The 72,089-nt window shown below is 41.4% G+C and overlaps 2 protein-coding genes across 2 annotated transcripts; both read left to right on the top strand.

The window, feature by feature from the left end:
* Positions 1-24,809: 24,809 nt before the first annotated feature.
* On the top strand, positions 24,810-70,566 carry LOC134844979 (dehydrodolichyl diphosphate synthase complex subunit Dhdds-like). Its single transcript, XM_063861805.1, has 6 exons — positions 24,810-24,835; positions 51,329-51,535; positions 57,385-57,576; positions 68,242-68,386; positions 69,025-69,235; positions 70,175-70,566. The coding sequence occupies exons 2-6, from the start codon at positions 51,346-51,348 to the stop codon at positions 70,466-70,468; spliced, it is 1,032 nt and encodes a 343-aa protein (XP_063717875.1). The 5' UTR covers positions 24,810-24,835; positions 51,329-51,345; the 3' UTR covers positions 70,469-70,566.
* On the top strand, positions 54,761-55,802 carry LOC134845315 (large ribosomal subunit protein mL44-like). Its single transcript, XM_063862289.1, has one exon. The coding sequence runs from the start codon at positions 54,780-54,782 to the stop codon at positions 55,719-55,721; it is 942 nt and encodes a 313-aa protein (XP_063718359.1). The 5' UTR covers positions 54,761-54,779; the 3' UTR covers positions 55,722-55,802.
* Positions 70,567-72,089: the final 1,523 nt, after the last annotated feature.

Here is a 72,089-nt window from a genome sequence, read left to right as displayed (position 1 = left end):
GGAGAACCAGGTCTTAGAGGCCCGGTGAAACGAGACTGTTAGAGACATTAAATACACATTTTAGCTTGAGCAAGTAAGCCAAAATTAAATCTGTTAAGCCCTGAACAATTTAATCAACTCCAATATTGTTTGGTAATTCAGAGCACGAGTATTTAGAGTCGAGGAAAGAGTCAATCCTTCTCTAATGGGTTTAGTATTTAAATATCACTGGAAACATAATAAATTATGGTCCTCTAGTCGTCTTTTTAATCGTAATCATGTAGTCTGGGGATCCCAGACCCAGCTATGTGGTTGGTTTCACATGTAAAAGAAAGCTGATCAAAAGTCGTTTGCTGATTGGCTAAAATTAGTAGCTTTTTACTTAGCCCTTAACAGACCAGAAAAATTACTGGATAGGTCTAGACGGTTAAAAACGAGTAGAATTAAAGAAATTGACGTCAGCCAGTCGTCAATAGTTACTTTTTCTACGATCCTTCATTGTGCAAGGTCTGGGTGAATGTTACACGTACTGTAAGTTAAAATAAAGATAACAACCCTCAGAGGAAAAACAAACTTTTTCTGAGATGTGTAGATGATATCGTGAGAAATGTGAAAGGAGATTCAGAAGAAGTGTCAAGCGCTGCAAATCAATTAGATCCTAATATACAAATTACTTTAGAAAAGGCTAATGGGAAAGGCAACTTGGCCTTTCCTGACATCAACGTTAACGTGGACACACTTAAAAAGATAATCTGTGGCTGGTTTCGAAAATCAAATGATACAGGGACATTTTTTAATTTTAGGCGCTGCGCTTCTCTCCATTATCAGAAGAACATAATTGAAGGCGCTGTTTGTCGAATTTTTAGAAGCAATTCAACTTGGAATAGGTCCAATGAGGCCATGAAGGTGAATAGAGAACAATATGTGTACAACCAATTCCCAAAATGTTGCACTGAAAAGATTATTTCAAGGACCCTTGACAAATTCATCAAATGGAAAGTCAACCAGAGCCCTGGCAAACACCTACTTCAAGGGGGTATTGATAATATAGACCTACCAACCATGATGGTGATGCAGTATCGATGCAATGAAAGTCTGATATTTGCAAAAAGGTGCGAAACATAATCAAGGCACTCATTATTGCCAAAACCAGAAAGCTGAAAATCTGCCTACCATCCTTAAAGTCTTCTTTTTCATGCGAACTGATATCAAAAAGTTTACAAGATTTCTTGTTGTGGATGTTGACCAAACGGTTCTGCATCAAACGGTTCGTTGGTCTAGGTAGATAAAAATGTTCAACTTCTAACCACTAAAGCTTCCTCATGTCTTGAATGCTTGATATCTGCCACAGCATCCCAAAATTGTGGACAATCCGACTTAAAATGACCTTCCAAGTCACAAAAGAAACACGAATTTCGCAATTACTCCTCGCATGAAATCTTCATGATTGACCTCTGACGCTTCTTAATCCTCGAGGCTAAAGCCTATCGCTTTCATGCCCTGTTTGTAGGTTGGGCATGCTGACACATGATGGTCCGTCGAACTGCAATTTGCACAAGAGCGTCTCTTGTCCGTGTCGTCCCTTGACTTGTACCAATTGTTACCTTGGTTAGCTGGTCCATTGTTAAATTGCCATAATCGTTTTTCCAACCAGATCTCGATAGAGGCTTCAGTAAAAGATATTCCTTTGACTTGATTCTCAACTCTTCTGGTGTTGGCGCATTGGTTGAAAGTGGTGTGTAATGTGTCTCTAACATTTTTCGAAGCTCATCATTCTTCAAACCATCGATGAAGTTTTAGGCTACCGCCAGGTTCATCTTGTGCTGCTTGTTATGCTGCTTGAGTACTCATCTGGCCAGTTAAAAAATGACTCAACTACTCTCCCTATGTCCGGTTTCTCAGGGTCCTCACCTATTTCTGCTTCTAGATCACCTGTCTCTCTCGCTATTTTTTAGTAATAATTTTTTCAGTGTGGGTAAGTCCTACCCCACTCCCGGACAAAAATATCCATCGACGTCCCCGTTGATTGCATACCGGATAATAAATCGAGTTTGGATGCAGGAATGAGTAATTGACCTTCCTGGGCAGCCCAGGAAGGATCATCCCTTTCGGTTTTTATGTATTTCATGCCCTCACGGTCTACATCTTGAATCGTGACTCTGGTATCCTTTGGGTCCGAAGTCATTTCATTCAGCCATTCCAAGACACGCAGATTCGTCAAGTCTTGTTCGTACGGTTGCTGTTGCTCGTCGTCGAATTCTACCTCGGGTTTCGACCGGTCATCGATCCACTCCTCGTCGCGGTCGTCGACTATGTCTATGCCTTGTGACACGGTTATTTCTTCAGATCTACCCTACACTATCTTCTTCAGATCTATTCTGTCCACTACGAAGTCATCTCCGTAAAGATTGTATTTCGTCGTGAGTCTTGTCCTGTCACGCTGTTGATTCTGTATCGTAAACTGAAGATCTGGTTCCAAATTCTTGGGGACCTCCATCAGTTCGGGGTCTTGCCAGTCCTCCTCTGCGAGGTTACTTCATCTGCTTCAATCACCTCATTGCGATCCAGGTCCAGTGGTGGACTTGATCCTTCCTCTAAGACTTCATTCCCATGATTCTTTCACCTGGTGTCCTTCTCATTGACTTCGCAGGCAGGGTCCATCATCCGATAGTCCCCTTGTTCCATGTCTGCAGGTAAACACCAGTCTTCCCTAGATAGTTTGTGTGGCTTAATCTTTTTGTAGTGAGCGACTCTGTAAAAACCCCCCTCCTAGTGAACTTTCGTAATCATGAAGGGTCCCCTCCACTTCTTTAGGAGCTTTTTTGTTCCTTTTGGTGGTATAACGTTTTGAAATGCCCATACGTAGTCTCCTACCGAGTAAGCTTTTGCACCAGCTGCTTTTTTATCGAACCTTTTCTCTGCCTTGACTGTGCCTGCTGAGTGTTCCGTCTGCACAAGTCATTTAGTTCTTGTTGATGTCTAATCATATCCTTTATGTAGACCTGCGGTGATGTTTTCTTCCTTTCATACTCTGGGTAAAAGAAATTCAAGGGCAAAGATTTCTCGTGTCCGGTCAACATCATAAGTAGACTCAGGTGGTGGATTGTTGCGTGCTGTTGTAAGCGCCCATCACCTGTGGAAGGTATCTGTCCCAATCGGTCATGTACCTGGAACATTATACCTTTTCAGCATCGACACCAACGTCCGTTTTTGCCTCTCCGCTAAGCCATTCGTCTGGGGGTGGTATGTCGTGGAGTGAGCTTGGGCCACCTGTGAGCGTCTCATGAGCTCTTTCGTAAGCTCTCCCACGAAAGCTGCTCCGTTATCCGATAGAAACGTCATCGGACAACCATGTCTCGCTATCCACCTATTGATTAGATGATCGCATGTCTCTTTTGCTGAGGCAGTTATGCAGGGCACGGTCTCTGCATATTTCGCGAAGTGGTCTACAATGACCAAGACCTGATTATAGCCGCTGTCTGTCATACATATTTTCTGGTGTTCAATCTGCACCACCTCGTTGAATTCAGATGACTCGATCGACTGCAAAGGAAATCACATTTTCCTTGGATCCTTGACCTGTTGACATGACAGTCATGCTGTTGCCCACTTCTCGCATGCCTTCTTCAACCCAGGCCACTCAAAGCGCTTCAGAATCTTCTGGTATACGTTGTCAATTCCCTGATGGCCCATCTGATCATGTAGTCTGAATAAAAATTCTGTCTGATTGAATTGCGGCAACACTATCGCTTTATATTTGTACTGGACTTTGTCTTCCTCTCTTCTCTTACAAGCCACGATCTCGTCCTTATTCAGATATAACCGTCCCTCTTTTTGCATAAAGTACTGTCTCAGAATGCGGTAACTGTCCTCCTCTAGGTCACCTTTGTCTGGTGCTCCCTTTTCGATCCACCTTTTCAAAATACTCGTCATGCGGTCAATTCTTTGCGCTCCTAGTAGGCCTGTGAGTATGTATCTCACCTTCAAGTATGTCTTCATCACCCTCAATTGACTATTCATTTCATCAGGCTGATGCGTGTCATCTTCCATCTTCACGCACCAAAATTTCGCCATTGGCTCTGTATCTTGTCTGAACGGTTGAAGATCAGTCCTGACTACTTCTTTCTGCGACAACAAGCTCATCGATCGTTTCGATGCCACTATTATTTCTAGATCATCCGCTGCGATGTCAAAGACTGTTTCGCTAGGTAGCAGGTAGCAATCACTGTCAGGGTCTTGACATACCTCTCTGTCCAGGTCTCTTGCTCGAGTCTCCACTAAAAACGTGTGGATCGCTAGTTCCGACAATTTCAATCCTGTGCTCGAGTTCCTGTTTGACTAGATGTCATTTCTTGATTTCCTGGAGTTGTCATCAAGGAAAGAGTCTGCCACGGAGCACGTTTCTTCTTTGGGATCAGTTTTATGCGCTCTGCTCAACTCCCCGGACAAATTTTTTATCCTCCAGGTCTTGTTCCTCACCTTGAGCATTTACCTCTAAACCTGACTCCCCGGACAAACTTTCTTGTCCCGGGTCTTGTTGATCAACTCGCCTGTTCTCTTCAACGTCCTTCTCCCCGGACAAACTTTCTTGTCCCAGGTAATGATCAGAAATTCGCCTTTCAGATCCTGATCCTCCTTTTCCTTTGTGTCCCTTTCACCTGTTCTTTTCATTTGTATGATGTACTCGTCAAGACGTTGTGGGGTATCGGAGATACTAGTTGCTGAACTATTGTCCTACAATCCCTTTCATTTTCTTGTGTTGACGTCTTGATGGCTTAATCTTTACTTTCTTACTGACTGTTAGCAATGACATGGCTGCAGCCCACTCGGGGTCAAATCTAGTAGTTTCTCTCTCCAACAAATCAGCCAGCATCTGCATCACTTGCGGAGTGACCTGCACCGTTTTATCCAGTAATGAGAGGCTGTTTATGTTCATACAAGAGAGTTCCTGTTGGACCAGGTTCGAACGTAGCAATAAATCCAAAGGCACTGGGTCCTTCTTTGATAAGATCTTTATTTCTGCTGCCTTTTCCACCGGTAACTCGGGGTGTCCCGCAATTGGATGTCCAGATTTGTCCCATCATGTCGTCAAGGGAAGCGCCTCATAAGTTTCTTTGTTTAGAAACGAGAACCCTTCCTTGATTTCCGCCTGATTGGCTTGCTTCTGTTCTAGTCTTTCATAAAACTCAGTCTTCTTGCTGAGGCTGTCAGCATTTTGGTGTTTGTCGCGCATCCTGTCCTGGATTATCATGTAGTAGCCGTCTAACTTGACTATCCACCGACCAATAAAACTCTGGACAATCGAGTACGTCTTCAACCAGGATAACTCTCTATTGTCCACGCGTAGCTTAAAGGGAGGGCTCCCTTAGTCAGCGCGGTACTTCTCCACGAATGTGACCACTGCAAACAATTCTGCCTTTGGTGCACCACATTTCATTTCTCCCATTCCACTCCTGCTCCTGATGAAGTATTCCTGAGATGGCTACTACTGATGCATCTGTGTCAAGAACATACATGCCCTTCTCTGTAGGCATGCCTAGCACTGGCGCTTCGCACAGCTCCCGCTTTATATTCTCGAAGGCAGGTTCAGCTTCTTCGTTCCATTCGAATTACTTTCCTTTGTTGCGCATCAGTTTCTGTATGGGGTTCACCTTGTCCGCGTATCCTTTTTTGAACTCACGGTAATAACTGGCAAACCACAGGAAGCTCATGAGTTGTGTGTCCGATCTGGGGGCCTTCCACGTCAACACGGCTTCCACTGCTTCCGGGGCAGGCCTTACGCCATGCCTGTCCACGATTCTTCCCAGGTACTTTGTTGAATCTCTAAGGATTTCACATTTCGATGGTTTGCACTTTAAGCCTGCTCTTTTCATGCAACCAAGGACCTCATCGCATCGATCAATGTCGTCTGCCAAGGTGGGTGTTGCTATGACCACGTCATCCACGTAACACATCACAAAATTCCCGTACTTCTTCGTTACTCTGGTCAAAGCCTGAGCCATCAGTCTTTGAAAGGTCACCGTGGCGTTGCACAAGCCAACGGGCATCCTCTTCCACTGGTACAACCCCAATTCACATGTGAATCCAGTCTTTTCTTTGTCCTTCTTCCGCAGAGGTACCTGCTAAAAGGCAGAGCCCAAGTCCAGTGTGGTGAAGAATTTGGCGTCGACAGGTTTCGAGAGGTTCTCGTCTATTCGCGGTATCGGGTACGCATCTTTTATTGTCACTGCGTTCAGGTAACGAAAGTCGCAACAAAACCTAAGCTGCCCCTCTCTTTTTGGCCATAAAACCCCAGAAGCCCATGGCAATTTCGAGGGTTCTATCATGTCATATTCGAGTAACATTTCAATTTTCGCTCGGCACGCTTCCTATTTATGCGGCGTCATTCGTCGTGCGCCTTCCCTATGAGGAATGGCGCCTTCCTCTAATTTTATTTCGTGTTCCACGAAGTTCCAACAACCATTATCCGCCTATGTTTTGAAAATACGTCCGCGTTCCGATTAAAAACCGCCCTTAAGGCTTCAAAATCTCCCTCACCTACTTTCCCTCCAAGTGTTCTATCTTCGGCAAAACCGGTATGTCGAATTTTAAGTACAGTCTCTCACGTTATATCTCTTCAAGTTCTGCGTCTCCTCATAGTCGGTCTTCATCGACAAAGCTAACCAAGTTTCTTTCCTCACTGGATCGAAACCATGGTATCCAATGTGTTCAACAACACACTGGCACACCGCCAGTTTCGTGGTAGTGAAAAGCTCCGGCCTAAGATCACCGAGCTTTGACTGTTTGGGTTGGGTACCAGACAAGCCTGTTTACTATCACTGAACAAATTTAAATTTCTCATCCTGAAAATTGCTATTACAGATTGTTCCGGCTGTAGTTTTACTTTTTCTATCTAAAACAAATTGGCATCTGGTTTTCATCTGTTTTTAACCGGTCTCCTAACATACTTCCGGTCCGGGTTTGTAATCCTTATTAGGTCGTTGTTCAAGTCAATCATCACATCGAAATTCCTGACGAAATCACGGCCCAAGATGAATAGGTCTGAGTCGTCTAAGTTCTCAACCACCAGGAGGCTCATCCAAAGATCACGTCCTCCCATGTGAAGGACCATTATTGGTGTCCTTCCGGCCACGTAGATTACTCCGCGGTTGGCAGCCGCCAATCTGAGGTTTTTTGGAGTTAGATCTTCCTTGGTGAAGCCCATTCCTTCCCAATTCTTTTTTGGCATCACGCTTACCACTGCTCCTGTATCCAGTAGTCCTGTTACTCCAATTTTGTCCTCACTGGTGTCTAGCAGATGTGCAGTCACATCTGCCTCGTACACTATGTAAACTGTATCTTGCTCTATCATGGCATAATGGCCGATTCTATTAACCCTTAATTCTTCCTGACCCAAATAGATCTGCCCCATTTGGTCACTATCTGTCGTGACGTAGGTCCTAGTGTAGATACTGATCCCGTCAACGTTCAGCATCACCTGATACGGTGCATAGACTTCCACGTAGCGTCCGTGGAGTTTTTTTTTGTTCGAGGGCCACCAGTTGTCAACCATGCTCGCACAGCCTTTGACTCAGTGCGTGGCTCTACCTGTCTCAGATAATCTGCATATGTATCTTAATGCATCATAGTGAACTCTGAGGGCTCACTTAGATTCCTGATTACCTGATGACCCGCAACTGAAATTATTGACTGTATTCTGCTTCCTTGTTGCACCATGCTGAACTTCTGCCTGGAGATCACGTTTAGTTTCATCCTCATACTACTTGGCACTTTCGTTTCTTCAACCTCCGATGCCTCGAACGCGTTTAGCTTTTCCTGAGTTTTCTCATTCTCAAGTTCGAGCTTCACCTTTTGTTCGATCTCCTTCGTCACCAATTCCTGCTGGACTCTGTATAAAGCATCTCTTGCTGCTACTTTATAATAGTCGATTTTGAAATCGTCTGCCGCAGTCACCGGTTCCGGTTCACATATCTCTTCCGTTACTGCCTGCATCTTCTTTGTTGCCAGCTCTTGCGTTTTCTCCTTTATGCGTGCCTGCGCTTCACTCAGCAGGCGCTCCTTGCTGGCTTTTACACCCGATAAAGCTTCCTCATGTCTTGAATGCTTGATATCTGCCACAGCATCCCAAAATTGTGGACAATCCGACTTAAAATGACCTTCCAAGTCACAAAAGAAACACGAATTTTGCAATTACTCCTCGCATGAAATCTTCATGATTGACCTCTGACGCTTCTTAATCCTCGAGGCTAAAGCCTATCGCTTTCATGCCCTGTTTGTAGGTTGGGCATGCTGACACATGATGGTCCGTCGAACTGCAATTTGCACAAGAGCGTCTCTTGTCCGTGTCGTCCCTTGACTTGTACCAATTGTTACCTTGGTTAGCTGGTCCATTGTTAAATTGCCATAATCGTTTTTCCAACCAGATCTCGATAGAGGCTTCAGTAAAAGATATTCCTTTGACTTGATTCTCAACTCTTCTGGTGTTGGCGCATTGGTTGAAAGTGGTGTGTAATGTGTCTCTAACATTTTTCGAAGCTCATCATTCTTCAAACCATCGATGAAGTTTTAGGCTACCGCCAGGTTCATCTTTCTGTTTGACTCATCTGGTTGGCTACGCCTTCTAAGCATCTCCAAATCGTCTAGAAACTTGTCTATCGTCTCGTCACGTTGCCTCCGTTTCTCGAAGCGCATCATTGCTTGATGTCCTTGTACCCCTGAGCCAAAACGATTCAACAAGATTTCAAAGATTTTCTCAGCAGTGTCCCGCTGGTATTGCTTTTTGGCCATCACGCAGTTTAGGGCTGTCTCTTCCAGGTTACTGGTGAGCGCACTGCATTCTTGTCTTTCTGTCAAGTCCTCCTCTTTAAAATGCAGTTTCATTACCTCTATACAGGTATCAATACAACCAACAGATTCCTCTTTAAAGCACCTTGGTTTCTTAAAAACCCTTCTGGACATTTCACTGCGGTCACTGGTTCTAGATAACCTCGTAAGGAATGTTTCCAAGCACCTGTTCAGTGGTTCAAAGGCTGTGGCCATTGATGTTGCGTTCCTTGAATGCCCCGCTTGAGCATTATTGCACCCTGATAGAGGCTCTGGCTTTTCCCTCCTGTTCGTATCGCTGGGTTGACTTTTTCCTTGATTCGCTTGATTCCAGTTCATGAAATCACATCTCCCAGTCGCATGTGTGTCTTGCGTCGGTCGTTCGTTTGAGGTCGGTCTGTTGCCAGTTGAACTTCCTCTGATGTTTGCGCCCCGTGGCCTATTGTCTCCTGTGGCATAGCTGGATGAGCTGCCGCTTCCACTAGTCAATCCTTATGTCCTTCTTCTATTGGGTTGTTCATTGAAGTTCACTCTCGACTCCCTGCTAGGTTCTGCTGAGTTGTTTCCCCATTCTTCGATCCACTTGTACCCTCCGTTTCTCTGTTGGTTGTATTGATACCTGTATAGAGGTAATGAAACTGCATTTTAAAGAGGAGGACTTGACAGAAAGACAAGAATGCAGTGCGCTCACCAGTAACCTGGAAGAGACAGCCCTAAACTGCGTGATGGCCAAAAAGCAATACCAGCGGGACACTGCTGAGAAAATCTTTGAAATTAGTAGCCATCCAACCGATCCATGATAGCCTGAGTTCGCCTCTCCAACATAGCGTCTATCTTCGTGTCAAGAGTCCCATGAGTCTGCTCTTGCTGAATTCTCAACTTCTCCATGTCATCTCTCAATCGTAACTCTCTTTGCTCTGTTTCCCAAAGTGTTCTTCACTCTTTCTGAAATCGAGGAGGACGTTGCTGGTTTCTCCGTCGCAACGTGCGTCATCGTGTTGTCTTTGGGTGATCTTGTAGTCGCATGTTTTCAGTAGAGATGTCGGACAGTTCCGACATCTCTTCTCGGTCTAGAGTCCCGGTGGAAGTGACAAAGTCTTGGCCTTGTTCTACCGGAGTAGATTCACTCGCCAATCTTCTTTTTCCACTTCCTTCTGGTCCATGTCCCTCCCGATTCTCATCTATGGCAGGGTCCGGATGGATCTCTACTTCTAACATTGCCTTTTGTCCTTCTGAGGACTTTTGACTCCTGGTTTCAACCATTCTGCCTGAAACTTTCTTCCTTTTGTCGGTCCGGGTTCGTACGATCCTTTTCACAAAAGAATCGTTCATTGCCTTTCTTTGTTTCTCTGGTATGAATTTCTTAGAGCTATCAATTAGTTTAGATATCGTTGACTTGTCAAGACTCATTTCTGATTTATCACTTCTTACTGCCTTTACACTCCATTCGACTGCTAATGTTCTTGTTGTTTGGCTACTGATAATAATGACAACACACAATAAATTCCAAAGTTTCACCTAAATATTGACCACGAATCTTTGTACGTTATTACAGTACAGCGTGTATACAATTTATTCACAATGATAAAAATGATCGATTATTAGTTGTAAGATGTGAAGCTAGCACATTCTGATGATATCAATATATTTAAGTAATATTGTACTCACTACCCAATCATGAACAGAAATTATTGATTTAAAACCAAAAACGAAGGAAAATAAAATATTTCCAATAAAATCGTATGTGTTTTGTATTTTAGTTTGTCGCAAAACAATAGTCGAACATGTTTCTACAGAAAAAGCTTTCCCTGTTCGGTGCCGCACCAATCAGACAAAACTTGAAGGCAGTAATTTTCTCAAGTGGGCGTCTATTGCACCCACCGAGTCCTGTCTGCCTTCGGATTGCCCGAGCTAGACTTACTAAAGTCCTCAAGGCAATCGCTTTTCCAAAAAATTACCTGGATTTTAATCCACACAAGTTAGTGACAAACTCTTATTCAATTTAACTTAGTGTCGCGAATATCCGGGTTTAGACTTGTTTTTTTTACTCTGGTCTTTTTAAGAGGCAAGTTACCAGTGCAGTCACTTGTTTCTAGCCTGATTCCTAATAACTTAATATTCTTTTCTATTTGTTTTTCTTTTTCTTTTGACAAAAAAGGACCCTTCCGCATTGGCAAAATCAAGACACTTCCGGATTGGCAAAAAAAGAACCCTTCCGGATTGGCAAAATTGGGACTCTTCCGTATTGGCAAAAAAGGAACCTTCCGGATTGACAAAAATAGGACACTTTCGGATTGGCAAAAGTAGGACCCTTCCGGATTGGCAAAAATAGGACCCTTCCGTATTGGCAAAAATAGGACCCTTCCGAATTGGTGAAAATAGGACCCTTCCGGATTGGGACCCCTCCTCGTTTCTGAAATTAGCTTTTCGGGGACTTTTAAAAATTTCACCCGATACCCTTCCCGATACGGTTTCTGAGTCTATTATGCTATATGATTTAACTAGGAATGGTGTATTCCGGACTTAGACCCTTGCGGATTGAAGCTAAGCTGCATATTTGACAATTCTCCTTAACTGTGAACGGTCTTATAACTAGCTTAGTCTTGACTCGACTATCGTCTTATAGGTTCCCTAGCCCTCCATTTTTGTCTAAAACATCGTAAAATTGCCTTATTCAACCATTACTATACTGTGGTAGGGGTATAAGGGCTTTCCAAAAAAAAGGTTTACAAAATGTGAAGGGTCTACTTTCACAAATTGGTAATTTTGTCGATAACAATCTTCGAAATTTTCTATACTTACGGATAGTTGAAGGCTCTATGAGTAAGCTCACCTAATTTCCGATCTAATGGTAGCAAGAACAACTAGATCTGTCCAGTATTTCCAAAGTTATTAACCAAATTGTCTTTTTTCTAATGTTCAAAAATTTTCTCACTCATAGGTTCCGCCTAACTTTTTTTCGCAATTTTTATCTTTTCGACTTAAAAATTACTGATCTGAGCTCAGAAGTCCTATACTCTTCTAGTTAAATGCAAAAAAAAACAATCTAAAACGTTCCAGCTGAAAAAATGTGCCAAAAACAATGCTATTTGGACCATTCCGGGTTGATGAATCCGCTAAATCAACCACGTTAATTTTGATTTCACTGTAACCCGGAAGTTTATTGGCAAACGGGTTTTAAAACCTATCGATTCACTTGTGTTTCCGAACTAAAGTTAACGAGTTCCACTTATTATACTAGTACAATTACAATGTAACTCACTAATTTAGCGCTTTTTTCCGTTTCTTAACTCGGAAATTCGCAACTCGGCGGAGGGTCACTTCAATGGAGTCACTGTCGAGCCTCCCACAGATTTAAATCTTAATTTTTGAACCAAAAGGGTTACAAAACTTGTTAACGATACCCAACAGTCGACTGTTGTTGTCCTTGAGTCCCCTCTTTTTGCTTCTTGCACTGCTTGCTGGATTAGTCTTCTGCTCTAATCCCGAACCTATGATGATGCGCTTCAACGGTGGTTTGAACTTGGAAAAATTGAAATGGCTCCGGAAACTGAAATTCAAAAAACTGGACAGAGCCAATTTTCGACAGCGAAATTGCAGACTTGATTTCACGACTCGAACCAACAGATGTAAAAAGTTTCAACGCGTTCCAAGATAGATTTGGCTTCCAATGGTTGAACGTCATCCCGTACAAAAATTTAAGGTTAAAACTGTCAAACCAACAACTCAGAATTCCGATAGGACTTTGATTAGGCTCAAAAATGTGCAAACAGCATAAATGCATGCGCGGAAAAGACGTATCGAGGATGGTTGGCATGGTTTTTCTTGCCTCAAAAGTCTAGGGAGATTCTCTAGGCAATCAAACCTGAATGCCCTTATAAAGCAGAGTTTATCTTGTACTCACATTCCGTCTGTTTTGGAACCACGACACCTCTACAAGATTGATCAGAAGCGACCAGACGGTTTGACGCTCGTTCCATGGCTGTTGGTAAGCAGCTCCATTTGAATGTAACGGTAGTAGACTCCTTAGCTCCTTGTAGGGTTAATGCCGGGTCTGTTTGTAACCCTGGTATGACTGCCGCTGAAGCGTAAGAGCAAAAAAATGACAAGTTTAAAGATCTTGTAGATGATGGATATCTTTTTCAACCGCTAGCTTTTGAGATTCAGGGCGCGGCCGGCCCCAGCACAGAAATTTTTTTGAGCAAGTTTTGTATGAACATAAGCATATGCACTGAGGAACCCAGAACAGGCAGCTTTTTAAAACAGAGAATCTCCCTCGCAATACATGTTGCGAACGCCGCTTGCGTACTCGGAACAATAAATGATAAAAAAAACTTTCGACGAAATTTTTTATTTGTATTAGTTGTTTATTATCGTGTCGAGTTGCGTGTTTTTTTGATCAAACGTAACCTGTATCGATTTTAATTGAAAAGGACTTCAACACTTGTCATCTTCTTATATCATTATCAATTCCATATCTAGTAAACTCCAAAAATTTTGACTGGAATACGTGATGACGGGACTTCTGACTGTAACCTCGGTTATTATGATACTTTTGACCTTCCGATTATTTAAGAAAAAAAACGTTTATAAAGTTTTAATACTTTTAAACATGATAATGAACAAATGTGTGAAAAAGGTTCGTAAGTTACATTTTTTTAAAATTCCCTCTAGCCCGAAACAAGAGAATTTGCCTTAAAAAATTTTAAGTTCAATCATCAATCTCGAAACCATCCCTACAGTCAGCAAGGTAAAAAAATCATAATATTGGTTTCTCCAATAAATGGAAGTGCTTATAAGGCACTCGGAAGTTTTAGTTTTCTAGTGTGTTTCGTTATATATCCAATAAGGTCCAAGTTTGTATATGCAGTAGTCGTAACAAGGTATAAAGTAGTTCCAGTCAAGGTTTGATAATCTTTCTTGAAGCCATCTCAAAAAATGTTCACTCGACTGCCAATTCGTTTTTGTAGAAGAGTAACTTGGTGCCAAAAATTTTGTACGAACGATTCTTTTTGTTCAAATTTTGCTCTAGTTTTTTTGTGGTTTTCGTTGATTCCAACTTATTCTCTCCATGGAACGTTGTACTTTCCTTGAATGATTTTACTGAATAGAGAATATCATACGATTCTGTAGAGCGATAAAGGAAGTATTCTAAGGTGGATGACACGATCCTTGTATTCGGTTCTTGGGTGTATTCATGTTGTTATGCGCTTTTGAAATAGCTCAAAAGAACGAAGTTTACCTTTTTCGGATGCCACACCTGCATTCCATAAAGAAGATTGGTATCAAAAATCCTCGAAGTAAGTGTAGTTTGGTATCTTGGTTTGTAAGTAGAGACATGTTACGCCTCACCATGTGGAATGAGGCGTACGCCTGGTAACACATCAAGTGAATATGTACATCCCAATTCAGATTGTCTGAAAGTTCTATGGCTAGATATTTTGCAATGCTTTTCTGTTTAAACACGTGTGAGTCAAAGCAGAACTCTCTGTTGTCGTTACCTTAAAAGATTAAAAATCCGCATTTTTTTTCTAAATAATTACGCTCATTGAATTTGTTTGCTCCACTTTGATAGATTACCCAGAGCGCGCTGAATAGAGACTTTAGATCATCGGCAAATAGTTTTTAAGTAGCAACAGTACTTTCAATTATGGACCGTAGATCAGTTATGTAAATGACGAACAAAAGAGGTCCTAGTAAAGATCTCTAGTAAATAGCAGTAACAGTTTTAATGTTTTAGGGAGCTTTGACCAGAATGGTAAACAACAACGGATCAATCAATAATGTCCAATTTCATTATCGGTGAAAACAACTAGTTATTAAATTTTTGATGAAAAACAAGAGTTTAACTATTTTTACATTTAACATGTATCTTGGCTTTTCAAATAATACATGAATTGGAAGTTTTTTTGTTTGTAAGTTTTTAGTATTAAGGGCAGCAGCATAAAGGAACGATTATTCTTGTGAGAAACTTAATGTGAGTAAGTTGATATTAATGGGTGCGTGTCCGAGCCACGTCCCAAACCTTTTTAAATCAGCAAGAGCGAAAAGAAATTTTTCTGATGGAGTGACGTAAGTAGTCAGTAAAGAAATTTTTATCTAGGACACTCCTCGTAGTGCAAATTTTGTGAAAATGTTGGAAGGCAGTGAAATGTAGTACGATGTCATTTGTGGCACGCGGTGAGTTGATGTGAAGTGGATAAAATATAATTTCTGATGCGGTTTGTAGGTTGATTGTAGAACACTGGATCACCACTTGAAGATAAACCGGAGTTATGCGCCAAATGGGGACATAGAGAGGACTGCCCGGGGAGTATGTGCCCTAGAACATTTCTGAGAACTGCATGAAACGGCCATTTTTGACCGAAAAATAACAAACAGTACAACCAGACACACAACTTGATTTACAAGTAGTTGGAAGAAAATAAGAACAAACAGTACAACCAGACACACAACCTGATTTACAAGTAGTTGGAAGAAAATGGAAGAAAGTAGTTGGAAGAAAATATGAGAAAAACAAAGCCTCTCATCATCCTAGCAAGATACGATAAGACACTTATCACGAGAAGATCGAAAGGAAGGAAGGTCCAGTGGGACTTCCGGAACAGATCCGAACCCTCCCGTGCCACAAAATTGGAGAGACAACGACGTTATCTCCGGGAGAACCAGGTCTTAGAGGCCCGGTGAAACGAGACTGTTAGAGACATTAAATACACATTTTAGCTTGAGCAAGTAAGCCAAAATTAAATCTGTTAAGCCCTGAACAATTTAATCAACTCCAATATTGTTTGGTAATTCAGAGCACGAGTATTTAGAGTCGAGGAAAGAGTCAATCCTTCTCTAATGGGTTTAGTATTTAAATATCACTGGAAACATAATAAATTATGGTCCTCTAGTCGTCTTTTTAATCGTAATCATGTAGTCTGGGGATCCCAGACCCAGCTATGTGGTTGGTTTCACATGTAAAAGAAAGCTGATCAAAAGTCGTTTGCTGATTGGCTAAAATTAGTAGCTTTTTACTTAGCCCTTAACAGACCAGAAAAATTACTGGATAGGTCTAGACGGTTAAAAACGAGTAGAATTAAAGAAATTGACGTCAGCCAGTCGTCAATAGTTACTTTTTCTACGATCCTTCATTGTGCAAGGTCTGGGTGAATGTTACACGTACTGTAAGTTAAAATAAAGATAACAACCCTCAGAGGAAAAACAAACTTTTTCTGAGATGTGTAGATGATATCGTGAGAAATGTGAAAGGAGATTCAGAAGAAGTGTCAAGCGCTGCAAATCAATTAGATCCTAATATACAAATTACTTTAGAAAAGGCTAACGGGAAAGGCAACTTGGCCTTTCCTGACATCAACGTTAACGTGGACACACTTAAAAAGATAATCTGTGGCTGGTTTCGAAAATCAAATGATACAGGGACAATTTTTAATTTTAGGCGCTGCGCTTCTCTCCATTATCAGAAGAACATAATTGAAGGCGCTGTTTGTCGAATTTTTAGAAGCAATTCAACTTGGAATAGGTCCAATGAGGCCATGAAGGTGAATAGAGAACAATATGTGTACAACCAATTCCCAAAATGTTGCACTGAAAAGATTATTTCAAGGACCCTTGACAAATTCATCAAATGGAAAGTCAACCAGAGCCCTGGCAAACACCTACTTCAAGGGGGTATTGATAATATAGACCTACCAACCATGATGGTGATGCAGTATCGATGCAATGAAAGTCTGATATTTGCAAAAAGGTGCGAAACATAATCAAGGCACTCATTATTGCCAAAACCAGAAAGCTGAAAATCTGCCTACCATCCTTAAAGTCTTCTTTTTCATGCGAACTGATATCAAAAAGTTTACAAGATTTCTTGTTGTGGATGTTGACCAAACGGTTCTGCATCAAACGGTTCGTTGGTCTAGGTAGATAAAAATGTTCAACTTCTAACCACTAGAATTGACAAACACCGACAAGAGGAGTAAACCGTAGGACAACATCTAAGGCTGTGTGCAATTCCACCAGAATGCCGGCGAAACGAACTTTATCTTATTGGAAGTTGACAGTACGATAGGCCGATTTTGTTGATTAACGATCCTGGTTGTGTAACTCTTACAGTCGTCCGCTTACGTCACATATGAGGTTAAGAGAAATAGGCCTAATAGCTATTGCCTCAAGGGTCAGGGACACTACCTCTTGTGTTTTTGCACCTCATTAAGTCGGAGCCAATTCGGTTCGCCTTAGACATGGGACTAGAAAATCGTGTTACAGCTTAAAGGCCACTACCAAAACAGCCCCACTCTAGAAATAAGATGGTCCCCTTGGCTAGTTCTCTAAATACCTAAAACACGCGAACGCTGTTAAAAACATAGTGACGCGGCTCTAGAATTAATTAAATAATGTAATTAAAGCAACTCTATAAGTTTCAGTAAACAACTAGTTTTAATTCAAGTAGTTTTTTTTCTCTGGACCAATTGGTTGCTCTACTCGTCGACCTGGAAGATCCAGGTTCTCCATACTCACGTACTAACACTCTCTCAAAAACTCTTGGCATTCTCTTCAGGAACAAGACAGCTCTCTTCGAATTGGTTGTTGTAATTAGACAAATTGCGAATAGCAGTTTTGTCTCGTGACTGATTTTTTGTCCACTTTCACGCAATTATAATTCGAGTCTTCTGATTTTAATGACTTCTCACATCAGTTGCTGCGATAAACCTGAGCATGAGATGGCCAATTCGATTTCTTCAAAAATTACCGTTTCCCCAAAAATCATGACAATATTTCAGAGTATGACCGACTCGCACATATTCCCCGGACTCAAGATCGATGTCCTCATCGCACGTCGTCGTCATGTCAGTGAGCCTCCAGAATGTTGAGTGCGTCTCAAGATACAGTGCCAGTGGCCATATATAGAAGTTTGCAGCAGATTCAACCTTATCTACATCCGCAAAATTCACAGCCATGTAAATTTGTCACTGTATAGCTTAACAGTAACAAAATATTCTTCCAACAGAACTTTTGATCTTGGTTTTATCAGCCGTTTTTGAAATTTCTTTTGCTTAAATTACTCAGAATATTCTCATGCCAATTTTTGATATAAAAATAGATATAATATTTTAAATAACAAAAGTTTGTTAGTTAATATCTCGTTTTCTTTCCCACAGATTTCATCTGATTTCCCACTTGATCCCCAGTTCTTTCTCCCGCTCAAAGCTTAAGAATTCACCACGTGTATCTGGCCTTATCGGTCCCCTTTGCCTTCGAGGTACTGATCTGTCTTGTCATTTCTTCCTCATCCTCGGAACTAATAACTTTTTCGTCCCATGCCCTCAGTTGCTGGTAAGCCCGCTTCCAAATTAAAAGCACTTTGGGAACCTCTAGGTCGGAATCAAGAACTGTCTCGAGAGAGGAGCGATTGCCGGATTGGAGTTCCTTGATGATGTCAAGGCCTACACTTTCCTTTTGGCATGTTTAGAAGCCGGATTTAATTAAATTAATCTTCCAGGTGGTTAACTATGCATCGAATGCGATAAAAATGTTGAATGACGCTAAAATATCTGTGCGCGGAGTGTGTTCGATTGAGGGAGTGGATTGGTTCATTGCAGTGAAGATCAGCTTCAGCTCGACAACTGCATGAGGTTGACTGGTCTCGAGGGACTGATCTCGAATATCACCATGGATCCTGTTAACGCCATATCATTGCAAGACATGCAAAAGAACCACGATGAACAAACTAGAGAAGAGATGCCGGTTTTAGAGCACCCGTAGGACAGCATGACAAGATGTGCAAGTACAAGAACCTCCCTCCCACGTAAAAGAGAGAGCTTATCCAAAAGAAGCGGAACAAGAGGATGATGCGGAACGGTATGGCGTTCTGAAATTTAATATTGACGAGACGATCTTCGCCGCCTACGACAAAGAAGAAATGAGGAAAGCGAAAATATTGGTGATTGCAAGCTCGGACTACGTAAACCTAACCAAGTCCTTTTTCGGGCCGGATGTGATAAAATGGCAGGAATTGATCTCGATTGGATGCAATCAACGTCGATGGCGATCGGAGTTCAGCGACAGACTGAAATGAATCCCCGAACGATTGTTTTTGCCGGCATCAACGATCAGCTGCATAGCAGATGTCTCCTGAGCAGACACAGAGAGCCAATGACAGCATACGCTGCTGTATGGTCAGCTAGCGAAGGCGTCTTAGAATCCATGGGCGAAAAAATGGACGTGTTGAGAGAAAGTGCATTCAAGAAAATACCCCTAAGCCAGTGTTAATATGCGCAATTTTGTGTGCGCGATAACAACGCTTTTCTCCGAAGAAAGTTTTGATATAATCATACCCATCCCAAATAGCGAAGTGGAACAGAAAAATTTGAGATACTCCGAGCGGAATTGCCAGCAGCATGGTCAGATACCTCAAATGCCATGAGAGGTCTGAAAGAACATGGTAGAATTTGATGAAGTGTTGCGATTGGAGCAGGCAATAAAAATGAAGCCAGCAACTGAGGATGGTCATCGGAAAGTAGTGTATATATCAAATGATCTGCGGTTCCGAGGAATTGAAGTCCAGGAGGAAGAAACAAAAAGCAAAACCCCAAAGATACAAAAGCTAATCTGTACGCCATGGTTTTGAGAACAAGGCCTGTGGTGAACAACAGGCTGCTCTTGGCCACTCGAGCGGCAGCATTCGGCATGGACGCTTTCGAACGAGGTCCACCAATGATTGCGAAGATCCACGTGTACATTGTGAAGAAATTAAACGCGGCAGAGTCTGAAGAGCAAAATTCAACCGAATTCGTCGAAAATAAACCCTGAGTTTTCTCGCTATCTAATTGTGAATTTTTCAAGTTGTGGTCAATTTTGGTGACTTTGGTATTATTAGTAACGTTTGGAGCAGAAAATTTTGGAAAGGGACCTCCTGTGTTGCTAACGTAAGAAATAAGGAAATTCCGTCTAGATGGTCTGCTAACACTGATCACCATAGTTTTTGGAAGCTTAGGTGAGCTATTCACCCTAACACAATATCCGGAGCAGATGCCAGAGAACGTGAAAAAAAATTGATCTGGAGAAAGCCGCAGCTTCCTGGGCCAAAACGCGAGTCCTGAGGCATACACTGATAAAAAAAAAGCCCATGCAGCAGAACCGCTTGAAAACGGAAGAAAACAAGACAAAAGAGAGAGAGAGGAAGACTTGCGAAGCTAAGTGGGAGACATGTTCTTGCTCACCGATTTGTGCTCGATATTTTAGGGGATGGGGATCGATATTTTAGCTTTAATAAGGTGAGTAAGTGAGTTTGTAATAGTGATATACGGTCTCGTTTTGACGCTTGCATTCTCTGCCCCCAAGGTGGAGACGTACGGGCGATCGGTGATTAATCAGAACCTCATCTCAATGGTGGAAGGAAGTGCATTCAATTGGTGTGAGCAAAATGTGTAGCGCGAGGCTATGAAGGAAGATCTGTTGTTTGGAAAGATAGTCGAACACGATTTGACGACGGTCAACTTTAATATTCAAGGGCATGTCGAGTATTTCCGAAGCTTTCAATTCTCCGACCCTATGACAAGACAAACGCTGAAATAAAAAAGATACCTATATTAATGACCGTTTATCAGAAAGCGAGAAAAGAGACAGATGATTGGGGTGATTTCAAGAGGCTACCTGAACCCTATTTTAGTTTACGCAATCTGGCCGATAGCCCAAAAAAGTAATGACTTTGTCGACTCAATGTTGAGGTACCACATATAGAACTGGCTTTCGTAGAGAAGGTTAAAAGCATGTGAAGCTGTGTTAAGACGTCAACAGTCGTTTCAGAACCTAGCTTTAAATTCCTTCGCTATATTTCCGGTCGAATGTTACACTATCATGGTAATCAAATGTTGAAAATAGGTTTAAAAAAGCTAGAAAAAGCATTCTACTTCCTGATAAGAAACATCTCCTCTCTTGCTGCTAAAAACACTGAACTCAATGCGTAAAAAGGAAATTGTAACACCTGTAATAAGTTATGCATCACCAGCTTGGTTCGCGAACAGAACTGAAAATAAAGAAATAGAACTTGTCCAAAGGAAAGCAACTATCTGGATAATGGGCAATTGGGATACGAACTATGAACAAAGACTAACTGAAATGAGATTGCTTCAATTATCAATTTATTCTGAAATACATGATCTGCTAATGCTAGCATCAATGTTGAAAGGCAGCTACAACATCAAACTACCGATAAAGTCGAATACGAAACCCAATGACAATCTGTTATTAAAAAGACAAAAAGATCTAACATCGATAACAAAAACTTGAAAAAGAAAGGCTGACGAAAATTTTTGAAAAAGAACCAGTCAATTATTGTGTATAATACGAAAAAAAAAAGAGAAATATCGACATAACCATACCTAACAAAATTATATTAGAATCACTTCTACAAAGATAACTCTGAAGTCAACTTATGTACATGAAACAACGCATCTCCATTGCGATTCAGGTTGGAAACGCGGCGTCTGTCTTAGGGACATTGGGAGATAGCGACGCGCTCTCAGAAGTTTATTATCTACTCAAATAGGCCAGTTTACCTTTAAATATCTGTTTATATTTTGTACATAAACTCACATTTTGTACATACCTTGCTTTCTGTTCATTTCACTATCGTCTATGTTGTTCATATCCGGCCTTCTTACAGTGGTTCTTAAGGTGCGTGATACTACCATGATGATTTAATGTTTTTATGTTATTCCTGTAAATAATTATATATGCAATTTGTACATAGTTCCATTGGAATAATTTATTTTATAATTATGTTCCTGGGCTTTTATATGCAACTGTGGACATTGCAACCCGGTGCAGAAAGGCAGCTCAGCCGTCAAGTGATGGGTGCAAACCCTTGCGTAAAACACAGAAACCTAATTTCTCTCTCTCTCTCTCTCTCTTACGGACAATTTGCGAATAGCAATTTGACTCTGGTCTGATTTAATGATGTCTTTCCCGTTTTTGTTAATTTGGCTGTTCTGATTCTTGACTTCATATATGTAATGTAATGTTTTTGCGAATGATGAATCAATTAATTGACAATTAATGGCTAGTAGGTATAATAATAAGTGACATAAATTTGAAAAGAGAACGTATAGAACAGAAAAATATATATGCAAGTTTAGATTTTGTTATAAAAGACAGTTCTGAGTTTTTCTATGGGATTTACGTATTTCTCTAGTGCTGGACATAGCAGAATATGATTTTCTTCCAAGATACTTACCTGGTATAAGCGACATTTGCACGTTTCGTTGAGGGTGAAACCTGTGAAATTTCTTGAGTTACGTATTTTGCCTTATAGCAACTTGTGTCGCCATTACTGTACTACTACTACTACTACTACTACTACTAAAAAAATTTATTCCCTTTAAAATATAAAGGCATCAAAAAAAAGAAACGGTATGATTATGTACACAAGACATCACGAACGGCAATTTATACAATGGCAACAAAGTAGCATTGAACAAGAGTTGTTTAAGTTGAACATATCAATTCTATTTTTCAGATAGATTTTCAATTCTGCTTTGAAAGTTTCAGGCGATGAGAAAATGTAGGCTGTTGTTTGCTGAAATCATGTTGGCTTACCGGCAGACGCGATAGAAGAAAACTTGCTCTGTAAAGAAGAGTCGACAATTCTGGGTTGTTGAAAGCTTAGGGCGTGAGCTATTGCGAAGGTCCTTGGCTGCAAAGGTAAAATTTATGTATCTGTAAAGGTCGAATTCAAATTGATCAGTCAGGACTCGATTAAGAAAACACGTATCATGTAAAGCTATAGTGAAGGAAATTGGCAAGGAATTTGTTTTTCTAAGTTGTTCTGTATAGTCGTTCACTCCCGTTACCCATTTCAAACATTTTCTGTTAAATAATTCTAGTTTGCGGCGATATGTTAAAGATGGAAACCAGACCTGACTACCGTATAATAAAATACTCATAATACATAGCTGGTAATATTTGAATTTGGTTCTCATGGATACTCCATAAGGGATTGAACGTTTTAAGAAATGGAAAGCTTTGTTAACTGCGACCAGTTTGGTTTTAATGTGGATATCCCACTTTAAATCACTAGATGTCGTTACTCCGAGATTTTTGATAGATGAAACTGACGGAATTAGGTAATCTTTAAGGCAAAGAGTAGATTTGGGGGAAGTTGAGTTAAAACAAATAACTTTGCTTTTATCAGAATTAAATGTCATTTAGTTTTCAAGCGTCCAATTGATAAATAGATCAATGTCTATTTGAACTAAGGAAAAGTCATATTTTGAATAGAGTTTGCTGTCATCAGTAAACAGAAAGCAATTAGAGGTTTTCAAGACAGCTGGCATGTCATTAATGAAGAGTATAAATAGCAAAGGGCCGAGTACACTTCCTTGCGGAACACCACTTGTTACATGGCCTTTTGGAGATGCTTCGTTGTTAATTAAGACAATTTGCGTGCGGTTTGTGAGATAGGAAGCAAAATGTTCAAGAAAGCTAATGTCAAAGCCTAAATTACCAAGTTTCGAAATAAGTATATGATGAGGAACTTGATCAAAAGCCTTGCGAAAATCGAAGTACACAGAAAGACATTCGTTTTTTGCCTCGACGTCGTTATAAATCTGATCTAGGTATTCAAGAAGCTGAGTAACAGTCGATCGCTTGGTCATAAAACCATATTGAGCAAGTGTAACTTTAGCCCGAATTTTAGGATAAATGAAATCGAACCGAATTGCCTGTAGAAACCCGCAATCATCCTTCGGTTTGCACCATAAGCTGTTTTCAAATTCATTGAGTCGTTGCCAGATAGGTGGTCGAGTAGATGTATATGTGCTTGCAATTTTGGATATGTTAGACCATTTCTTCCAAAACAAGCAGTATAATCTTCTGATGTGATTTTGTATATCTGTTGACGAGATTGAATAAATTGATATGTCATAGGTTTCCGTGGGATATACAATGGCTTCCATGAGTCTGTGAGCGGAGTAGAAGCTGATTTTTCTCAGATCAATGTTTTGAGCAATGGAGATGCGAGACACCTGGGTGTTGTGATATAAATGGTCTAGGTGATGCTTGCTTGGTAGTTGAGAGGAGAATACTGTTCCTAGATAAAAGAAGTTATTGGTGAATTGGAGTTCGTTTCCGGCCAAAAGAAATTTGTCGCCAGCAGCCAGCCTGCCCCCTTTTCTGAACTTGATTTTTTGGTTTTTTGGTATTTACAACCAGATTAAAATGGGCCTTTCCGTCATGCGACGGTACGTGCACAAGTTGGATAGGGCCGTACCAACGCTATATAAATACATCGGCAAATTTTTATGAATAAATCAAGTCGATATTAGTGCATCAAGAGAATTGTCAACTAAAATCTACCCTCCTCGATTATAGCACAGATAGAATTGTCTATGTTGGATGTATTTTTTGAAGATTTTTGCACCCCCTAAGGCAGAGGATTGCACTCCTCAGAAGTGTAAAACTTATTATTGTTCTTATAAAATTTATTGTGTCCGAGTATGATTAGTTCCGTTTCTCGCTTAGTTTCTCTGCTAGTTTCTGGATGGTTTTTGTAGAGCCTGGTGCTGCTCCTCCGGTACACACAAAATTTAGTGGAACAAAGCTGCTGTGTTCCACATCCAGAATTCTTTGTTGGTAATTTAATGTTTTGACACTCATGATGTTTGTAGGCGTCAGATATAGTTTTGGGGCAGGATTTAGCATGGGGGTTGAAAATTTTTACATCGAAAAAGGTTCGGCTGAATCGGCCTCCCCAGAGTTCATTTGTCCTGATGTCAACTCGAGCGTCATCTTCAGTAGTGGTTGTTTTGTTGTGAAAGCTTTCGCCTTCCAACGATTGAAGTTTCGGCTCTATTTCAACATCATGGCATACTTCGTCCAGGAGTGTCGCAAAGGTATCGCGAATTTCATGCCTTAGGTGAGTGTATCCACCTTTGGGACAATGTAGAGAGTGGGTCAGTGTGAACGGTTGTTTTGAATGCAGTTTTGGTCCAGTTTATTGAGCTTTTAGCCTAATTGTTGTGATAAACTTATTAAAAAGGGATGAGCCCGCGAGGCATGGTTGGTGAAAACTAATCGACAACTCTACTGATTGATTCAGTTTCCACACTCCAAACATTGTAATAACCATTGGTCGACACTCCCATCCAACTCCACGGTATTTTGAGTCAGTTTTGGTGTCTCTAGATGTCTGGCACAAACGACCCGTGGAAGAAAATTCCACCTGATTTACGGGATCGAACAGCGACCCGGGTACTGGACGCAAACGACCCGCAGATCCTGGTGGAGTGGAAGCCTGGCAACCAACAATGGTCTTCTCGTCGCCACGTTTGCGTGCAACACGATGGGCGCGTGTTCTGGCGGAACAAATCAGCAACCAACGGGTTTGCTAGTGAAGCGAGCTCCAGTTCAGTCTCATAGCAGCTTTACCCAAGGCATGGAGGACCTCACAATAGACGTTCAAGCAGCCATCCCGCACACTAGCCTCACCCAGAACATGGGCGCTCTCAATATAGACTCACCGCCAAGCTACGGTTTGCTTTCAAACTCTATTTCTGTCAATGCTAATCTTTCTATTGTTGTTTCTAATGTTGTTCTCTTTCTGTTGATTTTAACGGTGCTTTTCCTTCTGCTATTGAACCCCGCATGGGGTGCCCCGTCTGTCTGTTGCAGGTAGGACTTTGTGCTTCGGGATTGGTCAAGTCCCACAAGCATCAGGGTTCGAAGTGCGATGGCTCGGGTCACAGACCACGGAATCTTGCCACCAAGCTGCCCCTTCCTTCCTTGGTAGACATAGAGAAGTTTTCGATATTAACTAGAAAGGACGTTCCTGTCAGCTGTCGCAACCTGTGGGCCAGAGTAGTCTCTTCGACTTACGCAAAAGTGAAGAACAATCCTTCGGTTACCGACAACTGGATTGAGTTGTTTATCCTCAGCCAGTGTGTTTTGCGTTCTCCTCCCCGCGGCGGGTTCAAGCATCTGCGATACGAAGAAAACAATGTTGAGTCCAAGTTGAACAGGTGGCTTAACGGCGAAGCTACCCAGTTATGGTTTGAAGCCACTTCTTCCGTCAAGCCTCTCGTCATTAAGCCCCTCCCATCCGGGGAATTCGATGTTAAACGCGCTAGGCAACTTGGCCATGAAGGAAGTTACCGTAAAGCAATTGCAGCGCACTGCCCAGAGCGTTTGTGCTTTGATGACGCGGCTTTATCGGTCCTGCAAGAAAAACATCCTCCTGCAGTCACTGCCGTGCTGTCTCCCGAGCCTCCTCCAGATCTTATCCCGTGCAGCATTTCCCGTGACATATTGATCAACTGTGTTAAGAGTTTTCCAAAAGACTCTGCTACAGGTGTCTCCAAATTTTATGCCACACACTTGTCTAATGCTTTTCTTTGCCTTTCACCCGCTTACGGCGATCAGGCCATCTCTGCCGTTCTCGACGTTGTCAATCTTCTTGCTCGTGGTGAGGCTCCTACCTCCATTGCTCCCTACTTATGCGGAGCCATTCTTCTTGCGCTGAAGAAAAAAGATGGTGGCATACGACCCATAGCAGTTGGTGAGATCTTGCGCAGACTTGTTGCCAAGTGCCTTTGTCGTCTTTCTAGCCAGAAAGCCGCCTCTTTGCTCGTTCCTCTTCAGGTCGGAGTGGGCGTTCCTGGTGGCTGTGAAGCCGTTTCCCACGCGCTCAACGGGCTCGTTGCTACCGTGAGTGACACTACTTCTTTGGCTATTCTCCAGGTCGATCTGAAAAACGCCTTTAACACCCTCGACCGGTCCTCTATTCTTTGGCAGGTTGCCGACCAGTTTCCAGAGCTTCTCCAGAGCTGCTACAGCCAACCATCCTGGCTGAAATTCGGTAATTTCATTGTGCTATCCGCGTGTGGCGTCCAGCAAGGTGACATACTGGCTCCTCTCTTGTTTGCCATTACTATTCATCCCATCATTGTAGCTCTTAAGAACCAATTTCCTGATCTCGCCTGTAACGTCTGGTACCTCGACGATGGTTCTTTTATCGGCGATGTTTATCTTCTTGCTCAGGTCTTTCCGCATTTGGTTTCGTCTATGGCTAAAGTCGGCTTGGAGGTCAGCGTTGAGAAGTGTGAAGCTTGGTATCCCATCCCCAACCTGGTTTTTAGTGCTCTTCCTAATGCCATTACCGTTCGGAGCAGTGGTTTGAAGAACCTGGGCGCTGCCATTTCAACTAACGACGACTTAATCCAAGCCCTGTTCCCGAAAACCTTATGGAATCCATCCGTCTCTTGGAAGATCCTCAGTTGGAATTACATCTTTTGAGAAGCTGCGCAGCTCTTCCCAAAATCACATTCAGCATGCGGACTTGCGATCCTTTCTCCATTAGCACCTGTCTAGATTAGTTTGACATGGCCGTTCACTTAATTCCCGAGTCCATTACTGGTTCAGCCCTGTGGCCGTCTCAACGCCTGCAGTGTTCTTTGCGTGTGGCTAAAGGTGACCTCGGGCTTCCAATTTCTTCGTCGATCGCCCCAGTGGCCTTCCTCGGGTGCTACATTGACACCAAATATCTCTGACCGGATTTTTCACAACACCACTGTGCCCTCCACCGTGTTGAATTGTTCGTCCTCCCTCGAGTTTCTCAGTGACAACGCTGACATTCTTTAAATGGCCCCCAAAGCACAAATGAAACTTTCAAGCCTACTTGATTCCAAGTCTTGGTCCGAGCTCACGTCATCCGCCTCTACGCCCGAGACACAGCCAGACTGCTCTCCTGTTCGCTCCCCAACTTTGGTGACTGGCTTTCGGATGTGCCTCTGAAGGCTGTGCCAGTCGGTCATATTTGGAAGTTTGACCTTGAGAGAAGCAAAAAACACTTAATTTTGGAGTGAAATGTAATTTTTCAAAATTTCGAATGGAACCTGTCATGCACGATTTTCTCGCGATAACTGAAAATCAGAAAAGAGAAGTCAGAACGATCGAGTGACAATCGCGGGAAAGTTGCTAAAAAATCAGTGGGAAATTGCTAATCGCAATTTCAGTAGCGATAATAATCCAGAGTAGAGCTGTCCCATCTAGAAGAGAGACGAGCGCATCCCCACGAACTGGATTGTTGTGATTGGAGTATTATTCTAAACTGGACTAGAGTGAACCTTCGGTGGAAAAGTGGACAGCTAGAGTGTCCCAATGGTTCACGAGAACTGACATTCTAGAGTACAAACTTGTTCTTGTCGTTAAAACTGACTAACATTAAACTCAATTTAGTTACTTTATTGATTCTTGAGTTGCACACCGACTTATTTACTTCCTGATTCTTGAGCGTGCTACAATGTGAGTACTAATTTAAATTTCTAGAGTGTGTCTTACAATTGTTATGTTGAGGTAAGGCGAGTTTTAGGTTGATCCATCTGAAATGGATCAAAGTTCCACTGTCTAATAAAAAGTAACTTAACGGATTGTTCCGACCCGGTTTTTAATGGCGTTCATGTATTTTGGGTATCTAGAGACCTAAGTATGGGGACGTTTCTAATTCTAGAGTGGGGGGATATTTTAGTAGTAGCCTTTAAGCTGTAACGAGTCGTAGTCTCATGTCACAAACGAACCGAATTGGCTCCGACTGATTTGAGGTAGAAAAACACAAGAGATAGTGTCCCTGACTCTTGAGCCAATAGTTATAGGGCCTATTTTTCTTAAGCCTCATGTGTGACTGCAGTAGACGAATGTTACATAGTGTTTTTATGGCGCTCCTGGGTGTTTACGACATCAAGACTACGGAGTCGAACCCACTTGAGACAGCTTCGGGCTGAATGCCCATTCTAGAGTACCGGCGGTGCGGTTCGACAGGAACGTGCAAACCTTCCGGTTGTACCGTGATAGCTTTTTAAGAAAACTCGAGAAAACTTCCTGGTACGCTCTCCGAACGAGGCTTAGCTAACCGAGTAAAGGGGGGCAACTAGGGGGACAAAAACACGAGCAAAAAGACAAAAAGCGAAACAAAAACCAAAAAAGAATAGAAAAAGGAACAAAAACCATAAAACGAAAAAAGACAGTGACTTTGACACCAGATTAGTTGGATCAAACCTTTATATCAATTAAATAGTATACCCATACTGTTTTACAAGTTCGATCGTTTCAATCAACCTAGCAATTTAACCCAGTAACCTCAATAAAGTGCCCGAGTGTGGGGCGTTGTCAAGGGTTTTTAGATAGCTTGGGACTTAGCTGGACAACTAGGAGACTTGACTGGAAGAGGTGACCAGCCGAGTGGGAAAGTGGTTCAGGAGCACTTGAGCTGAACCAATAGGAGACTGGACTGGAAGAGGTGACCAGTCGAGTGGGAAAGTACTCAAGAAGGAATTGGCAGTTCTCGAGTTCTCAAGTTGGGCAGAACGGGTATCGTTAAAATTCGTAATACATTATAGGAAATAAGTGTAAAATTGAATAAGCGATATCCCCCGGTTTTGAGGAATGTTTTTACTTGAGCAGGCCTGGAGACAGGTCTACGGTTTTCTCTTGAGAGGTTTAGCACCCGGCGCTTAAGGTAATTTTAGGCTTAAGAAGGGGGGCTAAAAAGGGGGATGGTTAGAATGGGGGCTGGTTAAGTTAGAGGTTGGCGGTCGTAAATTGTAAAAAGGGGAGAAATTAGAGTAACTAATTGGTCGACATCGTTGATTTAGTTACATTAGTCATTTACACGCGTTGGTCATAGGAAACGGATATCCAAAATTGGAATTAGGTTAAGGTAGGTACCCTGGTCGGATCGGTAGGGGGAAACGGACATAGACAGTTTTTGTGATACCCCATAAGATCGCTAGCAGGGGGGAAGGAAACGCGTGGCAATTAGGTACCAGACATTTTTTTCGATAGAAGGTAGACATTTGTCACCTTTGAATTTTAGGTGGGCTCATCTTTCCGTTTTTATTACTTTTTCTAACTTGGATTTTTGTTGCATTTTGGTGAGGATTTGTGTTTAGTTTTTATACGAACAGGTGATCACAAGATACCTGCGCACAGGTTTTGGTCTCAAGTTGCTTGGAACATTGAAAGAGAGGTAATTAAAAAGAAATAAGAAAAAGGGGGGTCAGCATTTGGCATTTAAGAGAGGGTTTTTGGGGAAATTTTACTAGAGCTTGAGTGGTGGTACAAGGTACAGTGAATCAAGAAGTCCCCATAACGAAGAAGAGAGAGGTCCCACCGCTCAGACACTTGTCAACAGTCTTGGGACAGTGCCAAAGAAGTCCTGGGACAGTGTTGGACCAGAACAGTCTTGATACAGTCTTGGGACAGTGGTCTTGGGACAGTGGTCTTGGGACAGGGTCTTGGGACAGTGGTCTTGGGACAGTGGTCTTGGGACAGGGTCTTGGGACAGTGGTCTTGGGACAGTGGTCTTGGGGCAAGGGTCTTGGGACAGCGTCTTGGGACAGTGGTCTTGGGACAAGGGTCTTGGGACAGGGTCTTGGGACAGTGGTCTTGGGACAGTGGTCTTGGGACAGTGGTCTTGGGACAAGGGTCTTGGGACAAGGGTCTTGGGACAAGGGTCTTGGGACAAGGGTCTTGGGACAAGGGTCTTGGGACAGTAGTCTTGGAACACTAGCCTTGGGATAGTAGTCTTGGGACAGTAGTCTTGGGACACTAGCCTTGGGACAGTAGTCTTGGGACACTAGTCTTGGGACACTAGCCTTGGGACAGTAGTCTTGGGACACTAGCCTTGGGACAGTAGTCTTGGGACACTAGCCTTGGGACAGTAGTCTTGGGACACTAGCCTTGGGTCACTAGCCTTGGGACAGTAGTCTTGGGACACTAGCCTTGGGACAGTAGTCTTGGGACACTAGTCTTGGGACACTAGCCTTGGGACAGTAGTCTTGGGACACTAGCCTTGGGACAGTAGTCTTGGGACACTAGCCTTGGGACAGTAGTCTTGGGACACTAGCCTTGGGTCACTAGCCTTGGGACAGTAGTCTTGGGACACTAGCCTTGGGACAGTAGTCTTGGAACACTAGCCTTGGGACACTAGCCTTGGGACAGTGGTCTTGGGACACTAGCCTTGGGACACTAGCCTTGGGACACTACTCTCAGGTCAGGGGTCTTGGGACACTGACGGAGTACTGGGACATTACCGAACAGTCTTGGGACAGTAAAAGGAAGCCTGGGACGGTGCGAAAAAGAGTAGGGACGGTAACTGGAAGTCTTAGGACAGTATAAAAATTGAAGTAAAATTACAACAAGCTGTTTTAAGACAGGATTAAGACAGAACAAGACTAATTGGAACCCGGCACAGTTGGGACCACGAATAAAGAAAATTACTCGATAATTTTAGAGAACTGGAACAAGGTTTTTATCACGTTGTATATTTTCTTATAAGATTTTGTTTCCACAAAATTTTTTATTCTTAGAATAGAATTGTGTATATAATAATATTGTAAATAAGGGAAATTGTAAATAGGAATAATGAAACGGAGTAGGGTACCGGTGCTTGAAAAAAGGTCAAGTGGATCAAACACGAAATATAACTCGTCGCTGCGTGGAACAACATCAAGGGGCCCAGGCAAAACAAGAAATAACTTTTCAGTTAGCATGGTCAGCACGAGGAGTGGCACCGAGAGCAAGACGCGAGAAGATGCGAGGGAAAAACAGGTGGAGCCTACAATCGAAATCGACCTAGAGACACCAGACCAGAGCGTAGATGAACTGGAGAAAAAGACGACGGAGTCAACTCCAATGCCCAATGCAGAAGAACCAAACCCGAAACCCATAGAGTTCTCACCAATAGACGATGTGGAAGATGCAATAGGCAACACCGAAGAAACGGTGAAAGAAGACTCTCAAGTAAAAAAGACATCTTTTACAGAAAGGTTGGCGATGATGGTCGGAATAAAAACGAAAGAGAACGTGACTGAAGAACCAAAAGCTGAAAGAGCACGAACATTTGGGACAGTGAGCACGAAGACGACAGAAGCCAATCCGAGAGAGGAACAAACTAAAGCAGAAGCAACGGCCGAAGAAAGACCAACGGCTGACCATGAAGAGGCTACTCTTGAGCTAGGTGACTTGATGGCAAAACTGAATCAGATCGACAAAAAGCTGAAGCACAGCGAAGAGGACAGAGAAGTGATAAGAAAAGAATTAAGATACAACAAACACGAGTATCTGGATAGTTATTTTAACCTGGCTAAGGCAACAGACGAGAGACTCAAGGAGATGACAGATAAGGTAGAAGCCACCAATAAAGAACGAGAAGGGAACATCAAAAAAGATTTGCAACAGTTGAAAAACCGATATGATGATGTCAACAGCCAAATAGGTAGCCTGGAAAAGAGGCTGGACACAATGAGCAAGAATCAGGCCGAAAGTTCATGTGCAATACAGACGAAATTGGATGCAATCTTGAGAAATTCTACCTCACAAGAAAGACCGGCAGCGGATCGCACGCAAGGCACCAGAGTTGACTTTGTGGAACCACAAAGGGGCAAACGGCAATCGACACCGTTGCCCTTAACCCGGGATACGGTGAGCATAGCACCAACGGCTGATAAAACAATCATGAGAAGTGGGAATTCAAACACAACGAGTGGTCCGGGGGACTCAACAGCTAGCAGCAACGCAGGTCCGGATGCCATGACGTGGGCAAGCACTTGGGAGATGATGAACAGGACTCTAGAGGCCTTCGCCACGAGGAACACTAACTCGAGCGATAGGAGAGACGGAAAATCAAGGAAAACTTTCAAGAAGCCAAAAGAATTCAAAGACGACTCAGATGGATGCATTGACACGTGGGTGGAAGTGATGAGATTACATCTAGAACAAGATAACTTAAATGATGAAAGGCAAGCATGCACAGCCATACTCAGTAACCTGGAAGGCACGGCATTGAAATGCGTGGTTGCAAAGAAAGAAGAAGAACGCGATACCGCGGACAAGATCTTCGAGATATTGCTGAATCGATTCGGGTCAAGCATGAAGGGTCACCAAGCGATGATGCGATTTGAAAAGAGAAGGCAGAGGGACGACGAGTCAATAGATCGGTTCCTAGATGATCTCGAGAGCTTGAGAAGAAGGAGTGACCCAGAGGAGTCGACAAACAGAAGAAACTTTAGCATTGCCTCGAAGTTCATTGATGGGGTAAAAAGTGACGACTTAAGGACAATGTTAGCAACATACTACACATTGTCGAAAGACAGCGCACCAACCCCAGAAGAAATGAGACAGAAATCAAGGGAATACATGCTGATGAAACCCAAGAAATACTCATATACAGAAAACAGTAACACGCAAGGGGGAAGTCAACCCCAGAGGTAGTCATGGTACAAGCCTAGAGATGACATGGACAAGCGCAGATCATGCGCGAACTGCGGGTCGTCGGATCACCACGTGGCTGACTGCACAACATACAAACAAGGCATGAAGAGTCTAGGATATGCACCAGATGAGGAGGACATGAGCCAGATGGAGGAACACGAGTACTATAGTGGCTTAATCATCAAGATAGGCCAAGATGCTTCTTCTGTAACCAGGAGGGGCACTTCAGAATGGATTGTCCCTTGTTCTGGGAAGCGGTCAAGGACCAGAGTCACCCCAAACATAAGTTGGCATTAGCGGCAGTGCAGAATCAGCGGAATAGACAAAACGAGTTTGAATCTAGGAACTTAGGAGCACCAAGCACGGAATTGCCGACGAAAACAGTGAAAGCTGTAACACATGTTAATGGTGCGATAGAGTCCGCGGCTGGGAACTCGCTAAAGATAAACTATGAGAAAGCGGCGATGGAAGCAATTGCCAAAGTAAAACAGGATCTGGCTGCGAAAGAAATAGAGCAACGACTAAAGCTGGAGATCGAAAGACAGAATTTCAACGAAGCATTAACCGGATCGAACCAAACACCAGAGGCTGTACCGGGCTCAACAAAGACGGGGAATTGTAACACTGTAAAAATGGTGACGGGAAAGCCATTCGGCATATCGAAAATTGGGGCTAGAATAAGGTCGATAATCACAGTGGGCGGCCACGAGGTAACCAGAAACTTGAGCGAACCGAGCGACCAGACGATAATGCACATTGACGTGTACGCAGATTACTTGAACTGTATAAGCCCACAAACGACTTCTAGAGCCTTGAGAGCACTACTCATGAGAGGGGGCAGCAAGTCGGTACGTGTTGATAGCAGATATACTGAAGCTTATGGTCCACACGAGGTGATGCTAAATATAGATGGGATTAACATCTATACCAAGACGATGATAACATGTGACGAAGACCTAATTGGACAAATCTACGTAGGGAAAGAAGAATTGAAAGTGAGATCGATTGGACACTGCGCCATGCTTGAAGAAGATGCAATGCACATCGGGACGGAGGCAGATGTGACAGGGCACGTGCTGGATATAAGTGGCAAAAAGACTCAGTTGCGTGGGTTGCTTGACACGGGAGCAGTCTTGAGCGTCATACCAATCGAAACTTGGGAGAGGATGGGCTTTGACAAAAGTGACTTGATAGACTCGAGAATACGGCTGTCGGCTGCAAACAAAGGGGCCCTTCGGGTGCTGGGCAGGACGCCGATAATAGCCCTCAATTTGGGGGAACGTAACCTGTGGATGAGCTTTATCGTGGTAGAAAACCTAGATGAATCTGACCAATTCATTTTGGGCAGAGACTTCATCAGGAATTTCGACGTAACGATTGATCTAAATAACGCAATGTTCAGGATACGGAACCCGGATAGGAGGTACGCAATCAAACCGGTAAATTTAATAATGGCAAATGAAAACAAAGCACCGGTATTCTTGAGTAGGAGGGTGAGGCTAAAAGCTAATGAAGCGGCAATCGTAAGTTTGAGGATGAAAAATTACACTGAACTAAGTGACAACAAGCAAGTGTGCATAGTTCCGAATCCTAATAGTCAAAGTGCTGCTGTTTTAGGAAGATCATTTTCGATAACGAAGAGCGGCCTCTGCGTCAGTGTCTTGTTGAATACCCTTGATATACCGATCACGATACAGAGAGGGAGGAAACTGGGATATGCTTTACCGGTTAAAACTCGATATGAAACAATTGAGAACTCAAAACAAAATGAAGTTGTTGATTGTTCCAATCACAGGGACAAAATTTGTATCTTGAGACGATTGCAGAAAATAAAAGATTCTTCAGGTCTTATTAAATCACTTAAGTCAGAAACGGATGATGGTCTTTCGAGCTGTTCGAACTTTCCAGAGCGACCCACACTAGATGAAATGCAAAATGAAAAACCGGTCCTGCCGGAGATTGAACATTTGAGGGGCAAACTGAAAGATGAACAGCTCGAAGCCATCAAGGACGTACTAGAGCGGAACGAGGAAGTTTTTTCGAGGCATAAGGCGGATATCGGGTGTTGTAATTTCGTTGAGCATGAAATAGAACTTGAGGAAAACGCGGTACCACACAGGGAGGGGGCGAGGCGCATGACCCCACACAAATCGGACGCGTGTAGAAAAGAGATCGAGACGTTACTAGAGTATGACATGATAGAACCATCCAAGTCACCGTGGGCGTGTGGAGTAGTGATGGCCAAAAAGAAAGGCGACCAGTTGAGGTTTTGTTGTGACTTTCGATACCTGAACTCCGTCACGGTGAAGGATGCCTATCCCATACCTAGGATTGATGAGAGCCTCTCAAAGTTAGGTGATGCAAAAATTTTTACGACTCTTGATTTAGGCTCGGCCTTTTGGCAAGTACCACTAAGGAAGCAGGACAGGGACAAGACAGGGTTTGCCTGCGAGTTGGGGAACTTGAGGAAGACAGCTACAAGATCTTGAGCCAGTTCTACAAAGAAAAGAAAGACTTACTTTATCACACAGCTGATGGAGTGGTAGCGTGCAAGAGGAGAGATGAGGAAAAGATATTACACAAACACAACCTCATCATACTACCACAATTGTACCAGACAGAGGTGCTTTTCAGATCACACGACCAGATGGGTCACCAGGGGATAGACAAAGTACAACAAAGGATACTTCACAGATTTGATTGGCCAGGAATGAGAAAAGCTTGCGAGAGATGGGTGAATGCCTGCCTGGCATGTCTCCAGGTAAAAGACCCAAGGAAGATGAAGTTTCCCCTCAAGTCCGTTGAGAGCTCGGAGTTCAATGAAGTGGTGCAGATAGACCATCAAAAAATCTGCATGACAGAGTCGGAATACAACCAGATACTGGTTATAATAGATCACTTCACAAAGTTGGCGGAAGCGGTTCCGTGCCAGACAGCCTCGGCCGAAGAGACATGTGATCATCTGATAACGCATTGAATATCGCGGTATGGTTGTCCAATGACTTTCCAGTCGGACAACGGCAAAGCTTTTGTGGGGGACTTGACAAAAGAATTGATGAAGAGATCGCACATTGCTCAAGCACACTCGACGACCTATCATCCGCAGACCAATGGGTTGGTAGAGAGACAAAACAGGACACTGGTCAACATGTTAAGGGTGTACTGCTCAAGATACATGACGGACTGGGACAAATACCTGCCACAGGTAGTAGGAGCCTACAACAGTACACAGCACTCAACTACGGGCATCAGTCCTTTCATGATGTTGACGGGCAGGGAGAGAGCAATGCCTCTGACATTCTGTTACCCGGAATACGAGGGGAAAAGGACGTCGCCTCAGGCATACGTGAAAGAAGCGATCAAAAGACAACACGAGTTGAACGAGCTATGCAGGAGGAACACGGCGCAAGCGCAAATGAGGCAACGCAGGAAATACGACGAAAAAATATTAAGAGCAAAGCCATATGAAGTGGGCCAATACGTGTGGGTCTTCCAAAATGTAATACCGCCCAAGGGAAGAAAGAAACTACTCAAGAAGTGGAGGGGACCATTCATGATAACGGAGGTTCATCAACAAGGACGGTTCTATCGCTTGAGTACTGGGCGAGCGGCACATTATGAAAATCTGAAGCCTCACGTCCCGTCCCCAGAGGATTGGTGCATACCGAAGGACATGGAGGGTCTTGAGTACCTGGTGGTAGAGCCAGCGTGTGAAGTGAATGAGAAAGGTACCCGAGAGAAAAATGATGGTAATGAGAACTTGAGTTTGGACGACAATGAAAAGATAGGAGTGGGGTCTGATGCAGGATCATTTGTAGAAGAAGACTGGAACGACCCGGAGCAAGACGAGGTGCCGAAATGGATGGAGCCGGATCGACCAACACCACCGGAAACCAGGACTGGCAATCGTAAACGCACCGGCATGAGGTACAACAGGTACGGGGATGACTTCTTGATCGATAAGATACAGCCAGACAATTTGGGCGAGGAATTACTGAAGGCAGGCGAACTGGAAGCCGGAGAGGAATGGCAGGTCATTGATGATGGTGGTCATTATCCGCAGGATGATTACTCGACGCCAGAAGTAGAAACGGATCTCGAACAGAGTGAGATAGAGAGGAGGGAGAACACGAACTTGAGGATTCTAGAGTGGATGCGTGATGTCAAAGACGAGAGCCGCGAAGGACAAAGCATTCAGCAAGTCGATGTATCAGCAGCAAATTACATGAAGACAGAGGACCCTCTTTTCGGATGGACGGCAACAGACAGGCCACTGGACATTCCTCAGGACAATTCAGACCCGACAACATCGACGGGGACGTCGATAAATATTTTTGTCCGGGGAGTGGGGGTAGGACTTACCCACACCGAAAATTTGATGATAAAGAAGCTCAAGGAATTGAGAGAAACGAGCGAATTGGAACTGGAGGAAGAAGAGCCAGAGCCTACTATAGGTCGGAATTTCAAAACGAAATTCGAAATACCCAATGAATACTCGGAGAACATCATGATAACGGATAGCGACTTCATCCTGTCAAACAGGACCAGCGCGATCTGCATCACGGCGGACATGAGTTTCAAATCAAGATTGGAAGCTGACTTCAAAAGAGAGTACCAGAATGTAGAGTTTCTGTTCAGACAGAGACCAGGACTGGGAGGGATGGCAGCGCTTCCACCGTCAGTGGCACAAGTCCCGGGCAAATATCTGTGCTTCCTAGTAACGAGGGTCAATGACAGGAACACAATTGATCCCGAACACGTGATATTGGCACTAACAAGATTACGAGACTTCATGATTGAAAGAGGGATAACAGAGGTCTCAATGCCGGTGTATGACCCAAACAGGGGCAAACTGAGCCCAAGGGAATTGTACGCTATCCTACATGTGGTCTTTGCAGAAACTGAGATAATGGTGTATCTTCATAAGAAGTACTACTTGAGCATCGCCTGAGTCGGGTACATGGGGGTATCGAGTCGGGTGTGAGGGAGGAGTCTTGAGTTAGGTACTGGGGTGCGGCGCAGGTAAAGGGATCTTAAGATATGATTGGCATGATAATTGAATTTTAAAAAAGAGTTAACGGTGCTAAAACATAAAATGAATCTGCATGCTTTTAAGGAAATTCCAATTGAATTGTTTTAAGTGATATGAGAATGATAAGATTTTAACCATACTGGTGAAAAGGGGGGCCTCTAGGTTAGGAATATGACATGTGAAGTTTTAATATGCTTTCTGTTTTCAGATCAAGTTTGAAAAACAAAGTTGAAAATCCAACTATACTCGAAGCGAGAAACAGAAAGGAAAATCTTGATTGAACTCGCGATAATCCGCACCTACAGCAAGTATTTGCAAGGGAACGTTTCTAGAGAATTCTTGAGTTGGGTAATACTTAAGTCGGTTGGGTAATTCTTGAGCTGGTTAACACATACCTATATACATCCCGAAGTCACGAAGAATGGCAGACCGATTCTGGAAATCCACGCCCGCGGCCCTGAAGAAGCCCACTCTTGATGAGCTGTACAGACGCCTGAGGGACTTGGACTACACCCAAATAGACGAGAGAATGGCGGTGATGCTGAATGCCATCCTCCAGTTGGAGGACCAGGGTGAGTGCAGGGAGTCTGAAACGGAGGCTGTCTTGATGATCGGGTACACCACCGAGGGTATATCAAACCAAGAACAGACCAGATGGTTGTCTTGGAACGTGGATGGAGGAGTAAGGGGCCTGAGTAACAACACTGAATATGGCGCAGGGGAGTTCCCACTACCGACTAGGCCAACAGCAAGATCTACAAGCCAGGGCTCGAGTAGGGTGCCGTCGATGACGCGAGCGCAACAGACGACCGAGGCATATCCGGATCTGGGTGTTCTAAAGAAAGAGCTCGAGAAGGCGCAGAAGGAAAGGAACAAGGCGAACCTCGATCGGGATCAGGCGAAGCTGGATCGGGAGAAGATTCAGCTGGAGAGAGACCAGGCAGTCAACGAGCGAGATCAGACTCTGAGGTTACTTGAGGTGCTAAAAGTTGAACATCAGCAGGAACTAAGGGTGCGTGAGAGCGCCGCGAATCGTGATCAACTGAAGTCGGAGTTGGAGAGAATAGAACAGCGACAACGTGAGCTTGACGCACAGAAGGGAGCCAGGCCGAAGGAGCGAGTGGTGACCAGCTCGAGGCCAGAGTCGCGCATGGAAGTGGATGAAGCTCCCAGGGCAAGAGGACGGTTCAACCTTGACCGTGAGGCCAGAGAACACATGAGTGAAGGGTTGGAAGTCTGGATACCGAATGACGCGAAGCCTTCCTTGCGTGGCCTAGAGACACAACCTGTACGTCCACTAATGGATGTGGTGCTGCCGGGATATACCCCAACCTCGACCTCGAGCGACAGTCAGGTGAGTGGCGGCTCATCACGCCTGAAAGAGCTAGGCGAGAAATTACAGCAGAAAAACCGGGAAAGATCGGCAAGACCGGAGCTTCCCCCAACTTGGAGGGAACAGCCGGTCAGGAGCGTCGTGATCTCGAGTTATAAGAAAAATACAGAGGGAAGGTACCACAGGCACAATCGACTGGATTGGAGTGCGGAACAGGGAGCCAGGAGGGACTGCTTCCATGATGCAGCCTGGGTGGAGTATCTCGCGCCACCTCGTGTGCCAGAGGGTGCAGTTCACCTAATCATAGGGGACAGCCTGGTGCGGGTGTTGACCCGGATCCAGTCGCATTGGCAGACAGGAATCTTGAGTTTCGCTGGAGCTGCCACGCCACACATGTTGGCAACCCTGGACATGCTAGGGATGACTAAAGTATACACGGTGACCCTGATGATCGGGACAAACGATGTGTCAAGGGGAGAAGCGAGGAAAATAACGAGGCTGTACGACAAGATGAGCTGCCTTCTTGAGGAGCTGAGGATCCAGATGGACCCCATCCTGCTGACAGTATGTACGGTCCCCTACAACATGATGTTTGATCAGCACGCCTTGGAGATGAACGAGAAGGTGCGGAACCTAAACAAGGTGATCCGAGACATACACCGGAAGAGTGTGCTTCCTGTCAGACTGTTGGACGTAGCAGAGCGCATGGAGAAAAAGGGATTCCCTGAAGACACCTCCAATGATGGAATCCATTTCGATAGGCCAAGGGGAGCGGAGTGGCTGAACGACGTCTTCCAGGAACACATAAACACGCTAGAGTCGGATCTGCTAGAGACAGCCCAATTTACCTTAGGACCACCTCCGAACCCACCATTCCTTGCCTCAAGGGCCTTGTCTGGTCGCTTGGGAACGAGAGTTGACGCTAGAGACAGTTCGAGGAGCATCCAGACCCGATTGCAGAGTGCCACGCCAATGGAGTCTGAGGAGTCTGAGACGGAAAAGCAATTAGAATCGATGAAATATCGTTTGACTCAAGAGAATGGCTGGTGGCCATTTTTGACACCAAGGCTGGAGAACGCCACGAACAAGACGAGGGAGGAAGCACCACCCCTCGTGAAACAAGTCTGGAGTTTTCTGGAGAAACAACTGGAGCTGGCCGAAACAAGAGACATGACGGTGGCTAGATTTGTCTCGGCCGCCAATGAAGTGACGATTGGAGGGTTCTGGAGAGAGCACGCCAAGGGTGAGTTGAGGACTAGGAGGGATTATGAGATTCTCAAGTTCTTGAGTCCTTGCTGGGAGAAGGAATTCATGGCAGGAATGTTCGGCACCACGGCGACTATCTTTGGAGCCTTCGTGCAGGAGATACTGGGCATGCCCATCAGCCTGCTCTTGGCTTTGTATTTGGTTTACCCCAGATACTTGTTCAACATGGGCCCAGCATACATGTTTAGTCGAGGAGTGGAGACACTTCGAGTTGATGGGTACCTGGCACTATTACTCTTGACCCATGGGGAATTGGTGTCGTTTCATCGATTAATGGAATATGGAGAGCCTCTGTCTATGGGGAGAGTCCACTCGAGCATTGAAACCAGCTCCTACAAGTGTGCCGCGGGGTTGAAGACGTTGTTGGTGCAATACCTCATGATGCAGAATCGGCACATGACGGGTGAAGATGAGAATCCAACCTCGAGAGAAGAATGGAAGAAGACGAATAGAGGGATGCCTCTGCTGACGGACCTATGCCTGAAAATGAGGTCGGACCCAATGGGGATAATCCGGAGCCTAGAGGAGGTGGTGACCTGCATTTATGGTCCAGCAGTGACGTACGCGTTCCCAGACCCCCTGGTGACAACGTATCGTCACTCTGTAACGCACTTGAGTCTTATCAGTATACTGGATGGGACGGCGTTAAATTGGTGTCAGCAGGAGGTGCTCAGAGGGCGAATGAGCAACACGGTACTCTTTGGAAAGGTGAAAGATGCCGAGCTAATAGTGTACAACTTCAGGGGGCAAATGCAATGTAGAATGGGAGGCAAGCGAGAGGGTCCCATCGAAATGTATCCCAAATTCTGGAACTTGAACCCATTGACAGCAGACAGACGAGAAATCTTGAGAATTCCTGCCTGGAAGGAGTGCTTCGCACTGGTGAAGAGGGAGCTGGAGACCATAATGGAGAAAGAAATCCTCCCAGCCACCATGCCTGAGTTCCCAATAGTCAGGAGGATGACCTTAGGAATGAACAGTCCCTTGGTAGTTCCCTCCATAATGGCGAGGATGACGACGGAGGAAATGCAGAAGGATTTCACTGATGGCTGGGACCCCCTGTTCATCGGCTACACGGCGGCGGTCTACTTCCATACTAGCGAGGCGAAGGTAAATTCGTGGACGACGCGAGCGAAAAAGATGAGAGGTTCGCAGCCCCCCGGATATGAGGTGCGAAAGGTCTTGAGAGCTCTTGAGCAGGAGGGACTTGAGAACATGCTACCCATATGGGATGATGGCAGGATGATCGTGATGGAGGGGCACGTCGCATTGGTGGACGACATGAAATTTGCAACGAGAAAATACAGGGCACCCTATGGCTTAGAACAGGTGGAAGTGAGACAGGAGGGAAAAGAACTAGATGCAGCAGGTCAACTGCACGTAGCCCTGACGGAGTACAAGAAATTGGACCCTACGACACTATCACCACTGTCAGTGGACACGCCTGGAGACAAGAGGAGTGGACCCGTCGAGGACCGATTTAAGAAAATTCTCGAGAGAAGGAGACATGAATCAGAAGAAGAGAGTATGGATGAAACTCTCAGTGAAGCCGGTGAAGACATGGAATTGGGGAATACGCCTGAACCAGGGCCATCAGGGGAGGAGCTCACCACTCAAGAGCTGTTGAAAGACTTGAGCGAGGAGAATTGGGCAGATACTGCCACCTAACCTCTGAATCCGTCCCCCCGGAAGAATCTGGAATTGCCATTGGCAAATGAGACCTTCAATATGGGGATGATACTCTTGAGCTCGGAGGAAAGGGAAAGGAACACTTTCGAAGGGAACAGGGACATATTCCTGGGGTCTCTGAAGAACGATGCTTGGCAGGAGTTCTTGGAAGAATTCAATCAAGAAGTGGGCAGCGAGACGACGCTGGACAAGTTCAAGGAGGAACTGTGGGACACAGTCGTAAGATTTGGAGAACCGCTTCTGATAGGAACGGGCCTGGATGAGAAGGCGAGAAAAGAGCTGCTGAGCAAGCTGGTAGAGCTGAGGAATTCACGATCGAAGACTAGAGAAGAAAAATGTGAGGACAGCTCTACTCTGAAACAAAAAACTGTAGATAAAATAGTTAATGATATAAAAAGGGATAAGATTGGGACTAGTAATATGATTAAAAGTACTAATATCCTTAAGGCTCGAGCAGGGGGGAGGCAAGAGTTGGAGGGATTGGAGGTAGACAGAGAGGTCGAATCAGTGATGATAGCCACAACACCCTCAAGCAGAGATGTGAAGACTCGCAAGAGGAAGAGAGAAGTGGAGGGATTGGGTAGTCCTTCAGTGGATGCTGTTTCGGAAGGAAACTTGAGAGAGACGGCGCCCATGGTTTTGGCTCGTTGCAAGACGGCGGCATACAAGAGCAGCTCGGAGCTCAGAAGACCACTTGAAGTAGAGAGGGAAATAGAGGTTTCCACCAGTTCGACATCGGAGGAAGACTTCAAGCCTCAGAAGATAAACGTGAAGAGAGGTTCAACGAACGGACAGACATGGGAAGTAGATGTCGGCAAAGAATGGATCTCGAAGGCACACCAGGCCACGGGCAAGCGAGTGACAAGTGATCCATTGGAGAGGAACAAGACGAGGAACACCTCCCGGACGTGGTGGGTGGCCCTCGAGACATTGAAGGAAATGGAGGACTGCTTGATGAAATTGGACAGTGGAGTAGCTCGCAAGCGACGCAATTGGGCCACCCAGCAAAAGGCCGAGGTTAATAAAATAGAAGTGGCGAATCAGCTGAAGAGGTCCTGGCAGAACTTGTTGAAGGATCATTTTGAAGAGGCAATGAGGACATCCTCATCAGCACCACCATTAATGGCGAATCCCTTCGTTAGAACTGCAGGACAATTAATGTTCACCTGGAGTCTGGTGGGAATAGAGTTGGAAACACTGACCTCGTATGACAGGCTGAAGTTGGGAAGCAAAAAGCTAGATGTGTATCAGGCATTGATGCAACACGTGGCTAGGGACAATTCAGGCTTGAGCCTGGCTAGGAGGAAGGATGCCACATGTTTCTTGAGATGGATAATGTCAATGATGTCTGATAGCACCATCTTGGCATGCCACCAGAGAGCAAACGGAAGTAAAACCGTGGAAAAAAGAGTCTCAACGATCATCTTAAACGTGTATCAGAGTACTGGTATAGAAAAAGAAGATGGTTCCAGACTGTCCCTAGAGAACCACAGAAAGCTGGACGAGGTACGGAGATTTTATAATAAGAAGTTCGAGGAAGAACATGATGTTCACCGTAACCTGGCCTCGTCAGAGCAGTACTCGAGACTCAGCGAGAAGGGGGAATACCAATATGTGTCGGGAGTAATGGGAATAGCCTACAACCCCTTCTTAGACTCGGAAACTGGAGGTGCCCACAGAAACCATGAGGTAGCGGAGCTACTGAAGTTTTGGACAGAAAGAATAATGGAAATAGACGCGGTGGAAAAAGAGGGGCCGAGCTTGGGCCTGAATCTTGATAAAACACCAGAGGTGGTAAGCATACCGCGCTCGAACAAGAGAGTTGAAGTGAACATGGGCGATGGAAATGGCTTGTTAACCACGAACTTGGGAGTGGTATGGAAGCTACTAAGACCCTCCTGGTGTCCACATCCCCACGCGAGTCTGATCGAGGAAACCACCGAGCGAGTGAGGTTAGCACCAACGGAAGATGAAGATCTGGCAAAGTTGAGTGTGCTGCATAAGCTAATCTCACCTCAGATGCAAGAGCCAAGCGAAAAGACGAACAATCCCGGGTCAGCGAAGAAATTGGAGCCGGGTAGCTGTCTGGATTCGACGTGTGGAAACGGAGAGCACACCTGCGATGGACGGTCATGCGTCAGAATACTGTCCTTTCAAAAAGAAGACCTGGTCACTTGGTTCGAAGACATCACGGAAGGGGAGAGAAGTGAAGTGCAAATAGTAGCGGAGTGTTACGCGAGAACCACGGTGAATATAGCGACAGCTCTCGGATTCTTCTCGAGAATGTGTAGTTTGCAGTCATTGGAAAGACTAGAATCTGAACATCATTTAGTGACGGCGTTGAGCGTAGAATCATGGCCTGGGGTGTTGCAGGTGACTCAAAAACACATCCGGAGCTGGAAAGTTGGTCTTGAGGCAGAAATGGGGTTTCCCATGAGCGAAGCTTATGGCCTGCCATTGAACGCAAAATCCCTGATAGGGTCAATGATGGCCAACTTGTGCGGAAGTCACTACCCACTGCACATGGCGATGGTGGAAGCATCCAGCCAGAGAGTACTGGTGGACAAGGCCTTCTCAGTGCCCAAGTGCGTGAGGTTGGCTAGGATATCGCATCACTCGCACAAGTTGTTGAGAAAAATCAGAGGGACAGTACCAAAAGAATTGAGAGATGACTTGAGTGAAATCTGGGGAGAAGAACTTTTGAAGTTGGAGAGAGAGAACACAAGCGATCACGAGAGACAAAACGTGATCGGAAAACCTGTGGGAAGTGCTCCAAACCTGGAAGATAACGACACGATGCATGAGAAAATGATGGAGCTTGAGCCTCTCTTGGAAGCCTCGGGGGAGCGTAACCTCAGGAGCATTGAGATCACCCATGGAGAATGCCCATGCCACTGTTTGGCGCAAACGGTGTGGTATCCAGATCACAAGAACCTTTGCCTGGAATGGGATATGGAAGAAATCCGGTCGATCGGACTACCGGATCACCGACAGAAGGTGACGATCTTGGTAGTGAGTACGATGTTGGCTCTGAGATAGATAGAAGAGAATATAACGAAGTATCGGGAAGCGGGGACGCCAACGGCTGAGTCAACATACGCGATAGACTACAGTAGGAGACTCGAGTTGTTTGAGACTGCGTGCAAGGTATTCGCCATACCAACGGAAGTCAGACATGTCTGGAGCCGTTTGAGGTACTTCCCAAGGTTTCGGGCGACGCTGACGTCCTGGTTGTACATGACAACGAAAGATCACATGAGAAAACATCAAAAGGAGTATCGACAGTTCCAGGCCGAGATTGGGCCGGAAGCTTTCAAGAGACCCCTGTTAACCCATCGTAATGCAATCACGACAGGATGGAAGAGAGTGGGTAAAATGTCTAGAGACAATACCAAGGCGAGGGAATCGATACTAGAGGAGGACCTGGCGAAGAACGTGAGCTTGAGCCTGCACAACTCCTTTTGTTTGAACCGGGAATCTAGGGTGAAGGCACTACCCAACCAAGCAAAGAGGTTGCAAGAGCAAAGAGAATGGATGCGATCCTACGAGCAGCTGAAGGCTTGGGAGGAGATTGTGATTAGCTCCGATGATGAAGAGGAACTGTTGAGACAGTTTGCCGTATCTAGTACTTCAGGGTGCAGTACCTCCAAGGCGAAGAGTGCGAGATGAGCAGGTGGCTCGAATGGATCTTGAGTCTTGAGAGGGAAAGGGGGCTTGAGCGTGGATCCGGGTGAAACCTGGGTTCACGAAAAAGAAATTTTAACAAAACAAGATATTGTTATTAATATGCTATATCTATTATATAAACGAAAATGCTGCATGACAATTTCCTAACTGAATGGGACAAAAGAAATTTTAAATTGGCTTGAAAAGCGAGAATTCAAGGGTGCAGGTGTGTGCAGATTTTGATTGCTGTTTAGCGATAGTGTGAAAATTTTACATGGCTGTGAATTTTGGGGTGTAGATAAGCTTAAGTCTGCTGCAAACTTCTGTAAATGACCACTGGCACTGTATCTTGAGTAACACTCGGTTTTCTAGGACTCACTGGCAGAAGACAGCACGCGATGAGGACATCGATCTCGAGTCCGGGGAGTATGTGCCAGTCGGTCATATTTGGAAGTTTGACCTTGAGAGAAGCAAAAAACACTTAATTTTGGAGTGAAATTTAATTTTTCAAAATTTCGAATGGAACCTGTCATGCACGATTTTCTCGCGATAACTGAAAATCAGAAAAGAGAAGTCAGAATGATCGAGTGACAATCGCGGAAAACTTGCTAGAAAAATCAGTGGGAAATTGCTAATCGCAATTTCAGTAGCGATAATAATCCAGAGTAGAGCTGTCCCATCTAGAAGAGAGACGAGCGCATCCCCACGAACTGGATTGTTGTGATTGGAGTTTTATTCTAAACTGGACTAGAGTGAACCTTCGGTGGAAAAGTGGACAGCTAGAGTGTCCCAATGGTTCACGAGAACTGACATTCTAGAGTACAAACTTGTTCTTGTCGTTAAAACTGACTAACATTAAACTCAATTTAGTTACTTTATTGATTCTTGAGTTGCACACCGACTTATTTACATCCTGATTCTTGAGCGTGCTACAATGTGAGTACTAATTTAAATTTCTAGAGTGTGTTTTACAATTGTTATGTTGAGGTAAGGCGAGTTTTAGGTTGATCCATCTGAAATGGATCAAAGTTCCACTGTCTAATAAAAAGTAACTTAACGGATTGTTCCGACCCGGTTTTTAATGGCGTTCATGTTCTTTGGGTATCTAGAGACCTAAGTATGGGGACGTTTCTAATTCTAGAGTGGGGGGATATTTTAGTAGTAGCCTTTAAGCTGTAACGAGTCGTAGTCTCATGTCACAAACGAACCGAATTGGCTCCGACTGATTTGAGGTAGAAAAACACAAGAGATAGTGTCCCTGACTCTTGAGCCAATAGTTATAGGGCCTATTTTTCTTAAGCCTCATGTGTGACTGCAGTAGACGAATGTTACAGGCGCTAGGGTTAACCCCTCTGGCAGCCGAGTTTCCGTTTGCTATCGTCTCGGAGTTCCGCTACTCAACAGCGATTCTACGTGCCTGAAATGTTCCAGGACTCTAGATACGTTTGGCGATCACGCCCTCGCTTGCGCAGCCGACGGAGATCGCATCACGCGTCATGACAGACTGCGCGATGTCGTTTTCAACAGCGCCGCTAAGGCAGCTCTCCCCCGTTTTAGAAAAAGCCAATCTCACTTCTCGCTCTCGCCCGGGAGACATTTATCTCCCCTGTTGGTACCGAGGTCGTTCAGCCGCTCTGGGCATGAGCGTCATTAGTTCTCTGCGGTCACCTACTTTGCAAAGTACTGGAACTAGTGCCGGTCACGCCCTCGAAGTATCCGACGAGCGAAAGTTTACTAAGCACCTTTCCGCGTGCGAAGAAGTTGGCATCTCGTTTGTGCCCCTCTCTGTCGAGGAGGCCCTTGGCGGGTGGTCGCCCATTGCCGCTAAAACCATTCGTCGCATTGCTTCGATGGCAGCAGCGAGCGCGCTCTGACTGTGCCGACCCCGGGCAAGCTGATTGCTATCTTATGCAACAGCTGTCAGTTGTCCTGCAAAAAGGGAACTCCACCCTCCTGTCCCGGTACTGCTCATGAGTGTTTTTTCTGTTCTATGTAAATCTGGTAACGTTTTCTGTGTATCTGGCGTCATTGTAAATTTGTTTCTGTTATTTTGTATGTATGGCATTTTATAAGCCCGCTGGTAAACGCCAAGCTCCTGAATTTAAAGTTTTTTGAGTGTTTCCTGAAGTTTTACTTGGTTGGAAGAGCCGATTACTAAGTCGTCCGCGAAAAGATAAAGTCTATGGCCGGGTCCTGTAAAAGGTGGGCTAGATCCGCTATAAAAAGGCTGAATAGTAAAGGAGACTTCTTACCCCCCTGTGCGTCTTATTTGATTGTCTGAAAAAATAGTTTTTGCTCGTAAAAAAAATTTATAGTAGGCTATTTGCTCTTTTTAATTATCTCTGTCTGTTCCAACTTTTTGCAGCTCTCTATAGTGAAGGTTACGTAATTTCCACTAGATCTTTATTTCAGATATCAGCTATGTTGAAAAGTCAAAATCACATCTGTAAGTTTTACGCTCGTTCGTGCTATAGCTATAAAAGCCCTTTTCCGACTCTTCATTATAATCGAAAACGCCTTCAAAGAATAAAGCAGGAGCAATTTGTAGAAGGGCCTCCCGCGTCATGGCCGCGATCGTTTTTCCCAAACTGGAATTCTGTTGCTGAGTTGAGAGCATTTGCATTCAGAATAGGAGAGCCAATGAATATTGGTTTTCTTCGAAATGCATTTGTAGATAGAAGTTTTAAACGCATTCCATCAGAGGAGTACAGAATAAGAAAACTGAAAGTGGCCCCAGAATCGGACAATTCAGATTTGTTCTGGAGAGGTCAGAATAGGTTAAGGGAAATTGTCTCCTCATTTTTAATGCATGAATACCCTTCTTTACCCAAGAATGCATTAGTAGCCGTTTCTAATTACCTCCTTTCAGAGAAGGTTCTGAGTAAAATTGGCCGAAAACTAGGTTTAGACGATTTAATTATTGCAGCAGATTATCCTTATAACGATTCAGTTGTTCATCGATCGTTTTGTGCCCTCGTCGAAACAATTGCTGTCAATCGAAGCTCTCATCATGCAGCTCAATTCGTTGATGATTTCGTGTGTAGCGAGTTGATCACGGAAGATATTTTTATGATCTGGAAGCCGCCAAATGCGGAGGAAGAGCTCAACAGTGTCTTACTTCATAAAAACATGGCAACTGCTGAGCCTCGTTATATGTATGGAGCATCTACTTGTAGCGTCTTGCCTGCAATCTCGATTTGTTTTTTCTCAGATAAAAATTTTCTGGGTTCTGGAACAGCAGAAAGTATTGAAGAAGCAAAAAATGAAGCGGCTATCAACTCAATGAAGTTTTTGTTGAATTCAAACTGGGAAAGTAAAAAACCTGTGTCTGCTAATTTTGATAGAGTAGAAATTAAAGACTGAACTTTCTCAATTTTGATTAAAATGATTGGAGTATAAATGCTTCTTAGTGTAACAGTGCTGATTTTAATTAACCCGATGAAACAAACGAAATTAGATTCTTCAAAATGGTTTTTGTTATCATTGCGATTAGCAAGGGTGTTGCAACCGAGTACTGGACTTTTTTTTTGCGTTAACACGTTTTTTCATAGAATTTACACGTGTTTTACTTGCTTCATTATGAATTCAATCAACCATCTTGCGGATCTATCCTAAATCTAACACATCTGCTTGAAACGGCAAAGGCTGGTTCGAATCTGACCAGTACCTGTGTTTTTTGCAAACTAGAATTATTGTGATTTTTTGGACGCTCGGACGTCTATTTATTATTGTCGGCTTGTTTCCGTAGACCGACTTTCTTTGAAGGTTTAACTGTCTTTCAAGTTGCTTTAACACCCGCGCTTGAGACGACAGAGTCAAGGAGTTTGGTTGTCCATGAAATTGAATAGTTTAACCTCTAAAAAGGTGTTTTTGCAAAAAGAAGTAGTTTTTTTTCTGTAGCATAGCCGGTTTCTCTGCAAGTAACAAGAAATTTTAATATTCCCCTTGCTACGCAATTTTTTAACGAAACCTAAAAATTAGAAAATGCTAATGGAATAAGATAGGAAATAAATGTGAAATTTGCAGTCTGAAAAACGATAAAACTTCTGATATGTGCCGAAATGGAGCACCGAGATTGAGAATCACATGTCCTAGCATCTTCGCCATGGGCTCTTGGTAAGCATCAATAACTAGCCGCCAGTTAATAAGATGCAAGTGCTGCAAAAATGCGCCCCCAATTTCATTTGTAACTTGGGCTAGAAAAAAAGTGGACTTCGTGATATGACAAGTAAGACAAATTTATAAAAATATCAAATAAGTTTACTGCTTAATTTTTTTTGCAAAGAACGGAAGAATTAGTTACAAAAAAGAAAAAAAAGAACTTATAATAGCAAAAATAAAGTTGAAAATGTATTCGAATTGAATTGGGAGACGAGTCTTTCATCAAATCTGGTGTAAAGAGTCGAAATTAATCTGAAATACCCAAAAATTTCAGAACTAGTTTTCCTCGATATTGAGAAAACTTTCTCAATTTTGTTTTTGGAGTTGGAATCCTGATTTATTGGAGTTTAACGTCATACCACTTTTGATTTTCTACGATCTTTCTTTGAGGTAAGCAAAATCGGGAAGAAAAAGACACTCCTCATGCCAAGGTTCCCTCCAACAGTCTTCTATGAGTTCTTGGAATCGAAAATGATATTTCTTGGGTATCAAACAAAAATATTTTTATACAATATTATATCTTTTTTTTGTAAGCTAAATTAGACAATATCTTGGTGTATTAGGGTCAACCTTAATTGAGCAAGAACTTACCCGCTGTTCGATTAAAATGTAGAATCCAAGTTTTGCTTAAGATGCTGCATCATTTTAATTCTGGCAAAATTCGAAGCAAAGTTTGTTCTCATCCCTCTTTGTATTATGTCAACCCAAAGAGAAATAAAATGCGTTTAAAGTTTTTAATTTTTTGTTTTATGCGGTTAATTTTTATCAGCAATGTAGGAACTCTAGCTAAATTAGACAATATCTTGGTGTATTAGGCTCAACCTTAATTGAGCAAGAACTTACCCGCTGTTCGATTAAAATGTAGAATCCAAGTTTTGCTTAAAATGCTGCATCATTTTAATTCTGGCAAAATTCGAAGCAAAGTTTGTTCTCATCCCTCTTTGTATTATGTCAACCCAAAGAGAAATAAAATGCGTTTAAAGTTTTTAATTTTTTGTTTTATGCGGTTAATTTTTATCAGCAATGTAGGAACTCTTGTTTCATACACTTAAGACAAATAAAATAACGCTCAAATCTGATTGGTTGAATTTTTGAAAAAATCGTACAATTTTTTGGCTTAGTTTCAGGAGATTTTATGGCTGCGATTGAGCGTGATGTGCAAACAACCGACGATACAACTAAGTATGACCTGGCTTGGTATCAGAGACTCCTCGTCAGCATGATCAAGTATGGCCCAATTCCTCAGCATATCGCTTTCATTATGGATGGAAACAGAAGATACGCCAGAGACCTCTCAGAGAGAGTAATCACAGGTCAGTTCAGGGGCTGATTTAAGGGGCAGATACATCCACCCTCTGGAATGCAGCTCTTGCCCACTCAAAATCTCGCTTTAAATATCCATTTTGGCTCGACCAATTCTAAATTTTTCAAAAGTGACCTCGAAATATATTCGAGAGAGCGGCGAATTTTTTGGCAAGAAAGAGTCTTTGAAAGTGCTTATCTTGAGCTCAGAAAATAAAATCCGATTTTTAAAAGAAAACCTATGCGGAAAAAGATATTTCGACAAAGTCTCAGGTTCAAAAATATGATGTATCGAGCTTCGATTTTTTTCGTTGATATTTTATCCGCATCAGGTTTTCGATTTTCTTATTTTGGATGTATTATTATTGATTATTTTCGTAAGTTGGAAATCAATAATCATAATTTGAAACATCTGTTTGTAATGTGAACCAGTTTTGTTCCGACCATTTGAAAAACCTGCAGGAACTTTGCATTTGCGCGTGTTTTAGTTTTTTCTTTTTGTTTTCCACGCAAAATCAGGGACCACAAAGAATCATCGAAATGAGTTGAGTGATATATTATATTACAAATTTTTAAGTCGTGATTCGAACTACATCAAAAATTTTGAAAACCTTTTCTCAGTGTCGAGAAACCCATTTTGAAATTTTTAATTTTTGGTCTAGTTTCAATATAATAAGTTGAGCCTGCAGGCTTACAGTAGCTTATTTATGCTTAATTTAAGCCGTGAAAGCTTAATGTTATTTGTGTAAAGTTAGTTTTTAGCGCCAAATTGTGAATCAAAAACATCAAATTTCAACGATTTTTTTTGGTTTTTCTAGTTATTTTGTGCATAAACTGTTTTACTATTACTGTATTTTACTATGACTGATAAAAATGCCTCGTCTTTTTTTTCATTCAGATCTTTTATCACACTACGCAGAAAAAACGACAAAAATTTGGAAAAAAAATTTCGAAGTGTATTTTCGGAACATTGTGTTACTTGCACAGTAACCGGCTATCCTTGTTCGATTTTCGTTGTTTTTGATTGCTCATGGCGAATGACGAACGCAGTGTCATATTAAGAACTCTAATTCGCAAATAAATATGCTCATTTAATTTCTGGTATTTTTTCAGAAATAACATTTCTACCCTTGCGATAAGCAATGGTATTGCAATCGGGTACTAGACTTTTTTCCCGTAAGTAACTTTGTTCATAGGACTCACCTCCTGGATCCTGGACTCACTCATATGCTTCCTTTTTTTTACTTGCGATGAGCAAGGGTATTGCAATGGGTTACTAGACTTTTTTCCCGTAACTAATTTGTTTACAGAACACATACTTCCTGTATTTTTGCTTTTGCGATAGCCAAGGGATTGTTATTGGCTATTAGACTTTTTTTCCCACAAACAACTTTGTTCACTTTTTCCCCATAAACAACTTTGTTCACAGGACTCGTCTGGGCTCATCTTTACCTTGTTTCATAATGTATTCAAATTTCTTAGCGTTCCCGGCCAACTTAGCCCGGAGTTAGCGAATTTGCCTGGGACGGCAAAGGTCCTGGGTTTGAATCATACCAGGACCTGTTTTTCAAATGGGAAGTATTCTATTTTAAATAAAGTTTTCGGCCAGTTATTTGTCGGCTTATCTGATGTCGGCTCAGTTGTCACATCTTGGTATCGTTTTTTTGTTCCGCGCATTTTTCTTAAATGTTGCTTTTAATGTTTGATTTACTCCTACAATTTGTAATTTTACCTACCTGGACTTCGTATTTCCTTTCTGTTTTTCGCTAAAAGAATTCCTCGGCCGAAATTATTTCGGCCTACTTTTCATCGGCTTAATGACCTAATATTGGTTCGTTTCAAGCGAAACACGATTTTAGGACTTTCCTCCGCTTTTTTCAATTTGGTTGTAAGTTTACCAATTGGTTTATTGAATTTTCCTTTTTGTTTGGGAAAATGTTTTCACATTTGCAAAAGTTTTTGTTTTTCTCATAAACTACTGATTTTTCAAAAAAAAAGGAATCAATTGAAAATTTATAGACCGCCCACACACTTGTGTGCCTGCATACTCCTCTAGAGTCTTTTAACTCGTCTACGGCCTTCGAAAAAATGTGGAAGATTATTTGACCCATATTTTGATTTTTTTTCGTTTGCTCGAAAACTACCGCTTTCAAATATGAGTTCGGCTCCATTGAAAAGAACTGTTTGAAAAGCTTCCCTGCATAAGTGACTAAGCCCAAATTTTTACACTTTATATTATGGTCCTCAGATTTGTCGAGTTTTTGGTTTTGGATCGTTTTTGTGAATCTTTTCGACTTTTCTCGAAAAAACCTCCCAAATCTGATATTGCGGGTTCAATGGAGATAATGGGCATCACCCTGGAGGAGCTATGATTCTCTGCAATGTCAAATTTATTGTTTGCGGACCGTTCCGAAGTTTTGCTGACCATCCTGAGATTTTGGGTTCAATCGAAAGTACAGGTTGAGTAAATCTTTTTAAGCGGCTACGCATTTTTTTTGCACTAAACGCTATAATTTTCGGAGTTGTCAAATTTTGTCTATGTGCTGACCGTTTTTGGACTTTTCTCGCTAATTATTATGCCAAACCTGATATCATGGGTGTAATCGAACGAACAGGTTGTTGAAAGCCTAATTTAATAATTGACTATGCCCAGTTTGTTTGAGAAAAAAGTTATGGCCTTCAAACAAGTCAAAGTTTTGAAACTTTGACAGTTTTTTGGAATTTTATTGACTTTACGCGAAAACTACTGGGCCAATTCTTGTGTTTTGTTCAATCGTGAAGGCGGCTTTGGGAAAGTTCTCTACTTAGCCTTCCATAACCTGCCTTTTTGATCCATGATTGACCTTTCAGAAACGACGGCTCCCTAATTTCTTATAAGATAAATGTTATCTCCTTGGGAAAATGATTATCTTAATTTTTTTTTACTCTTTTCACTTATTTCAGTTGAGAAACAATTAAGGTTTTAGGCAGAGTCCAATTGTTGAATTAAAGAGCCGATTACTAAGTCGTCCGCGAAAAGATAAAGTCTATGGCCGGGTCCAGTAAAAGGTGGGCTAGATCCGCTATAAAAAGGCTGAATAGTAAAGGAGACTTCTTACCCCCCTGTGCGTCTTATTTGATTGTCTGAAAAAATAGTTTTTGCTCGTAAAAAAGATTTATAGTAGGCTATTTGCTCTTTTTAATTATCTCTGTCTGTTCCAACTTTTTGCAGCTCTCTATAGTGAAGGTTACGTAATTTCCACTAGATCTTTATTTCAGATATCAGCTATGTTGAAAAGTCAAAATCACATCTGTAAGTTTTACGCTCGTTCGTGCTATAGCTATAAAAGCCCTTTTCCGACTCTTCATTATAATCGAAAACGCCTTCAAAGAATAAAGCAGGAGCAATTTGTAGAAGGGCCTCCCGCGTCATGGCCGCGATCGTTTTTCCCAAACTGGAATTCTGTTGCTGAGTTGAGAGCATTTGCATTCAGAATAGGAGAGCCAATGAATATTGGTTTTCTTCGAAATGCATTTGTAGATAGAAGTTTTAAACGCATTCCATCAGAGGAGTACAGAATAAGAAAACTGAAAGTGGCCCCAGAATCGGACAATTCAGATTTGTTCTGGAGAGGTCAGAATAGGTTAAGGGAAATTGTCTCCTCATTTTTAATGCATGAATACCCTTCTTTACCCAAGAATGCATTAGTAGCCGTTTCTAATTACCTCCTTTCAGAGAAGGTTCTGAGTAAAATTGGCCGAAAACTAGGTTTAGACGATTTAATTATTGCAGCAGATTATCCTTATAACGATTCAGTTGTTCATCGATCGTTTTGTGCTCTCGTCGAAACAATTGCTGTCAATCGAAGCTCTCATCATGCAGCTCAATTCGTTGATGATTTCGTGTGTAGCGAGTTGATCACGGAAGATATTTTTATGATCTGGAAGCCGCCAAATGCGGAGGAAGAGCTCAACAGTGTCTTACTTCATAAAAACATGGCAACTGCTGAGCCTCGTAATATGTATGGAGCATCTACTTGTAGCGTCTTGCCTGCAATCTCGATTTGTTTTTTCTCAGACAAAAATTTTCTGGGTTCTGGAACAGCAGAAAGTATTGAAGAAGCAAAAAATGAAGCGGCTATCAACTCAATGAAGTTTTTGTTGAATTCAAACTGGGAAAGTAAAAAACCTGTGTCTGCCAATTTTGATAGAGTAGAAATTAAAGACTGAAGTTTCTCAATTTTGATTAAAATGATTGGAGTATAAATGCTTCTTAGTGTAACAGTGCTGATTTTAATTAACCCGATGAAACAAACGAAATTAGATTCTTCAAAATGGTTTTTGTTATCATTGCGATTAGCAAGGGTGTTGCAACCGAGTACTGGACTTTTTTTTGCGTTAACACGTTTTTTCATAGAATTTACACGTGTTTTACTTGCTTCATTATGAATTCAATCAACCATCTTGCGGATCTATCCTAAATCTAACACATCTGCTTGAAACGGCAAAGGCTGGTTCGAATCTGACCAGTACCTGTGTTTTTTGCAAACTAGAATTATTGTGATTTTTTGGACGCTCGGACGTCTATTTATTATTGTCGGCTTGTTTCCGTAGACCGACTTTCTTTGAAGGTTTAACTGTCTTTCAAGTTGCTTTAACACCCGCGCTTGAGACGACAGAGTCAAGGAGTTTGGTTGTCCATGAAATTGAATAGTTTAACCTCTAAAAAGGTGTTTTTGCAAAAAGAAGTAGTTTTTTTCTTTAGCATAGCCGGTTTCTCTGCAAGTAACAAGAAATTTTAATATTCCCCTTGCTACGCAATTTTTTAACGAAACCTAAAAATTAGAAAATGCTAATGGAATTAGATAGGAAATAAATGTGAAATTTGCAGTCTGAAAAACGATAAAACTTCTGATATGTGCCGAAATGGAGCACCGAGATTGAGAATCACATGTCCTAGCATCTGCGCCATGGGCTCTTGGTAAGCATCAATAACTAGCCGCCAGTTAATAAGATGCAAGTGCTGCAAAAATGCGCCCCCAATTTCATTTGTAACTTGGGCTAGAAAAAAAATGGACTTCGTGATATGACAAGTTAGACAAATTTATAAAAATATCAAATAAGTTTACTGCTTAATTTTTTTTGCAAAGAACGGAAGAATTAGTTACAAAAAAGAAAAAAAAGAACTTATAATAGCAAAAATAAAGTTGAAAATGTATTCGAATTGAATTGGGAGACGAGTCTTTCATCAAATCTGGTGTAAAGAGTCGAAATTAATCTGAAATACCCAAAAATTTCAGAACTAGTTTTCCTCGATATTGAGAAAACTTTCTCAATTTTGTTTTTGGAGTTGGAATCCTGACTTATTGGAGTTTAACGTCATACCACTTTTGATTCTCTACGATCTTTCTTTGAGGTAAGCAAAATCGGGAAAAAGACACTCCTCATGCCAAGGTTCCCTCCAACAGTCTTCTATGAGTTCTTGGAATCGAAAATGATATTTCTTGGGTATCAAACAAAAATATTTTTATACAATATTATATCTTTTTTTTGTAAGCTAAATTAGACAATATCTTGGTGTATTAGGCTCAAACTTAATTGAGCAAGAACTTACCCGCTGTTCGATTGAAATGTAGAATCCAAGTTTTGCTTAAAATGCTCATCATTTTAATTCTGGCAAAATTCGAAGCAAAGTTTGTTCTCATCCCTCTTTGTATTATGTCAACCCAAAGAGAAATAAAATGCGTTTAAAGTTTTTAATTTTTTGTTTTATGCGGTTAATTTTTATCAGCAATGTAGGAACTCTTGTTTCATGCACTTCAGACAAATAAAATAACGCTCAAATCTGATTGGTTGAATTTTTTTGAAAAAATCGTACAATTTTTTGGCTTAGTTTCAGGAGATTTTATGGCTGCGATTGAGCGTGATGTGCAAACAACCGACGATACAACTAAGTATGACCTGGCTTGGTATCAGAGACTCCTCGTCAGCATGATCAAGTATGGCCCAATTCCTCAGCATATCGCTTTCATTATGGATGGAAACAGAAGATACGCCAGAGACCTCTCAGAGAGAGTAATCACAGGTCAGTTCAGGGGCTGATTTAAGGGGCAGATACATCCACCCTCTGGAATGCAGCTCTTGCCCACTCAAAATCTCGCTTTAAATATCCATTTTGGCTCGACCAATTCTAAATTTTTCAAAAGCGACCTCGAAATATATTCGAGAGAGCGGCGAATTTTTTGGCAAGAAAGAGTCTTTGAAAGTGCTTATCTTGAGCTCAGAAAATAAAATCCGATTTTTAAAAGAAAACCTATGCGGAAAAAGATATTTCGACAAAGTCTCAGGTTCAAAAATATGATGTATCGAGCTTCGATTTTTTTCGTTGATATTTTATCCGCATCAGGTTTTCGATTTTCTTATTTTGGATGTATTATTATTGATTATTTTCGTAAGTTGGAAATCAATAATCATAATTTGAAACATCTGTTTGTAATGTGAACCAGTTTTGTTCCGACCATTTGAAAAACCTGCAGGAACTTTGCATTTGCGCGTGTTTTAGTTTTTTCTTTTTGTTTTCCACGCAAAATCAGGGACCACAAAGAATCATCGAAATGAGTTGAGTGATATATTATATTACAAATTTTTAAGTCGCGATTCGAACTACATCAAAAATTTTGAAAACCTTTTCTCAGTGTCGAGAAACCCATTTTGAAATTTTCAATTTTTGGTCTAGTTTCAATATAATAAGTTGAGCCTGCAGGCTTACAGTAGCTTGTTTATGCTTAATTTAAGCCGTGAAAGCTTAATGTTATTTGTGTAAAGTTAGTTTTTAGCGCCAAATTGTGAATCAAAAACATCAAATTTCAACGATTTTTTTTGGTTTTTCTAGTTATTTTGTGCATAAACTGTTTTACTATTACTGTATTTTACTATGACTGATAAAAATGCCTCGTCTTTTTTTTCATTCAGATCTTTTATCACACTACGCAGAAAAAACGACAAAAATTTGGAAAAAAAATTTCGAAGTGTATTTTGGGAACATTGTGTTACTTGCACAATAACCGGCTATCCTTGTTCGATTTTCGTTGTTTTTGATTGCTCATGGCGAATGACGAACGCAGTGTCATATTAAGAACTCTAATTCGCAAATAAATATGCTTATTTAATTTCTGGTATTTTTTCAGAAATAACATTTCTACCCTTGCGATAAGCAATGGTATTGCAATCGGGTACTAGACTTTTTTCCCGTAAGTAACTTTGTTCATAGGACTCACCTCCTGGATCCTGGACTCACTCATATGCTTCCTTTTTTTTTACTTGCGATGAGCAAGGGTATTGCAATGGGTTACTAGACTTTTTTCCCGTAACTAATTTGTTTACACATACTTCCTGTATTTTTGCTTTTGCGATAACCAAGGGATTGTTATTGGCTATTAGACTTTTTTCCCGCAAACAACTTTGTTCACTTTTTCCCCATAAACAACTTTGTTCACAGGACTCGTCTGGGCTCATCTTTACCTTGTTTCATAATGTATTCAAATTTCTTAGCGTTCCCGGCCAACTTAGCCCGGAGTTAGCGAATTTGCCTGGGACGGCAAAGGTCCTGGGTTTGAATCATACCAGGACCTGTTTTTCAAATGGGAAGTATTCTATTTTAAATAAAGTTTTCGGCCAGTTATTTGTCGGCTTATCTGATGTCGGCTCAGTTGTCACATCTTGGTATCGTTTTTTTGTTCCGCGCATTTTTCTTAAATGTTGCTTTTAATGTTTGAGTTACTCCTACAATTTGTAATTTTACCTACCTGGACTTCGTATTTCCTTTCTGTTTTTCGCTAAAAGAATTCCTCGGCCGAAATTATTTCGGCCTACTTTTCATCGGCTTAATGACCTAATATTGGTTCGTTTCAAGCGAAACATGATTTTAGGACTTTCCTCCGCTTTTTTCAATTTGGTTTTAAGTTTACCAATTGGTTTATTGAATTTTCCTTTTTGTTTGGGAAAATGTTTTCACATTTGCAAAAGTTTTTGTTTTTCTCATAAACTACTGATTTTTCAAAAAAAAAGAAATCAATTGAAAATTTATAGACCGCCCACACACTTGTGTGCCTGCATACTCCTCTAGAGTCTTTTTAACTCGTCTACGGCCTTCGAAAAAATGTGGAAGATTATTTGACCCATATTTTGATTTTTTTTCGTTTTCTCGAAAACTACCGCTTTCAAATATGAGTTCGGTTCCAATGAAAAGAACTGTTTGAAAAGCTTCCCTGCATAAGTGACTACGCCCAAATTTTTACACTTTATATTATGGTCCTCAGATTTGTCGAGTTTTTGGTTTTGGATCGTTTTTGTGAATCTTTTCGACTTTTCTCGAAAAAACCTCCCAAATCTGATATTGCGGGCTCAATGGAGATAATGGGCATCACCCTGGAGGAGCTATGATTCTCTGCAATGTCAAATTTATTGTTTGCGGACCGTTCCGAAGTTTTGCTGACCATCCTGAGATTTTGGGTTCAATCGAAAGTACAGGTTGAGTAAATCTTTTTAAGCGGCTACGCATTTTTTTTTGCACTAAACGCTATAATTTTCGGAGTTGTCAAATTTTGTCTATGTGCTGACCGTTTTTGGACTTTTCTCGCTAATTATTATGCCAAACCTGATATCATGGGTGTAATCGAACGAACAGGTTGTTGAAAGCCTAATTTAATAATTGACTATGCCCAGTTTGTTTGAGAAAAAAGTTATGGCCTTCAAACAAGTCAAAGTTTTGAAACTTTGACAGTTTTTTGGAATTTTATTGACTTTACGCGAAAACTACTGGGCCAATTCTTGTGTTTTGTTCAATCGTGAAGGCGGCTTTGGGAAAGTTCTCTACTTAGCCTTCCATAACCTGCCTTTTTGATCCATGATTGACCTTTCAGAAACGACGGCTCCCTAATTTCTTTTAAGATAAATGTTATCTCCTTGGGAAAATGATTATCTTAATTTTTTTTTACTCTTTTCACTTATTTCAGTTGAGAAACAATTAAGGTTTTAGGCAGAGTCCAATTTTTGAATTAAAACTGCCGCATCAGTATAGCAATTTTATTCAATATGAAATACGTACCTCCAGCTGTAGCTGGGCCCCTAGATGTTTTTATCGAGACATACGAAAATTTTTCTGTGCTTGCTGGTTTTATATTTGTGTTTTATGGCAAGTGGTCAAGTCTCCGCTTTGCCTCTGTGTTATTTATAAGTTCAATCATCCATCTGGGGCAAAGATACTACACCTGCTTGAGACGACAAAGGCTTGTGGCTGCAATCCGGCCGTGACCTGTTTTTTTTTTTTAGCAAACTTAGTTTTTTTCGGACTACTGTTCGTCTGCTTATTTTGTCGGCCCACCTCCCGTGCTCCGATTTTTTTCGAAGGTTCAGATTTCTTTTTAGTTGCTTTAACACCCTTGTTGACTACGAAGCCCGGGACTTTGATTTCAGTCGGAATCTGGTTTTTTTTGCGAATTGAAATTTTTCGGCTATTTTATTTTTTGTCTGTCTGCTTATTTGTACCGGCTCACTTCCTGCTGAATAGCTTTGTACAGAAGCAGAGCTTGTAAGATAGTTTGAACCTTCTTTTTTGTAACCTAAGTCGCAAATTTTGTTGCGACTCAATTATTGTTGAGACAAAATGTGTTTATTTTGAAAGTGTTCATGTTGATCAATAACCAGCTTTTAAGTACAGCCAATGCAAAGGATTTTAACACAGATTATTATATTACAAATAGCACTTTAGCTTCAAATTATTATGGATCTGTAGCGTAGACGTAGGGAAGGAGACGCGCAACAAAATAAGAGGGTTCGAACCTGGGCAGGGTCGGATGTTTTTAATGAATTTTTTTGTATACTGGTTCAAATGCGTCCGCTCTATTAATTGAGGTATGCTAGTTGGCAATTTTTTTTTCAAATTGACTACTAATGCGTCATAATTGGCTTGCGTCACTCAGCATTTATGTAGACTCATAATTAGCATGCGTCACTGAAGAATTTTTTTAAACTCAAAGTTTTGATCTTTCAGTTTTTTCCAGCAGCGTTATCGGCCATTTTTTTTGCTTGTGTGTGCAATGTTGCCTGTGTTTGAGATTCGACTTCTTTGTAGCTTCCGAAAGCTCATGTAAAGTTTCTAATGGTGCAGATTTTTTTGCTCGGGATCTTTTTTAGCCATTCAAGTAACTTTGTATGTCAAAACTATTTTTGAAGGTTTTATTTAGTTTTTTTTTTCGTTAAATTTGATTTTATTCACAGTCTTTCATTTTGTATCGCAAGTGGTGCGAGGCTCAGCTTGGGCTCTGTTTCTGGTTTACTTTTACTGCAAAGCCTAATATTTTTATATCTAATTTAGTGGTGGCTAGTGTTTAAAGAATTACCAGAGCACCTGGTTTTGATTTTAGAACGCGTGGTTCTCAATCTCCCGATATTTTTGTTCGATTCCGGTACAGCCTATTTTTATGCTTGCGAAAGTAAATATAAACTTTTTTTCAGGTCAACGTTTTGTTTAAGAGAATCTTTTGTATCTTGGTTTATAACGAATTCAATGTGTTTCGGGCCAACTTAGCTTGGAGGTAACGAATATGTTTGGGACGGCCAGGGTCCTTAATTTAAATCTGTTTAGGACCTGTTTTTTTCAAACGGGAATATTTTGTTCCAAATAAAATCGCCAGCCAATTATTTGTCTGCTTATGTTGTCAGCTTAGTTGTCACATCTTGGAATCGTTTTTTGCTGCGCGCTTTTTTCTTTACTTTTTTAGTGTTTGGTGTTGATTTTCGTATTTGATTAAGTTCTACAATTTAAAATTTTACTTTCCTGGACTTCGTATTTCCTTTGTTGTGTTTTGTTTCGCTATAAAAATTTTCGGCCTACTTTTTATCGTTTTAATCACCTAATTTTGGGTCGTTTCAAGGGATACTCAATGTTGACACTCCACTCTGAGCTTTTTGAAGTTAGTTGTTTGTTTACCAATCATTTTGTTTGAATTTCTTTATGAAAAACAGGTATTATGAAAATGCATGGGATCCTTTTTTTTATTTTTTTTTGAAACGCTTTGGAAAATTTTCGTTTTAAAAAAATTTAATTGTTCTCAAAAACTACTCCACAGGTTACGCCTAATTTTTTTGTACACCAGAGGTTTTGACCCTCGGAAAAGTCAAATTTTCGATTTTTGACCGTTTTTTGAAACGTATACTTTTCTCGAAAACTACCCACCCAAATCTGAGATTCTGCGTTCAATGGAAAAAACGGGTGAAAAAAATATCTCGGTTTTAGTGGCTAACGCAAAAAAGTTAGGTCTTTGGAAAAAACAAATTATATTTTTTAATGTTTTCCATTTTTTTAGATTGTCTCCGAAAACTTTGAAAAAACCTTTTGCATCAATACAAAAAATTCAAAGTTATTACACCGAAGACTTTAGTCAAGGTGTTATGGTATCGTGTAACGGGTTTTTTTTTTAATGTTGTCTGTTGTCAAGTGTCGACAAATAACGTCCACAGTTATCAATTATCATGTGGGCTGGACTATATCGCGCTATGTCACGTGATTGCGTATGTTTGTTTCTTTATTTGTTCATCTTTATTTATTTAATTATCTGTTCTTCTATTTATTTAATTATGTTTAGTTTGCTTATATTTATTTATAATTTATGTATGTACATATTTATTTTTGTTTATTTTTATCACGTGTTTTGTTTATTTATTTAATTATTCTTTCTTTCATTTAGTTTTGCTTTTATTATTTCTGCGTGTGTATAGCCACAGTTATTCTATTTCAACTTTTGTGTATACTTGTATTAGGTACACTGTAGTTTCAATCAACTGGTCTGTGTATACTTGTATTAGGTACAGTTTTTTTTCAACTGCTGTGTATACTTGTATTAGGTACACTGTAGTTTCAATCAACTGATCTGTGTATACTTGTATTAGGTACACAGTTATTCTATTTCAACTTTTGTGTATACTTGTATTAGGTACACTGTAGTTTCAATCAACTGGTCTGTGTATATTTGTATTAGGTACACAGTTTTTTTTCAACTGCTGTGTATACTTGTATTAGGTACACTGTAGTTTCAATCAACTGATCTGTGTATACTTGTATTAGGTACACAGTTTTTCTATTTCAACTGCTGTGTATACTTGTATTAGGTACACTGTAGTTTCAATCAACTGGTCTGTGTATACTTGTATTAGGTACAGTTTTTTTTCAACTGCTGTGTATACTTGTATTAGGTACACTGTAGTTTCAATCAACTGGTCTGTGTATACTTGTATTAGGTACACAGTTTTTCTATTTCAACAGCTGTGTATACTTGTATTAGGTACACTGTAGTTTCAATCAACTGATCGTGTATACTTGTATGAGGTACACAGTTTCTTTAGTTTAACTGATCTGTGTATACTTGTAATAGGTACACTGTAGTTTCAATTAACTGGTCTGTGTATACTTGTATTAGGTGTAAAACAGGAGGCGTTTTGCTACACATACAAACACAATCTTTTGTATTTTATTATAGCTATAGAAATTGATCTACAATGCGTAAGTACGACATTTAGTTCTACGATTGTTATTTCAGGTCTTTTGTCAATATTTCAGGCTCTTTGTCAATATAGCAAAATTTTGGTGTATATATGTGTTTGTAAGATTTTTAGCTCTAGAACTGTTATTCCATGATCTTTGTCAATATAGCAAAAATTTGACGTATACATGTGTTAGTACGATTTTAGCTCTAGAATTGTTATTTCAGGCTCTTCGTCAATATAGCAATATTTTAGCGTATACATGTGTTAGTACCATTTTTAGTTCTCGAACTGTTATTTTATGATCTATGTCAATATATCAAAATTTTAGTGTATACATGTGTTATTACGATTTTTAGTTCTCGAATTGTTATTTCATGATCTTTGTCAATATATCAAAATTTTATTGTATACATGTGTTAGTACCATTTTTAGTTCTCGAACTGTTATTCCATGATCTTTGTCAATATAGCAAAATTTTGGTGTATACATGTGTTAGTACGATTTTTAGCTCTAGAACTGTTATTCCATGATCTTTGTCAATATAGCAAAAATTTGACGTATACATGTGTTAGTACGATTTTTAGCTCTCGAACTGTTATTTCATGATCTTTGCCAATATAGCAAAATTTTGGTGTATACATGTGTTCGTACGATTTTTAGCTCACGAACTGTTATTTCAGGCTCTTTGTCAATATAGTAAAATTTTGGTGTATACATGTGTTAGTACGATTTTTAGTTCTAGAAGTGTTATTTTATGATCTTCGTTGATATATCAAAAATTTAACCTATACATGTGTTAGTACGATTTTTAGTTCTAGAACTGTTATTTCAGGCTCTTTCTCGATATAGCAAAATTTTGGTGTATACATGTATTAGTACGATTTTTTGTTCTAGAACTGTTATTCTTCAATAATTAGTTGTTCAAGTTGTTTGGTTTTTGCTTCAGTTTCTATGCCTTCGGTGTATTGCGCGTAGCGCCTATGTTCAAACAAGTATTTCCAGCTTCAGCTGGCCTCTAATTTTGTAATAGAAAAGTTTTCAAATTTATGGGAAAGTTGAAAGTTTTTCTCAGAATTTTCTACTGATTTTCAAAAAAGGGGTATCAATTGAAAGATCGCCTGCTCTCGTGTGTGCCCGCATACTCCACTAGGGCCTCTTTTACTTGACCCCTCTGTCTACAGCCTTCGAAAAAGTCTGTGGTGGAGTATTTGACCCCTATTTTTTTTTCGTTTTCTGGAAATCGACCCCTCTCACATCTGAGTTTTTGGTTTCAATGAATAGAACGGTTTTGAAAACTGACCGGCAATGTCCAAATTTGTTTTACACACGAAAGTTAAGCCTTCTGAATATTCAATTGTTTGATTTTCGACCGTTTTTTAGTGAATCCTTTTGACTTTTTTCGAACTCTCTCAAATCTAGTATTGGGGTTTAGTGGAGATAACTGGTAGTGGGAAGCTCCCATGCATTAGCGGCCACTCTAAAGTTTTTTACACAAAAAATTATTGCCACCGGAAAAGTCTTTTTCTTTTTGTTTTTTGACCGTTTTGAATTTTCTCGAGAAGTACCCTCACAAACCTGAGATCTTGGGTTTAATCTAAAATACAGGTTGCGTGAATCAGGTCGCCTTCTGGATTAGCGGCTACGCCTTATTTTTTCACACAAATGATTCTCGGAAATGTCAAATTTTTGATTCGTTGACTGTTTTTTGGGTTTTCTCGCTAACTATCCTGCAAATCTGATATCATCAATTCAATCAAAACAACAGGTTGTCGAAAGCCTGCTTTTATTATTGGCTATGGTGATTTTGTTAAAGAAAAAGTTATGGCCGTCAAACAAGTCAAGGTTTTGAATTTTTGATAGTTTTTTGGAAACTTGATTTTACGCGAAAACTACCGTGCCAACTCTCAAGTTGTCTTCAATCAAGAAACCCGGTTTTGGGATGTTTCTCCGCTTGAGTGGCCACAACCTGCTCTTTGCTGGAAAAAGTCTTGGATTTGGAGATCTTTTTTACCTTTTTAGAACTTTTGACCGTTTGAGTAATTTTTTGAATTTTCCTAAAATTTACACGATCTGAGAAGAAGAGTTTGATTGAAAGAACCGGTTGCGATAACAGTACCAGCAAAAGCGGTTTTTTTACCCTTGCTCTACGTAAATGTATTGCAGTTGGGTACTATGCTTAGTTTCCCCGTAAACAACTTTGTTCACGGGATCTGAAATTCTAAGATCTCGCCTAGTTGCAGATCTCGCCCTCCTTTCTAGCCTGTTTAAATGGTAAGTAGCTGTATACTTAAGCCTAGAGCTTCCAAGATACTGGGTCTAAAGCCAATTTCTTAAAGATATAAACAGATTTTTTGTTGATTTTAATGAATTCGTCCAAATTTTGTCGGTTTACTTCCCGGCTTCTGTATTTCAGTCCTCAGTATTCTCATAGTCATAAATGACCATCACTGAGAGTTAAGTTTCACCAAGATGCACTATTCTTAGAGGGTAACAAGTTGCCTAGCTACCCACCTTACGAATCCGAGCTTTTTAAAATCACCGGGTATGAACCCTTCCTAAGATTACATCATAGGATCCACAGTGCTAAAAGCATTGTGGCGGTTACCATTCATGGCAACTTCGGGAAAGCCCATTTTCCACAAATAGCTTTCTCAACATCAGGGGATCTGTAGAACACAGTCCCCCATTTCTGGTCTCCACTAACACAGAAAGTTGTACCAAAAGTCGACTCTATCCGAGGACATGCGAGACAACAAATGGTACTTGGTCTGGTGGCTTTCAAGGCCGGATCCAGCCAGGGGCAAGCGCAATACAAAAATGTCGAGTGACCCCCAAGGCTTGCGTTTGCCGAAGCAAGGCTCCCCAAGGTTCGCACTTACGTCTTTGAGCACTGGGCAATGCGGCGTGTGACGTTTGCAGAAATGGCCTCGTTTGATGAACTGTCGGTGATATATTGGAAGCACGTGATCCAATACATCGCGCAGGCAATAGGAAGTACAAATATCTGCCCGACAGCCCAAAAGCTCAGACCAAATCCCCAGGATACACCGGGGTAGATCCGATTACTGCGGACCCCACCGCAAAGGACTACACCACTCGAGGAGGTGTCACACTAACGTATCCCATGTATTTCAGTAACATTTTCAACACTTTTTAATACTTTTTATAAGTGTTCAAGAGGGTTATTTTAGTTCATGATTTTCCGGTTTGTGCAGACGCTTAATTTTTCTGCTGAAATAGTAAATATCAAAGAATTTTTTTGTAAGAAGTAGAGGTAGGAATTTTTAAATCTTGGTTTTTTTACCAGGATTTTTTCTCATCTGTTGCATATAAGAAGAAATCAATAAATTTTTCATAGCTCGTGTCCTTTTTTCGGGAAATGTATTTTCTTTCTTTACTTTCAGAGCTACTTTTTGCCATTTTTTCCTGGTGTTTACCTTTGCGATATGCAAAGGTATTGCAATCGGGTACTAGACTTCTGTTTTACGCTATTAACTTAGTTTACAGGTCTCTTTTCATCTGGACTCATTTCCTTGAAGCCTCTTAGCAACCAATTTACCGCTACAGATATGTTTTGTGCTTATTGGGTTTTGAAATATCTGTTCTGTTCGAAGTTTTTTTCATGTCGTTTGTAATTTTACCTCCTCGATTAGGTAAAGTTTCCTGTTTTCTGTTTTTCAATTTTTTTTGCTTTGATAGGTTTCAGCCGCTATTATATCGGCTTATACGCCGCATATTGCATTGTTCAAGGAGCTAAAAAATTTTTTGTGTGCATGTGTGTGTTTGTAGGGCGAAGGAGACCTAATAAGTTATTATTAGTCTTAAACTTTTTTGATTTTTTTTCGGCGCTTTTTTTTGTTTTCCTTTTTTCGGCTTAGCAGGTTTTTATATCGAAGTAGTGGACTCATTTTATTTCATTTTACATTCGAAAAAAGTTTTTGTGCGTGTTGAGGGTGAGGGGACTTAAGAATTTTTCACAAGTCTTGTTGAGTTTTTTTTTCTACTTAAAAGGTTTTGTTTGAGGTGTTTTGGCTTTGTTACCGCTTGGTAAATTTTCTTTCGATCCGAATTTCATATTCTTTTCTCCGATTCATATCGTAGATCTAGTTTTTTTGATGAATTTTTTTAGACTTAGCGGCTATCCTTTTTCTATCGCAAGTGGCGCGAAGCTCAGCTTCTCCTCTGTGAATAATTTGCTTTGTATTAGGTCACATGGAGGGCTTCGAGACACTCATCAGCGTATTGAGTTGGGCTAAAGAACTGGGCATCAAGGAGATCACTGTGTATGCCTTCAGCATCGAGAACTTCAGCAGACCCAGGGAGGAAGTGGAAGGTCTTCTAGATCTCGCCAGGTGGGAAAATGTATGTTGGCAAGCTTAAGGGAGTTTATTTAATAACTGTTTGGTTTTTTTCTTCTTTTCAAACATTTTATTTCGTATTCTTCTCAACAGCCTGTTTTGGCCTGTATTTTATCGGCTTAGTGGCATCATATTGCGTTGTTAAAGCGAAAAAGATTTTTTTTTTTACCTGAAACGATCTAGAGAAATATTAAATAGGTCACGTTTCAACAAATGTTTGAAAGGTCATTTTAAAAAGATTTATTGGGTTTTATTGAGTACATAAAGAACATTATTAAAGGTTTTGTAAAATATAAGAGATGTTTTCAGTATATTAGGTTGATCAGGTGCGGCGCAGTCATTTAATAATGAACCAAGAGCAAATAAGATTTGTTTTTATTTAGACGGACTCGATTTTGTATAAAACCTTGTTTACAGGATTGAGAGAAGGTTAATCGTTCTGCTGGCAACTTGCTGCATAACTGAATTCAAATTCTAGTATTTTACCGGGAGCATTTGGCGTATAGTTTAAGTATCGGGCTTGTATTTTCTATGATACGTTCCATCAAAGACAAAGTTTTCAAATTAAGCGAAGTTCTTGTGGTCGTAAAGCTGTGCACTGATTGCGCAGCAACTGAGTTCACTTGTTTTAGATGTAAAATACCGTTGGTGCTTCGCGAATCTCATCATCTTCAGCGATTGGGAGTTAGGATCAGATTGCTCGGAAAGAAGGAGTTGATAGCAGAGGATCTCAGGACTCAGTTCGAACTACTGGAGAAATCTACAGAAGCAAACAGAGGCTCAGTTCTAAACATCTGCTTTGCATATACTTCAACACAGGAGATATGCGACGCGGTCAATAAGGTTAAATATATAAAAAGATGAAGATGAAACTGTTCTTGATTAACAAGCGGTTTAAACCTGAACATATATTTTTTCGGTAAACAACTTGTCTGACAAAATCAACATTTAATTGATTCAATTCATGTTCAGCTTATGCTTTGCATTTGCCGCATACGTAGCGTCCATGCTTTGGACAATAAAGATCGATGTTTTGAGTCCGTTAAAAAAATTGATAGTTTTTTTGCTTTAAAAATAATTGTTAGGAAAGCTGACTTTTTGTCGACTTAGTTTCGTCAGCACTGACTTTTCTATAATTCAGCATTTTATTATTGTATTTCAAGCGTTTTTACTACTGTTTCGGTTGAGGTCATCTTCCTGTGATAGTGCAGGTAGTATGGTAAGTTGACATATTCGTATTTTTTGACCTTTATGGTCTACGATGTGAGAACGATTTTTTTTTGAATTGAGAACAATTTCTGTCAATTGAGATTTTATGAGTTAGACACAGGATTGAATTTGCGTATTTTTAAAAAAACTTGTTTTTGAAATGTGTCGCACTTTTTTGCATGGTCAATTTTTGATTAAGCCTGAACACTAGCAAATATTTTTGTATTGCAAGTGGAGCGTTGTTTCCTTTTGTCTCTCTGATTAAGAATGAGAATATAAAGGCATAGTCTTTGAGATTTTTGATTTCAAGCACCTGAGCAGAAGTTCATATTCAATTTTGAATGTTGTCATGAATTTAGACAGCATCAATTATGAATTTTGATGCACAAACTAGTTTCGGTATGTAAAGTAAATGGAATTGTTATACGTGTGAATTGTACCACTCGGAAAATGAGATTAATAATATTGTGGAGACTCTTCTGCGGCTCTGCAAAAAAACTTGGAACCATTTTATTATTATCCGGATCTGTTGAAAATTTTAAAGTATTAACGGGCTAACAAAAGACAGTTTAGGTTGACAAGAATGAAGCGCTAACAAGAGATAATATAGAGCGAGAACTGTACACGAAGAATTGTCTGCCTTTGGACCTGTTGATCCGCACTAGTGGTGAAGTAAGACTATCCGACTTTCTTCTCTGGCAAGCCCAGTTCACATGTCTCTGTTTTTCAACACCTTATTGGCCAAAGTTTTCTTTGTGGGATTTTTGTGGGGCCATTAGATACTACCAGACTTATTATCCGCAAATACAAAAGACTCAACAACTAGTCCAGCAGTCTAACCATGCTGTCAATGAAATGCAAAGGTGACTGCAAAAGTGCGGCTGTCGAGCAAATTTTTTGGTGCTATTTATTGATTTCAGGAGCGAAAACCCTTTTAATGTAGTTGGAATTAACCTTTTCTTGAACTTTCTTGAACTCAGCGAGGTATCATAGTTCAGCCGTTTCAGCTGTGATTTGGATTCCAAGAAAAATTTGGATTCCAAAATTATGCTTTCTCTCAGGAGAGCTTGCGAGTCGAGAGAGCTTGAGAGCTTTTCCTAGTTATAAGATCATTTCAGTTTTTTTTCCAACCGAAGTCTAACATTTTAGTACATCTATGCTTTAATTAATTAGTGTGATATAGTTATATCCGTTTTGTTGATGAACTAATTAAGGACTGACGTTCATTGCTAAGAGCGGGTTTAAGCTGAGTGAAATTCAGCTTATCCGCAGCACTCCTCTTTACAGCTGAACTACATATGCAGAAGAAAAATATGACTGTTTTATTCACAGTACTTTTGAAAACTTGGAAATCGATCAGCTTCTCAATCTAATTAACTCCTTGGAAAGAATCTGTTTTTTGATCAATATAGTTTTACTGGTTTCGATTCCTGGAGGTGAGTTTTCCGTTGTGCTTTCGCTGTTTACGAAAAGTCAGGTTAGTGCCACAAGTAATCGTCAGATTGGGTCGAGTGATAGAACATCTTGATACCCATTTAAGTCCTGATTCAGAAGATTTATAAATGTTCTAAGTTCTCTAAGTGTCGCGAAAAGGTGGCTTGAAAGTGAAGTGTTTCAAGAGCAATGAACACAGTGATGACTCCTATACAGGTCTTGGTGTTTTTTTTTTCAGGAAAAAATCTTAAAATTTGTTCACGCTCAATTCTTTTTGCGGTTTGACTATTGATTTATTTGTAAGTGAACTTCATTTCCGTTGTTTACCCTAGCGAGATTGCGAGCGTTACTGTGTTGATAAGAACCTTTTATTTTTCTAATCTAATTCACTAATATATATTAGTGTTCATTATTTGGTGGCAAATTGTTTATTATTTGGTGGCACTTTTGCTATAATCTGGATCTATAGCATTGGAAATTTCGGAGCATCTGTTCTCTGCTTTTTTTTGAGGCTACTGTTTGTGATTATTCAAAGCGTCCGTGGCTGAGTGGTTAGTGCATGAGACTCATTTTCTCTAGGATGCCGTAGGTCCTAGATTGAATCCGAGACGTAGCCGAATTTTCACCAATTCGAGGCGTATTTCGTCTTTCTTATTGCATTTTATAGAGCTTATTTTTGTCGTGTTTTCGCTAGTGTTTGCGAAGCACATCTTCGCCTCTGAGTGAAAGGAAGGCAAACTCCCTTATCGAACAGCAAAAGTATAAAGGTCTCGAAAAACGTGATCGACTTAGTGTCATTTAACTTGATTGAGCCATTTTACTTATAATCGCGAACTAGTTTCTGTCTACCAACTAGCGAGCGTCATCAAATTGGAAAAAAGACAGTTTAAAGCAGAAGTACATGAATCATTTACGCCTCGGTTTATTTAAAATCAAAAGTAAGGCGTTAATTCACGGAGATAACGGAACTGTATTCAAAGACAATGATTCGAATTCTGCCAGGACCTTTTTTTTGCTAATTAAAAATGTTCCGGGTGTCAAAATTCTTTATCGG

The sequence above is a fragment of the Symsagittifera roscoffensis genome, chromosome 4 (genome assembly GCF_963678635.1).
Source record: "Symsagittifera roscoffensis chromosome 4, txSymRosc1.1, whole genome shotgun sequence".
Lineage (NCBI taxonomy): Eukaryota > Metazoa > Xenacoelomorpha > Acoela > Convolutidae > Symsagittifera > Symsagittifera roscoffensis.
The sequence above is the reverse complement of the archived record's forward strand: the minus strand, read 5'-3'. Positions and strand labels throughout refer to the sequence as shown.

Coding starts and splice junctions, on each gene's coding strand:
- LOC134844979 (XM_063861805.1), top strand. CDS start 51,346: ATGGCTGCGATTGAGCGTGATGTGCAAACAACCGACGATACAACTAAG. Junction 51,536..57,384: donor AATCACAGGTCAGTTCAGGG/GCTGATTTAAGG, acceptor TTTTTGGCTTAG/TTTCAGGAGATTTTATGGCT. Junction 57,577..68,241: donor CTCAGAGAGAGTAATCACAG/GTCAGTTCAGGG, acceptor GCTTTGTATTAG/GTCACATGGAGGGCTTCGAG.
- LOC134845315 (XM_063862289.1), top strand. CDS start 54,780: ATGTTGAAAAGTCAAAATCACATCTGTAAGTTTTACGCTCGTTCGTGC.